Here is a 61,899-nt window from a genome sequence, read left to right as displayed (position 1 = left end):
TAAGTGGATAAAATTAATACATAGGATATGATTTGATATAAACAAAGTCATAAACCTTACTGGATGCTTCTACATAGGGATGTTAAAATATTTATCTATATGTTCCTTGGGTAGTGCATGATAAGTAACTAAACAATGTCATCGAGTTTCAAATGAATATGGGTGTTGAAGGCTGACTGATTTCATGTTAATATAGTACCTGGAATGAAGAAGTTTATTCTCCATGTTTTCCCTTTTCTTCCTAGCTTCCTGTGCATCTAGTCAAATTATGATGAAAGTTTCTGGATTTTATTCAGTATGAATCTAGCTCGAGATCATTTTCAAACTAACATGCAACTGATAGGACCATTAAATTTATGAATTCTTAAAAAGGAGAAATACTATAATGACTTACATTATAGATGCCTTTGCTTATCAAAGGTTACAGTAACTTGGTTTTCCAAATTACTATTTCCTCTCCAATTTTGCCAGGTGAAATTGGTCTTTCAGACATATTAATCGTTTATTCTAAAGAAATTCTGTCAACATTAAAGAGTTTTTCCATTATAACTAAGCTTGAACAAAGATAGAACACCTATGAGATAAACTAAAACTGGTTCTTAACCTACAGTTGTCATGTTGGGCTTTTCTGGACATGTAAAGAATTTATTTACTGAAATGCATGCTAATTTGAAATATATTTACAAATATCACCTCCCATGAGGTAATGGCCAATTAAAAAATAAACACTTATTTATTTAAGAAAATTGTATACTTCTCAGAAATATGATGTTTGCACCTTGAAAAATCCTGTGCAGAAATAAAATGAGCAAGATAAAATATGTGCTATGGCTAGCAGTTTATAGACACACGTTTCTACTGATCATCCACTGGCATGTTATTAATCAACATCAAAAATATCAACTAAGCCACAAATTATGTATAGCTCATTACAAACAGTACTACAGATGGGGTACCCACTGGCATCCAGAACAAGAAAAAATGGGATTCCTAAATACCTAGTTTGATCCTTCATTTCCTTCCCTAACAGTCTCCTTATTTCTAAGCTCCTATGTATTCAATTAACATATATCCTTATTTATCCCCTTTCCACACTACTTCCATTATTCTGGGCATGGGTAAATGTCAACCCTTCTTTATTGGTAATGGCGGAGTAAAAAAGTTTATGAAGACAACATTTATTATGGATATTTTATTCTGACTTTCCAATTCAGGAATTCTCTCTTCAGTGGTATTTATAATCTTTGGTGGGCAGACTCTAAGAATCATTGGTCCCCAATGATTCACACCTCCTATTCATGACCTTGTGCAGTCCCCTCCCCTTGGTTATGGACTGGACACAGTGACTTGGCCTTCTGACCAACAGTCTTGTTAGCAGACTCTCTCTATATGCTCTTTCTATTGTAAGCTGCTCTAGTGGAGAGGCCCATATGGCAAGGAACTGAAGGATGTCCCTACCCAATGGCCAGTAAGGATCTGAGGACTTCAGTCCAACAACCTGCTTGCAACCACACAGATTTGAAGCAGATCTTTCCCTAGCTGAGCCTTCAGATGACACCCTTCCCCTGACCGATACTTTGATTGCAGCCTTGTGAGACTCTGAATCAGTGAACCCAATTCAGCCATGGCTGAACTCCAGATCCACAGAAACTATGATAATAAATGTATGTTGTTTTAAGAAGCTAAGTCTGAAGTTATATGTTATGCAGAATAGATAACTAATACAATGTTTTGTGTTCTTAATTTTGTTTACTGTTTTGTTTTTCTAGTTCTTGAATATTTGGCTCTTTTACAAATCTGCAATGACATTTTTTATAGTTTCCAGTTCTATACTGAAATTTTCAATCTTTTATTCTATTTCCTTGAACATAGTAAACATTAATTTTAAAGTCTATTTCACAATCCAAATATTTGATGCCCCTTTGGGTCTGTTTCTATTGTCTATTGTTTCTGCTGATTTTCATTCTGACTGTCTTTCTCCTCTTGTGCCCAATTATTATATGGATATATTGTATTTGAAAAAGTTTTGTAGAAATAATTTGAGACCTAGGAACCTGTTCACTTTCTCCAAACTTGCATCTTTCAGATTCCCAGGGCACTAAAAATCTCAGATGTTAATCTACTTTCAAAACTTCAGATTTTTCTAAGCTATCTAGTTGACTCAATTCTAAGCTATATTCTATGTGAATGGTTTGCTTCTAGTTCACCTTTATACCTTGAATGTGATCCTTCAGGGTCTCAAACCAAGGAATTCTTCCCAAGTCCCAAACTTGGAGATGCTGTGCTATAACTTGTCCTTCTAATCTCACAAGACTATTAAAATTCTACTCAACCTTTCAGCCTCCTCTTCTTGGTTAACAAATTCCCCCTCCAGAGCAAAAGCAGACCCAAGACTAGGTTCACCTTTCTGGATTTCCATTTTCTTCCTGATATCAGTCTGGCAATTACTCACTACCTTGTTACCTCTCTAATTGCCTTCAAGTGGATATTTGTTATATTTAGTCAGATATTATAGCAGGAAGATTGAACCAAATAATCTAGTCCACCATTTTGGGACACAGAAGTCAAAGGTTTCTTTTGTTTCTGTTTTTGTTTTTTAATAGGTTACTTCACAGCCTTCTAACCAGTCTGTTTTTGACCACCATTTGGGCATCTTCTCTAGTCTGATAAGGGCTCAACTCTGTAAGAGCATCCTAACCATTCTTCCACAACTGGGGAGAGTGATACTGTAGACAACCCAACATAGACTATAAAGGGAAACAAAATACTCCATATAGTGTCCAAATATTCTCTGGTTGCCAACTTTGGTTCTGTGAAAATAGACAAAATTTCTCCCAACCTCATGATTAATAAACTGTCAAAACAAAACAAATCAGGTTTCACTTTGCCTTTCATTCAGCAAAAGAGGTAGGGAACAGAAGTTCATGTATTTTGCCAGGTAACTAATATATCTTCTTTCACTCAAAGACCAGGTTTCACTTAATTATCTCAAATGAAATTGAACTCCTCATTTGAATTCAATTTATCATTAATGTATGTTGATAAAAAACTGAGATCCTAAAGCCTGAAAAGTAATTATAAAGGTTGAATTTTACCACTAGTAATACAAGTTCTTAACGGTAATCTGGACCTCAGGGGTCATAAACTCAATGCCTTAGAGACAAAACATTTAACAGAAATTAGTGAAGCATGACAGATGATGTCGGTCAAGAGAGTAAAAATGAGGAGTGGGTGGTGGGGGGACTGGGACAAACTGGAGAGAGTATGTCCCCTCTAAAGGGACCCAGAGCAGACAAGTTCCAGAGCCTGTTTATTGTTAACACAAAAGAATGTAAACCTAGAGTCATCAGATTTTACTATTTTTCAAAAGAACTTGAAACCTGGATGTTTTAAAACCTCTCTCCCTTTTAATGTTGCCAATTAAGACAAAAAACCTGCACTGTCTGTGGTAAAGATGAATGACATAAACAGAACTCAGCTGCTAAACTAAATTATCCCTGATGTACATTCTGGCTTTAAATCCTGCCCACCTTCTTTATTAATGATTAATGATTAATTACTGATTAAGAGAGGAAACTTATTGGAATGCTTCAGAAGATCCTAATAAAGTGCTTATAACAAAAGTACTGCTAGTTTACAAATAAAAGTCAAGTTTTACATGAACTGAAGACCCAGAGAAATACTTTCCAAGTGGCTAAACATCATGTAAGCTTTCATTTTCCTAAGATCATGACAGGTTCTAATAATTCAAACCTAGAATTAAAATGATAAAAAGTACAGGTAGCTCATTTATAACGCTATTTGGTTACATATTTCTGCAGTATATACCTCTACAAGATGAATAAGGCCATAAGGCCATAGCAAAAATGAATATAACAATTCCCATTTTATATATATATATATATATATATGTATCACATCTAAAAAATGCTAAAGGTGTGAATATCTTTCTATCAATACACAACTTTTATAAAAACATTCTGAGGGTGTTTGTTTGAATTAAAGCACCAAGTTTATAATCATTTACACAGTTATCTATTCAAAAATAAAAGACGGGGGCTTCCCTGGTGGCACAGTGGTTAAGAATCTGCCTGCCAATGCAGGGGACATGGGTTCAAGCCCTGGTCCGGGAAGATCCCACATGCCATGGAGCAACTGAGCCCGCGAGCCACAACTACTTAAGTCCACATGCCACAACTACTGAAGCCCACGCACCTAAAACGCATGCTCCACAACAAGAGAAGCCACCGCAATGAGAAGTCTTCGCACTGCAAAGAAGAGTAGCCCCTGCTCGCCACAACTAGAGAAAGCCCATGCGCAGCAACAAAGACCCAACATAGCTAAAAATAAATAAAAAATTAAACAGAATAAACAAAAATAAAAGATGGTTACTTTCTTCTGTATTCAGCTTTTCTAAACTGGTTAAGATGTAAGTTTTTGCTATATGTCACCGATTTAAAACTTCATTTATTTTGTCCAAAAACTAAAAAGGTAAAAAAAAGTGATATCCCATTTGCATGTATCAACTTGGACTTCCCATCAATTCAATTCATTTCTAGAGAACATTATTTGCGTTTTAAATCCAATGGCAGTTCCTTTACATAATTTTAAAAACAAATCATCTCATAACCATAACTTTCTTTTAAAGATGCAAAAAGCCAAAAATACAACCTACACATTAAACCCCAAACTTACGTCCAAACTACTATAAAAGTTTCAAAAGCCAATTTCAAGCGTCAAAAGTTAATTACAAAAATTTCCACAGTGAAATGCAGAATTCTATAGGATGACAAAGAACACAAAATGTAATCAGGACCTGAGACAGAATTCCATATTTTTACATAGAGGGAAAGAAACAAAGAAATGTGATTGAGAAATGGAGCTTAATTTTGTTCTAAGGATGACATCCAGAACATTATTTAAAGCAGGCTAATTATGAGAATACTCCTAAAGTTACATAGTCTTATAAGCTACATTTAATGAAGAGATAAGCTTATTTGGATAGTAACTATTGCTGAATTTTAGTCTACAGTGTGCTTATTACACACCAAGACAGTGATCACGTCTGTACATTTGCAATATTATTACCTATAATTCTCACCCTTTGTGGAGTCTTATTAGTCCCTGCTTTTTATTTTGTACTGTTATTGTTGTTTGTCTTACAAGTTTTTTTTTAACCAAACTTTGGAATACTAAGGCCTTTCATGAGAAATTCAACCTTGTCCAATCAAATATTGGCCAATGTCAATGTTGTTCACCCGTGGGTCTTTGATTTCTATTCTCAATATTCTCTGTAGCAATTTTTTCCCTTTTATTTTCTTTTTCTTATTTTTTCCTGCCTCTGTCCAAAGCAACGATTTTTTCCGATTTCTATAATAGTAAATGAGTAATTAAAAAATTATTGTGCCTTACATTTTATGTGAATTAACCGTACCTCACATTTAAGCATTATCCAAAATGTGCTAGAATTTAATATAAAATGCAATATGCTTAGCAATTGACTGGTCTATTAAAATATCTCAAGAAAAAAATCTAAGCTCTTTGCGTCTAATAAATAAGTTTTCAGTTTATAGGGATCAACTATTTAGAATAAGTTAAATATATGTATGATGAAACTTATGTGAATTTTACTGAACAAACTTTTCTTAAATAACAAATGTACTCAAGAAATGCTTTTCCAAATACAACTTCACAATAAAGTTGTTTATGATGGAGTACAATTTGACATAAGACGGTGGTTCCCTGTTGGAGTCCGTTCAGGAAAGAGAACTAGGTTCTTTAATTAAAGTGAATTTTTTATTATAAAAATAATATGTATTTCTGGGAAATTTATGAAACTGAAAAATTAATGAAAAATCACCCTAATTTTAATCACTCAGACCTATTCATTTACAATGGTGATGTTAACAGTTCAGACATGAAACACAAAATTGAAATAGAATTGCAATTTTGAATGTGCTTATAAATATATTTAAATCCATGAAACTTGGTAAGGTCATCTAAGGAAAGATGGTGGATAAAAAAAGATGGAGCCTAGAGCAGAACCCTGAGGTATACCAATATTTAAAGAAAGATTAGAGGAAGAACAGCAAAGGGGGATGTGAAAGAATGGTCAAAGAGATAGGAGGAAAATGGAGTATGTTTCATTGAAGGCAATAAAAGACACCACTTCAAGAATGAAGGGGTGGTCATCCACGCCAAATGTGACAAATGTACTGAGTGAAGTAGTCAGAGACTGTCCAATGATTTTACTACATGGAGGTTTATGATTAGCTGTGCTGATAAGCAGTTTCAGAGGAACCCAAGACAGACTGGAGCTATATACCTCATGAGACTCAACTAAAAAATTCCTGATTTAATGAGCTAATTAAACGGCCTTTTACAAAATAAATATATAGCAGTCAACAGCAGCTATTACAAAGCCCTTCTTTGAAGCTATAAAAAATAACTGAAATGAAAAAAATTAACTCACAATTACAGAAAAATCTAGGCATGGAAATCTTCATAAAGAAAACTGTAACTTTGCTGAGATATGAAAAGTGCACATAAATGAGGAGATATACCTGATTTCAAACTAGAAAGACTGACTACCTTAAGTTCATTAATTCACATCTATTCAACAAACTTTGGAGTGCTTGCTTGTACGATTCTAGGCACCTGGAATGAATCAGCAAACCACACATAAAGGTCAAAGCTGGCAGTCTTACCTGAGTTCAGTGGGAACATCAGTTATTGTTCACCATTAAACATAAATTGGGGGTAGCCTAACATAAAACTCTTATTAAAATATACTTCTATTAATACCCATTTTTCTTTGCTTTTTTAACCAAGAGTAAGAATTTTATCAAAAGCCTTATTTTTTTCCTTTGAACTACTGATGTTAGCTACTAGCAGATTTCCTAACATCAATCTGGTACTGAATTTCCATGATTAACTCTACCCTATTAGGGTGGATTTTTTAATTACTGTTGAAGTTGGTATGTGGCATTTCATTTGGAATTTCTGCATTTACATACAAATGTGCATTTAACCTGTACGTTTTTAGAGATTTTTTTAAAAAATTAGGATGAGTTAATAAGATGAATTGGGTAGCACTCCAAACTTTAGTTTTGTTTCATGGAAATTTTAAAGAAGTCACCGATAAACTGTACTGCTCTGGACCCTTGTCGGAAGGTATCTTAGAAATATTTTCAGTTTCTTCCATGGTCCATTTAAGCTTTCTATCTTTATCATTTTGTTTATATTTCTCAGCAGAAAATGTCCAAATTTGTTATACATAGCATTTTCCTATCTATCTAGAGCCTCCACCAAGTATATTACTTCCCCTTTTCCAATTCTAAATGTTTTCTTTTTTCCTCTTGATTAGATTTACTAGAATATTAACTCTTTTACTGATATGGGAGGGGCTAGGATAAAGAACCAGTTAGTGCATCTACTTGTCAAGTCTGCTTTCTCTTCCAATTCAGTCTTCTACATTTATATTTTCTTCTTCTGATTTTCTTCAGTTTTTTTAAACTCTTCTAGCAAACACAGATTTTATTTTCTTGCTTTACATAAACACGTAACATTATAAATTTGCCACTAAGTATATTAGTAAACAGGCATCAAATCAAATGTAAGACTGCAAAAAGCAAGATATGATGCTCTTCCCGAGTTCTGAGATTAGTGAAAATTTCTCTGAACTTCATGTTTTATCTTTTAAAATACATGTGGCTTTTCCCATTCTACTCCATGTGTTTTAATACAAAAACAAAAAGTATTAAAGCAAAGTTAGCTGACAACTGCAAAAGGAAGAGATTATGTTTATTCAGTGATTCTCTCCTACAGCACCTTCATGCATCCTTAGGAGTAAATGTATTCAGAATAATTTTGGCTATATTCCATTAGCTTTTATAGGCAGGATTTGTATTTTAGTCTAAAGTTTTACTTACACTAATACAATGCTTTCCTGCTCAAAGCATAGGAAAGGAAGAACTGTCCAGATCATATAAAAATACATCTGACAAAAATGAAAAGGCAAGTAAGATAAATAGCTCTCACTTTTAGATTGTGATATAGCTCTGGGAGTGTTTGATTTTTATATTGAAAATTCTGTCCAGGCAATAACCATTGAGGAATATACTTTCACTTTCAAATGATTAGGTGTTCCTGGTTTAAAACTATACTAACAATTTCTGGGTATACTGCGGTGTGGATAGAGTTCACGACCTATATGATTCCCACTTTTAATAATTTCCTGACACTTTCTGTGGTCTAATAAATGATCTTGTATACATGTTCTATCACATTTTAAAAGATATATTCTGTTTGTAAGATACCAAATTTTATTAAGTCACCTTTACTCATTATTCCTCATTTTTAGTTACTCCAACTTCTCAAGACTAACATTTTGTACACTGATTACAGTTTATAACATAAAATGACCTTTTAACACTAGATTTCTTTTCTTGCCTTGAATTGTTTGAAATTATAGGTACTAACCCTGTTTTATGCCTACTTTTGCCGGATACAACTTTGTGTACTCATTACATTTATTCATTTTGATTCCTCCATTCATTGGTTCCTCTATTAAATCATGTGCTAATCAACTGAAATACATTTTTGATGAATTGGTAAGAGACTTGGGTGTTCTAACATTTTTTTCAATTGTCCTATCTTTATCTTGACTAATTCAGATTTCTTCTGATGTAATATTTCCCCCAGAAGTCTAAACATTGCTATACTGTTTCCTGATGTTCAGTGTTATATGTAGATGGGACACCAATTAGATTTTGTTTCTTAGTAAATAAATTTTTTCTCGAAATGTTTTTAGACTACACCCTACTTGGGTAAAGCAAGTTACCGCCTACTTCCCAGGTAAATCTTGAACTTTTCACCTTCATTCACAGATCTATCCACTTACTCTCCTGTTTTTGGAAAATGCCATCTATCAAGAACCAATTCAAATGCTACTTGCTCCAAGGCACATTCCTATGATTCATATCAGTCAGTATTAACATTTCCTTTATCTAAATTTATACCACTGATACACTGCTGTAGCACTGACTACATCTATAGTGTATTACTGGGGAATATCTACCATAGGCTCTGGAGTCAGACCACCTGGGCTCAAATTCTAATCCTGCCACTTTCTAGCTGTGTGACCTGCAATAAGCTGTTGGGCTCTCTGTGCCTGTTAACTTACCAGCAAAATGAGAATAACAGTCCCTAGCTCACAAAATGGTTGTGATGATTAAGTGAGCTAATATCGGTAAAATATCTAGACCATGCTCTAGAATATAGTAAGTGCTCTATGAAGTCCTGACATGTACATACAGGTGTGTATGTCTGATGTGTGTGTTGTCCACCATTGGTAATGAGAAAAATTGCTGTGAAACAATGAAACAGGTGCTACCATAGAGGAAGAAGTATTCAAAGGATGGGACAATCAATTACAATCTGTTTAGGAAAAGAAAAATATTTCAACTGAACCCTCGATATTTTAATTACATAATATTTTAAAAGCACTTTCACATACACTAGCTCATTTCATCCTTAGACAAGTTTGTGAAATTATTTTGTTTTATGGAGGCAGAAGTCAAGGATGGTAACTCAAATTGCACAAGGTTCAATTAGTTAGAGAGTGAAGATTAAGAGATATTTTATTTGGAGCTTGATATGGTTGTTCCCTCTGTACCTGCATTTTTCTATGAAGGATGAATGAGAATGCAACAGACAGGTTGGAATAAACAGGACCGGGGTAGAAAACAGTATTCCAAGCTTTGGAAACAGCTTAAATAAAAGAATGGTGGAGTGAAATTACATGGCATTCTGCAAAAAATGAAAGTAAAGATGGAACACTTAGCACAATGCCTTGTAAAGGAGGCACTTGCCTGAACTGAATTACAACTTTCAAATAATATTCCTTCAGTTTAGCAATCATTTGTAGTAAATAATCCCTTCTAGCTGAGGCATCTATTCCATATAACTGTGACCTCTGTTTTGAAAGAGCGGGAGGAAGGGAGGGAAGGAAGAAGGAAGAAAGAAAAAACAGCATTTGTCATTAACTACAGTAAATAATGGATTATTTTAGATATCTACAACAGGAGGTTATATAAAATCGTAAGTGTTAGCATGGTCATATAAAGGTAATTAGGGGAATTGCCTGGTGGTCCGGTGCTTCCACTGAGTACAGGTTCGATCCCTGGTCAGGGAACTAAAATCCCTTATGCCACAGAGCACGGCCAAACAACAACAACAATAACAAAGGTAATTATTTTTTCTCACTAAAAATAGTTTGAATGAACCTTAATTCTCAACAAAATTAACAATTTTACTGACAATTGATTTTGAAACATATCAAACCTAGTTTCCCAATCTTTGGGATAGAACAAATGAAACTAGCAGAAATATATTAATGTTACTTCTAAGCTCTAAGGAAACTAAGTTGCATAGAATTCATCAGTTATATCATTAATCATCTGTGAAAACTTATTAAAGTCATTTTAACTCCTCTGTGCCAGTTTCCTATATGTGCAAAATACTGTTCATGTTTTGAAGGGGTTTGTGTAGGGTTTTGAAACTCTATACGATATTATTATAAAAAAATAAAAAGAAAAAATGTAACAAAACATCTAAATATTCTCAAGCACTGAATTGTCTTTATATTACTTTTAAAACCATAGAAAACTGAGCAGGACCTGCAGGGCCTTCCAGGGTACAGAACCCCCATATCCCCTGCCTCTTGTTTGTAGAAAAGCTTCAGCCTCCAAGGCCTTCCCTGAGTTCCAAACAGCAAATTTAGTCAGAGAAATGAGACAATGCAGAAACAAAGGAAAATAGTCAAGCAAGACAAAATAATAGTTTAGCCATAAAACAACGTCAAAGACCTTTAGTTCCTCCTTGAGGGCTATAGATAATATTCTGAGCCATACACTTCAGTTGTTTTACAGATAGTAAAATTCTCACCAGGTATAAAAAGTTAACTACATGCTGACCACAAGCACATACACCCCAGCCAGGTTGGAACCAGAAGGCTGATTAATGTTGACTCCCAAAATACCACCTGGTTATCTCATTACCAACCAGTCAGGAGACTGTCCACAAGCTTATCAGGCACCCTGCTTCCCCCTTCCCTAGCATAAAAGAAGCTAGAATTCTACCCTGAATTAAAATAATTCTTTAGGATGTTAGTCCGCCATCTTGGCTCACTGGCTTTCCAAATAACGTCATTTTTCCTTACGCCAACACCTTGTCTCTCAAATTACTGGCCTGTCATGCAGTGAGTGGTATGCAGCAAGCAGTATGAGCTTACACACACAGTTAATACCAGGTATTGATGATTGCTCAATTAGTCTCATCAGTTAGTCACATATAAGTAAAATTATTTTTAATCGACATACTATATCTAAAATTAAATCCTTTAGTGATGTATTTTGAGCCAAATGAAAGGTCTAATCAGAGGTTAACATAAGAAATATTTGCCTGAAAATCAGTACATTTAATATTTGACAGAAGTCTCATTATTAAAATTCCTTTTATTGTTCCTTCAGTGAAATTTAAGTATTCCCAAAGTCTCAAATCAAATGTTTTCTCTTAGTTTACCAACAGCTGTGATTTGTCTTCTTTTGGTCCATTCAGTAGGAAGTGAACTATCTGAAGTAAAACATCATCATTAAAACCTTTCACATTATTATCTTCGATTGTTTCATAAAGAGGCTTACTTTGTGTCCCCCAACATATGTTTTTACGAGGGTTATTTTGATCAGCTTGTGCAGTCAGCGCCAAAGTGTTTAACTGGTAGCAGAAAAAGGAGAAGTATTTTCCATCTGTGATCACACCCTGGGAGACAAAAGGTCGAGTAACGTCTGCTTCACTCCAGAATCCTGTAGAAGAAAGTTATGCTGAAACTTACATACAGAATATATTTTACCAAAACAAAACACACACATTAGAGGATATAAAATACCTCCTAAAACCTATATATTTTACCTACCAAATTCCTAAAGATATCGAAGTTTTCCCTATCTTCTCCATTCTAATCCTATATTCCATTTCTGCATCAAGAACTATTTCCTTCCCTCTACTATCCCCAAAGTTCAGGATACACCTTTGCAACAACTTTGGACTTCATCAGCTTTCAACCTTAACTCACTTCATCTAAGAAGAGCAGCAAGCTCTATCTATGCAGATCTCTCCTACATCTGGTACTAACCACATGATTACTCACAGCCTCAAATATGTTCAAATTTTCCTTATACCAGCAGCATCTAACACCCAATAACCATTACGGCCATTTAGTTCATCAAATCTACCCAAAAAAACGCCCTTCAGAAAAAAACCTGACTTTCTAAGAACTTCAGCCATGTAATTAGATGAATTCTGTGTCTTAATTTATAATTCAAAATTGATTTTATGAGTTGCTTTCATTTTGCCTAGTGTATTTTACGTCATCATAAGGTTCCAGGATATCTTAATACCTTTACTACTCAAGTTTTCTGGCTGCTTCTTGTTCCAGGCTAACTGGCTTTAATACTTTTAAATCCAACTGCCAGGGCCAAGGAGTAACTTATAAATTTTGCCACACATATTTTATATCAGCTTTAATGAAGATAGCCAATAAATAGTATTGTTAAAATATAGAATTATACTGTGAAAAGAATTACTTTATCTTTTATGAATGAACAATGCCATTCTAGTATCTTCAAGAAAGTTTCCTTCTACTTTTTCTGATTCTGTCTACTCCTATTCCTACTTTATCCATTTATTTCTATTACAAAAACGTAAGTCAACAATTGTGAGTGTAAGGTTAAAATATATATATATATATACATGTGTGTGTATACATATATGTGTATATATATACACATATATATATATAAAGGAAAAAGGTGAGCCCGGCAGCAATTAAATCTGTATTAAAATTCCTCATGGATGCTTATATAGGAGTAATCTAGGTATATATTGTATTGTAACAAAATCCAAATGCTTCACAATGGGCTGGCTCTAAAAGTCCTCCATGGCATGCCTCCAGCTTCCTCTCTCTCACCTCCTATCGCTTTCCATTCTCCCCCTCCCTTTCTTCATCAGCCTTCATGCTGTTCCTTCAACACTTCAAGTCCGTTCCTAGCTCAGAGTTACTTGCCATTCCTTTTGCCTAGAAGTGTCCTTCTCCCAGGTTTGTGCAAAGGCAGCTCCTCACCATTCAGGTCTCTGTTCAGATGTCATTTTTTTAGAGACCTCCCCTGAATTAACTCTGTTTAAATAGATTCTGCCCCACGCCTCATTTATACCTGCAACCTATGAATCATTCTACCCCTCATCTAGTATAGTCTCTCCAGAGTAACACCACTAGCTAAAAATACTACATGTTTATTATCTTTTACTCTCCTTACTATAACATAAGCTCCAGGAGAGCAGGCTCTGTCTCTCTCACTCAACACTGTATCTCCAAGGCCAACAGCACCTGGTATGTAAAAACCATAAGCCATTAACTGAATGAACAGTCTCCTAACTCACACCCTAGATATGGCCATCAAAGAAGTTATATATCATAACTGTGATTTAATCTAAAATTTAATCCATGAAAACATTTCATTTTCTAGTTTCAGAAAGCTGCTGTCATCTACAGAGCTGACTCAGTTAGGTGGTCTTTGAAATACTTGAGAACATCATCAGAAAAAAATACATTCACACAAAAATGGTCAAAGTAAAAGATCACAGTAACTACCAAAGTGCCACTTACCAACTACAAATGTAAAATATTTAATTATGGACTTTAAAACAACTGCATTTTGTGCCAATGCAAAAGCTTTCAAAATGTGAAGATTCAGCCTACATTTTAACCCAAGGAAAACAATTTGATCTATTAAATTCTTAAAATGTCTTCCAATAACTATAATGCCATAAAACTAGTTTTACCTTGATACATAGCCTGTGCTCCGGTCCAAGCAAAAAGGCTTGCAATAGCATTAGCTCTAAAAACAACTTCTATCTGATCAGCACAGTTTTGTTTCAAGAGCCTTTCCCTTTTTAATTTGTCAGGTAGCAGATGAAACTGGGTATGTCCATAACAGTGTGGATCTGCTGTCTTTGTGCCTGAAGAGCAAAATAAAAACACTTCAGATGAAATACACAAGTAGAATATCTGCAGCACATGTCCTCAGTATTTGTTTCAAGGCTATCTGTCTCCTCTATTCATTATGTGATCAGCATTTAAAATACACAAACGGAAAGCTTGGCTTATTTATTTTATTGATTACAATAAATTTCATCTGAAAGTACAATCTGCTAGCTATCATCGGCTCACTATGATATAGGATAAGTCAAAAGAATATATGTAAAATTTATTTAAAATTCCCTATTATTTCAGTTTTCTCAAACTCCTCGGTCATAACTAGGAGCTTTGTTATTCTGCTGGTCATAATCACCAAAGGATACAAACGCTTCATGACTTTAAAAACTTCCTTTATAATGCTGAAATTCTTGGTTTTAGTGGTAAAGTCTTTTCAACCAAAAGTTCCCCATAATTCACTCTCTAAGACCACAGTGACTGAGAAGGGACTGATAAAACAGTTCTGGAGGACCAGCAGAAGCTGCTTTCTTAAAAATCTTCCTCAATCAGCTAGGAATTAATAAACAAAGAAAAAACAGCCAAAGTATAAGCTGCATGAGCACAGAGATCAGGCCTTATTAATTTTTATATTCCTGATGGTTATCAGTGTGTGGCACAAATGGGAGGCTTTTGTTAAAAAAAAAGCCAATCACTACCTCAAATCCAGTTCTTACCTGTTTACTTTTGAAAAAACACAAATTACTTTTCTATATAAATAATAAATCAACAAAGCCTAATAAACATAACTATTTGTTAAATACTGTTAATTCAGTAGAAACAAGTAAAATTTTAAATGGCAAGCTGAAAGAATATTTTCTTCCCAATTTTCATGCGAACTGCAACCTGAGATGAATTACATTGCTTATAGACTATCTGAACCTCTTGGTCATCAAGAATTAATTATGGGGCTTCCCTGGTGGCGCAGTGGTTGAGAGTCCGCCTGCCGATGCAGGGGACACGGGTTCGTGCCCCAGTCCCAGAAGATCCCACATGCTGCGGAGCGGCTAGGCTCGTGAGCCGTGGCCGCTGAGCCTGCGCGTCCGGAGCCTGTGCTCCGCAGCGGGAGAGGCCACAACAGTGAGAGGCCCGCGTACCGCAAAAAAATAAAAAAATAAATAAATAAATAAAAGAATTAATTATGCAAATTTGCACAGGACACTTTGAACTCATGTATTAAAAGAGGAAACTTACCAATAAATATGGTATTTTCATATTGCCGTTTGAATAATGGAAGTTTGTCTGGCTTACAATTCATAACTGGGATTTCTACAGGTACAGAATAATCCAGCGGCACAAACTTAAAGAAAAAGTCATAAGTGAATTCACAGCAACACTAGCATATGTTTTAGTCACATTCTTAGTAGATTTAAAAATCTTAAAAATGAGATGATTTTACAAAATGATTTAACACTACCCTCTAGTGATGGGCCAAATCCAGCCAGCCACCTGTTTTTCTAAAGTTTTATTGGAACACAGTCATGCAAATTCATTTACCTATGGTACACGGCTGCTGTTACATGTTAAGAACTGAGAATGCAACAGAGACTTATGACGCTCAAGGCCTAAAATATTTACTATCTGGACCTCTGCAGAAGAAATGTGCCAACCACTGACATGGACATACAGATGATACTCAAAACACACTTGTTTTCTCCAAAAAAAGTGTATACACATAAGATGACCAGCTTATAGCTGTAAAAATGCCTTGATTTATAATTAGGTAGGGTACTTTACCGTAAATTACAATCATAAACTATTATCAGTATTTTCATTTAAAAAAAAAGATTTGTATGGTCCTAAAAACTGAGGACTTAACCCCACTTAAAACGATTATTTGACCTCTGCAAAATATATATACTATAGCAAGTTACAAAGCTGAAAAAGAATTATAGCTGAGATATATTCCAAATACACTTGAAAGAAAAGGGTTCTATCCAAAACTTTTTATCCTACGTAGCCCATTACCTAGCCTGCTATAACACTTCCTCCTCAACTGTCAACAGAAACATATGCAATAAATCTTTACCTCAGGTAGTTGTTTGGATATTCGAATCTGGTTGTGTGGTTTATCATTTATTTGGTATCTCAAAGCATCAACTCGACCTTTCCGATGACCATGAGAAATAATTTCTTCACCACGCAACCAGTAGAAGTGAACTGGGCGTTTACAGTCTATCAAAAGATATTCAAAAATTTTTTATATGATAATTTAGATGAATTTAGTTATTGTAAGCACACCAAACTCTGCAATACAGAACTCAAGAATGACTGTGCTAGCTGAAAATACATCAAAAATTACTCTTTGATGTAAGATATAGCGTCTGGATTATGTAATAATTTAACTTAAACAATCACAACTTTAAAATAACGCTCAAATCTTTATTGTCTACTTGTGCCACACTACACTAAGCATTGTAACCAAAGAGGTTTCTCAGTTAAGGACAAACATAAAATAAAACTAACAGCAGCATCATTCACCAGAAATAAAAAGTTTATTAAGAGTCAGAGCTGTCTTATGAATTACTAATTCAATCTTCACAATAACTCTCAAAGGTATGTATAGTTGTTATCTCCATTATACAGAAGAGGAACCTGGGTTTTGACGAGATTGTCAACTTTCCCAGGCCATCAATCATGAGCAAAGTCTGTGACACTTCTCTCAAGACCACTTCATTCCCAAATGGGATGAAAGAAACAAGAACACTACAAGACTCAGTTGAGCACACACTTACAGTCACAGTAAGGTTAATTCAATAGATATTTATTAAGATACCTACTGGGTGGCTGATATAAAATGAAGAACACGTCAGAAACACTGATTTTTAAAACTGTCTATCCATTAATTATTTTTCATGCCTGCATGTTAACAGTAAAACAGAAGTTGCTGATTGTTTACTGAGAACCCAGAATGGCTGGGTTTGAAGCCCGTCCTCCAAATCTACCAGCTGTAGCCTCTTTAACTAGATACACTTTACGTTTCTGTACCTTGGATCTGTTTGTTTTTTCATTTATAAAACAATGCTGCCTACTGTAAAGTTACTGTGAGGATTAAATTTGGCACATATAAAATTTAGAACAGGGCCAGGTACATAGAGAGTACCGAATACACGTTAGGTATTTTAATCAATATCGCCTTTAATCTTAACAGTTCTATCTATGACCAAGTAGTACTATTATCGTATTCTCATCTTGAAAATGAGAAAAACTAGGTCAAAATCGGTTTATAAACTAACATAAGGTCAGTAACTTTTTGATGGAAGAGCTAAAAGGCAACCCCAGGCCTGTCCCGCTCTCCAGGAGCCCCTTTTCTTAACCAACACTTGTCTGGACCTTCACAAAGCAGTCTTGGAGGGCTCAGGCTACTTAGCCTAGGGTTGTACAGTGAGTAGGTGGCAGCACATGCACGAGAACCCAGTCTCCGGACGCTGTCGCCAGCCAGGAGCGAAAGGACTGAGAAAAAAACTGACCAAGCAGAAAGAAGGAAGAGGGGGCAAATCTGGCGCAGAGAGGTCCCCTACCATCCCCACCTCCCCCGCCCGAAGTGGCGGGCCCGAGGCTCACCGAGGGCGGCGTTAGCCAGGGCCGGATTGCGAGCGCTGAGCAGGCCCGTGAGGGAGGCAACCAGCTGGTCCAAGAAAGGCGAGGTGATGGCCTCACGTTCCAGGTAAAGAGGCACACGCTTCTTGCGCCGCAGAAAGAAGTGCTCCTGCAGTAGGCAATCACAGGCGGCGTCGCGCAGGGCCACTACGTCCAGAGCCGGCGCGGGCTCGGTATCGGGCTTGGCAGGCGGCGGCGGCGGCAGGCCCGATAGGAACACCGTCTTGGTAAAGCTCTGGTACCAGCGGTCGGCGTTCAGGGCGAAGGTCTGCGGGTAAACTACGTACTTCATGAACTGCATCTTGGTGAGGATTCGCAGCTTCTCGTCTACCGACTTGGCCGCGTGCACCGTGGCCTGCCATCGCTCCACTCGCCGCTGCCGTGCCGCCTTACTGTCGGCAGTCAGAGAGGCTACGACCGGCGGGTAGCGCGCGACTGGGGCTGCCGCGACATCTGGGCCGGTCACTTCGGGAGCCTTGACGGCGGCCTCGGCCGCGGTGTGCAGTGACAGCCCTGAACCACGGAGCACAAGCCTCCAGCACCTGGCCGCCGCCATGTTCGCTGGGGTTCCCGACCCAGAGGTCAACTTCAGCAGTTGGCCCCGCCTTCTTGCCGTAATAACCAATCGGAAAGCGGAATCTGAGGCAGGCTAGGGGAGGACGATTCTCAGTGGGCTTGAGAAATCTTACGTCATTATTTCTTAGCCAATCAGGTAGCTTCTGCAACTTAGTTTATCTTGAACCGAAGAGGTTGTTGCTGAAAGGAAGAGCTCTCGCGCCAATAGGTTTTCCATGGATGTGTCGGGGAGGAGTGAAACTTTTAAATAGGAGATGCTGCCTGTTAGAACCAGGGCAAACTTTTTGCCAGAAACCCTTTAGGAGTACTCTGCACCGAAACCTCTGGCCCTTGGCTAAATTTACTGGTTTCATTTATGGATATCACATCACTTTTCTATTTTAGTTCTTGGGGTCGAGTCCTGTTATTGAAAATACTGTTCTAACATGTTTTGTGATACATGCTTTTTTTTTTGGCGGTACGCGGGCGTCTCACCGTTGTGGCCTCTCCCGTTGCGGAGCAAGGCTCCGGACGCGCAGGCTCAGCGGCCATGGCTCACGGGCCCAGCCGCTCCGCGGCATGTGGGATCTTCCCGGACCGGGGCACGAACCCGTGTCCCCTGCATCGGCAGGCGTACTCTCAACCACTGCGCCACCAGGGGAGCCCCATGCTTATTTTTTAAATGATGCAAGCATCACTTATAGATGACTAGTGCTAATTTTGGGGAAAATAATTACACATATATCTCTATGCTAGTTGATATATAATTTGTTTAATGAGAATAATTTACAAAAAGAGGAATATACTTTTACTTGGATCTAATTTAAAAAGGGAAATAAATTAAAAACTACCAAAGAATTGTATTTAAATTTTGCTTTGTGTTAAAACCAATTATTATTTTAACATGAATTGGTTGCTACTAATCTGTAAGCTGCTCGAAGTAGGGACTATTTTATTTTTGATCCGCAGTGGCCAGTCAACCTTGCATAGTGGGTACTTACCAAATACCTGCTGAAAAAACTCATCTAGGGCTTCCCTGGTGGCGCAGTGGTTGAGAATCCGCCTGCCGATGCAGGGGACACGGGTTCGTGCCCCGGTCCGGGAAGATCCCACATGCCGCGGAGCGGCTGGGCCCGTGAGCCATGGCCGCTGAGCCTGCGCGTCCGGAGCCTGTGCTCCGCAACGGGAGAGGCCACAACAGTGAGAGGCCCACATACTGCAAAAAAAAACAAAAACAAAATAAAAACCATCTAAATCACTAAAAATATAAGCTCATTTCAGGTGATCTAATTTATTGACTCTCATTCCTATTATAATCAGGAACTGGAATATTATTTGGATTTATTGCAATAGTTCTTGAGGGTATTGAAAACCAAACATTTTGTTAATAAAAGGAAAAGCTATAACTTAAGTATTCCTTTAAGCTATAATGGATGATACAATCTAACTATAAAGTTGCAAGTATATTAAACTGACATTTAGAAATAGATGCCCCAAATGCATTATTTTTTTCATTAAGTCATTAACTTTTGAGCAAAGGCTCAAAGGAAGTGAGGAGTGAATCATGACAGTACTGAGAAAAGAGGATTCTGGCAGAAGGAACGGCTGGTGCAGAGGTCCTGAAATGGAAACACGCCTGGTGGGTTCAAGCACAAGAGAGGAGGCCAGTGTGGTTGAAGGAAGTGATGGATGGGGAGAGTAGTAGGAAATGAGATTAAGAAGGAAAGAAAATCCAGAATTTATAGGTTCCTAAAGGCAATTTCTAGGATTTTCAGGGCTCTTAACTAATATTCAGAGGAGTAAGAAGCCAATGGAGGGTTCCACACAGAGGGATGGCATGGTGTAACTTAGCTTTTAAAAGAATTACTCTATGTATTAGGCAGTTTAGGCTTACTAGTACCATAGACTGGGTGGCTTTAACAACAGAAATTTATTTTCTCTTACTTCTAAAGGCTGGAAGTCCAAGATGAGGGTGCCAGCGTGGTTGGGTTCTGGTGAGAGCTCTCTTCCTGGCCTGAAGTCGGCTCCCTACTTGCTGTGCCCTCACATGGTGGAGACTGAGTTCTCCCCTGTTGCTTATTATAAGGAGAGAGGCCTATCAGATTAGTGCCCTAACCTTATGACCGTATTTACATAATGTTAACTACCTCTATAAAGGCTCTGTCTCTGACTGTCTCAAAGGTTGTGTCTACATTGGAGGTTAGAGCTTAAACATATTAATTTTAGAGAGACGCAGTTCAGTCCATAACACTCTGGCTGATTTGGAAATAGATTGTGGAGAATCAAATTTGGAAGTAGAGAAACCAATTAGAAGACAATTTGCTGTATTTCAGGCAAAAGCTCATTGTGGCTTCAAGAGACAATAGCAGTGAAGATCGTGAGAGTAATCATAGATCCTGAATTGAACGTAGGTATGAGAAAGTATCCAAGATTTTGGTCCTGAGCAGTGGAATGAGAGGAGAAGGCCAATGGGCAAGAAATGCACTTTTCCTTTAATCTGTCGTCTTTTTTTGGAAGGGGAGAGGGCAGCAGGAGAGTGGGTTAAGATTTGGGAAAGGAAATAGGAGAATCTGTGAAACATGTATTTATCTATTATATATGTTTATTTAGTTGACATTCTCCTAGAAGAAATGGATATTAAGATCTTCCCTATTAAGGTTGCCACTGATCTTAGATTTAAAGTATTATAGTTAAAAGCCATGACATTCTCCAATGGTCTTTTGAAACCTCTCTACTTGATTCATTCCACAAATATTTATCAAGTGACTACTACATAGAAACACCTTTCTAGGTACATAGTATACAACAGTGAAATAAAGGCCTTCATAGAGCTTACAAGTTAGTACGTGAAATTTAACCAAATTTGTCAAATATACGTGTTCTATGCTAGATGGTGATAGGAGCCAAGAAGAAAAATAAAGCTGGGAAGAAGACTTTTTTGGGTTTAAGGGTTGTGTAGAGTGATTTCAATAGACTGAGCAGAGAAGACCTCTGTGAGAAAGTGACACTTGAATAACATCTGAAGGAGATGAAAGATAGAGCCATGTGGATATCTGGGGGAAAAACATTCCAACCAGGGCAAAGGTCACAATGTATCTGGAAAGTGGGAGGAACAGCAGGGAGGCCAGTGGGCTAAAGTGGAATAGGGCATTACCCTTTTGCCAGCAATAGTCAATATCCAATTCAGAAACAGGTTCTGATGAGTTAGACAATATTTATACTCACTTTTTATTTTCCTGTTGGGAACCTATCTCACTGTCTCCTGGCTGGGCATGAGTTCTGTTGCTGTTTGGATGAGACCATAACCTCCCAGTTGATGTCCTTATCAGAGCTTATATCTCAAACTGAAGGTATGGGAAGGAAATGGAGACTGGATAGTTCCTATTTACAGATGTGGATGAGAGTAACAGCTAGTCCTTTTGAGTTGTTTCCTTCACATGTATTTCTTACTGAAGGCATATATCTTACCTGGTTGCATATATAACACATTTACATAAAACAGAGAACATAATATACAGTATTACTGGGGGAGAGAGTCTGTGTGTGTGTGTGTGTATGTGTAGATTTTTGATGGTTGGTTTAGAATCAACAGGAAGAAAGCTAAGTGTCTGCATCATATGCCAGGTACTATATTAAGTACTTTATATGTGTCAGTGCCCATAATCTCACAATCACCCTCCAAAGGGAATACTATCCTCCCTCTGGGTTTTTTTTTTGCAAAGTCACAGAGCTCTTTCTCATCAACAAATGAAGAACAATTAAAACAATTTTGAAAAGAAAAGAATGAAGGGGGAGGACCAGTCTATTTGATTTCAAGACTTAATATTTAGCTATAGTAATCAGTGGAGGAAAGACAGACTCTTCAACAAACAGTGCTAGAACAATTGAACATCCATAAGCCAAAAATAAAAACAAAAAGAACTTCGACCTATTTCTTACATCTTTTGGAAAAATTAACTCAAAGTGGACCACAGACTTAAATGTAAACATAAAATTATTAGAAAAAAAAAGAGGAAAAAATCCTCAGTTTCCAGAGCTAGGCAAAGAGTTTTTAGTGTTGACACCAAAAGCATGATCCATGAAAGGAAAAATTGATAAACTGGGCATCATCAAAATAAACATTTTGCTCTGCAAAACATACTGTTAAAAGGATGAAAAAGCTACAGAGTGAGAGAAAATAACTACAAACCATATATCTGACAAACAACCAGTATCTAGAACACATAAAAAGGAACTCTCAAAACTCAACAGTAAACAAAACAATCCAATTAGAAGATAGGTTTTTAAAAAATGACTATCAAAGAGAATATACAGATGGCAAATAAGCACATGAAACGATGTTCAAGATCATTAACCATAACGGAAATGCAAATTAAAATCAAAATGAGATTTTATTATACTCTTATCAGAATAGCTAAAATAAAATAACAACAAATACTGATGAGAATTAGGAGAAATTAGATCACCCAGTACTTTGCTGGGTGAATGTAAAATGGCACAGCTACTCCAGAAAACAATTTGTCATTTTCTTCAAAAAATTAACCATACAGCTATCACATGACCCACACTCTTAGGGCTTCTATCCCAGAGAAAGGAAAATTTATTTTCAAGCAAAAGCCTATACATAATATAACCTTATTCGTTAGAGCCCCAAATTAAAACAAACAAAAAACCAAAACAAAACCCAGGTGTCCTTCAATGGGTGAATGGTTTATCAGTCTATGATACATCGATACCATGGAATACTCTCGGCAATAAAAAGGAAAGACCTACTGATACATGTAATACCTGGATGAACCTCCAGAAAATTAGATTGAGTGGAAAAAGCCAACCCTTCCAGAGGAAGCTCGGCGGCCATGGTCGCTGTAAGCAGGCCAGATGCCTGCTGGCTGACAGGCTTTCCCCTAAAGCTGGCGAAGGTGGAGCCGCAGTCCAAGCTGCCGCAGCCTCTGGACCCATGGCGTGACAGGTTCCAGCAGAGAGGGGCATAGCTGCTTTCAGATCTCATTATGCATCAGAAAAATGAAAAAACAGACGAAAATTCTATGGAGGAAAGGAATCCACTTAGCCTTTTCTTAGAAATGGAATACTGGGTTTGGAGCCTTTAAGAAGTTCTACTTTCATGAACAGTTGTGCATTCTGAAAGCCAAGTTGGGAAGGCCAGTTACTTGGAGCAGGCATTTGAGGCATTTCCAATGCAGAAAGAAGGCCCTTCAAATCCAGAAAATATGGATCCAGGATGAACCCCTTTTTGCTAAGACAAAGTCCAATATGGCTGTTCAGAATCTTAGTACTTTGTCCTCTAAAGTGAAAAGAAAGGACACTAAACACTTCATTTCCTCCTCAAGTACATTCCTGAAAGTCCAAGCAGAGAAGTTGCTATCATCAGCAAAGAACTCTGATCTGATCATGAATATTCTGGAGAGAAAAGTCTCTTGAAGGCAGCTGCTGACGTACCAGCAAATAGTGTTTTAAGTCAGGCCAGTGGTCACCGACCTAGGATGGAGCCACAGGCTTCTCATCTTCCTATGAAGTTCAATGTGGAGAGCCAGAGTCCAGGTGAGAGTGGCACAATTGTGGTCACCTTGAGCAACCATAAGAGAAAGAGCTTTTGTTATGGCTGCTACCAAGGGCTGGAGCACCACAGGAATGAGGGACCCCGATTCCAAAAAAGTTTCAACTTAACAGAGAAGAATAAAAGTATCTCCTCATATGATGTATGAGAAATGATCCATGATTAGATTTCGGTACAGGGTTCTCAGATCCCAGCACTTCAGAACAAAAAGCAAAGCTTGCAAGCTAAAAAAAGCCCAGCAAAGCTGGGTGCAGGTCACTGGGGACCATCAAGAGACCCTTATGGAGAACAGTGCGGGTGGCAGTTGCAGCCCATTCCCTTCCCCAGAACCTGAAGAGCCTTCTTGTCGGCATTAACCATACCTTCCAGATATGGACAGCAATGCTGTGGTGAAGGGAAAGAACTCTCATGTGCCTCATGGCCACACTAAAGGAAGCCCTCTCTTGGGCAAGGAGCTTAGTTTAGATGAAGCATTCCCTGACTAACAGAATGGCAGTGCCACAATGCACCTGGGGCGAGTCAGCCTCTTCCTCTCCTAAGTGGGAGTGTACAGAACTGATTCATGACATCCCCTTACCAGAACATCATTCTAGTAACATGTTTATCTTGGAAACTGAGAGAGAAGTTATGGCTCTGGGTCAGGAAAATCGGACAAGTACTGTCAATGATGACACAGTAAAACTGTCAGTGTCAGGGGCAGATCAATCTGTGAGTAGTGTAGATGGGCCTGTGTCCGAAGACACTGTTCAGAATGAGAGCTCACGCCAGTGGGATGAGGATGGATCTTTCAAGCAGAACATTCTTAGTTCTAAGTTACTGGACCACCACTGTAAAAGTCCACTGGAGGCTCCTCTGACAGGCAGTGGACTCAAACTAGAAAATCAAGTGGGAGGTGGGAAGAACAGTCAAAAAGCCTCTCCAGTGGATGGTGAACAGCTGTCAATCTGCCTTTCTGGATTCCTGGATGAGGTTATGAAGAAGTATGTCAGTTTGGTCCCACTCAGTGAAAAAGATGACCTTGGAAGATTAAAATGTGTCTTTAACGAAGACTTTTCCAATAGAAAACCATTTATCAATAGGGAAATAAGAAACTATCAGGCCAGACATCAAAAATGCAACTTCCGCATCTTCTACAATAAGCACATGCTGGATATGGAGGATCTGGCAACCCTACATGGTCAGAATTGGCTGAATGACCAGGTCATTAATATGTACAGTGAGCTGATAATGGATGCAGTCCCAGACAAAGTTCACTTCTTCAACAGCTTTTTTCATAGACAGCTGGTAACCAAAAGATATAATGGAGTAAAAAGATGGACTAAAAATGTTTATGGATACAGAAACTGAAAAGTAGAAGTGGTTTGTTACAAGGTCATGTAGACTAGAAGGAGATTCTTCTGCAGCAGCACATTATCTGAATATCAGAAAGGAAAGAAGGCTTGAGAAATAGTTTCTAAGAACCTAGCTTAAAATAGCCCTGTAGGGACTTCTCTGGTGGCACAGTGGTTAAGAATCCACCTGCCAATTCAGGGGACGCGGGTTCGATCCCTAGTCGGGGAAGATCCCACTTGACGCCAAGCAACTAAGCCCATGTGCCACAACTACTGAGCCACAACTACTGAGCTCTAGAGCCCACGAGCCACAACTACTGAGCCCTCATGCCACAACTACTGAAGCCCGTGCGCCTAGAGCCCATGCTCCACAACAAAGACAAGCCACGGCAATGAGAAGCACGCGCACCACAACAAAGAGTAGCCCTGCTCGCTGCAACTAAAGAAAGCCTGCACACAGCAACGAAGACCCAACACAGCCAAAAATAAAATAAATACATTTTTTAAAAAAGAAAAAAGCCAATCCCAAAAGGTTACATACTGTATGATCCATTTATGCAACGTTCTTGAGAAGATAAAATGGATAACAGATTTGTGGTTGGCAGAGATTAAGGCATCAGTAGAATGAAAAGGAAGTGGACGTAGCTATAAAAGAGCAACATGAAGGATCCTAGTGGTGCTGGAAATGTTCTATATCTCAACTATATCAATGTCAATATCCTGGTAGCATTATTTTACTGTAGTGTTGCAAGACATTACCATGAGAGGAAACGGGGTAAAGGAGGCAGATTTCTTTGTACTATTTCTTTTAATTGCACTCAGATCTATATCTTAAAATTATATATATAATTTATATATATTGATATAATGTCTATAACTTATATATATTTATATATATGAAAACAAATGAAGTAGAGTATTTGGACTTAGAAACTATTGTTCAGTCTTTAGGTTAAATAGGATTCAGTAGGTATGTATCTATAGCTGTCACATTCCTGGTGGTTCTATATATAGGGATGTTCTTTATATGTGATTTCTAGTGTGATTATGCCTGAGCATTTTGTATTAAAATACAAATTATTTTATTAAATTGCTATCCTTTATTTCTCCTTGTATTATAGTAGGGGTATCAGTTAGATAGGTAGATAGATGATAGCTAGCTAGCTAGCTAGCTAGCTAGATAGATAGATTAGATATACATTCCTGGGTATAGTAGGTTATCTATAAATATTATTTCAGGATAGTAAAGGTAGGGTTACAATTTATTGTTATAAAAAGGGAGCAGTGGGTCTAATAGGGTTGAGAAATTTTAATGTAGATAGTCTACATTTAGAGTTAGATACAAGAAAAAAAATGAAGATAAATGTTCTTTTCCTACAGGTCCAATATATAACAATTTATATGCATCTATGGAAGTATGTTCTTTGTCTTCCCCAAACCATTCTCTTTGCTGATTTTTTTTTTTTGGTATCATAAAGAATTTCATGAATTTACTTATGTGTTTTTTGTTTGTTTGTTTGAACATCTTTATTGGAGTATAATTGCTTTACAATGGTGTGTTAGTTTCTGCTTTATAACAAAGTGAATCAGCTATACATATACATATATCCCCATATCTCTTCCCTCTTGCATCTCCCTCCTTCCCACCCTCCCTATCCCACCCGTCTAGGTGGTCACAAAGCACCGAGCTGATCTCCCTGTGCTATGCGGCTGCTTCCCACTAGCTATCAGTTTTACATGTGGTAGTGTATACATGTACATGCCACTCTCTCACTCTTTGCTGATTTGAAAGATCTCATTTGAGATCCAGGCCCAGCTCTGCCACTTTCACTTTCCTTATTTAGGAGACTAGATTAAAAAAACACACTTTACAAGTTTGCTATGGGGATTTAATGAGGTGGCATATGTAAAATGATGCAAAACAACATTTGCCAAGTACCAAATATTCTATAGGTGCCAATGTTTTTAATTCCCTCAGCAACATACTTTAAATCAGAACACTGATTTTCCTGAGGTAAGGGATTTGTTCAAGCTCATTAAGGGTCAGAACCAGCATTAAACCATGATCTCTGACCATGAAGCCCATGCTTGTAAAGAGTGGTTTTGTAAACTAGAATGATGAGATCCAGGAATTCTTAAAAGGTAGGAAGTCAACTTTCTAAGATTGTATGCACAATTCAGAAATAATAGGAAATTGGGATAATATGAAATTCACCTATATCTACTTAGCACAAAATATTTCAGAATCTTGTGCATTATTTTGACTAGTCCATGACTTTTCCTATCTCACAAATAAGCAATGTGAGGGAAACTAAAATATTTTCTCTTGGCCTCAAAAATCTTATCAGAGATACAGGAGTCATAGGACAGCATAGCAGAGCTTTAAGTTTGCTAAACTACAGAATAGGAGGTCACAGTGGCCTTCTCAGGAATAATGAATCAACAACCTAAGTCAACTCAAAATGACATAGATCGTGGGGAGAATGGAGAAAGTTGACTGCTATGTCAGCAAATAATCATGTATCTAATTCTGCTTCCAAGAAATAAGAGGACTTTAACTTCCATGATCAGGATATGGTCCTCCACTGTGGGCAAACAATTCTGAGGCATCAGTGTCCTAAAACCTACATAACAACAGCAACAATAAAATATGGTCATGGCAAAGAAATTCATTAAATGAAAAATAGTAATTAGGATCAACTTCTACAGTCCGTTATCAATAGCAATATGTTCCAAAAATTTTCCCACAGAAATTAAGGTGAATACGCCTATAGAAAAAACCCACAAAAAATGTTCACTTTGGTGCACCGTCAAAGTTTGTAGGAATAAAGTGGGGTGTTTTTCTTATTGACTAATACTTCATGATTATAACACAGTACTGGGCTTGCATGTTATAACGATTTGCTGTAAACAATTGAGTGGATAAATAATCTGCAAAGTAGACTTCAAAGAACTTGAAAAGTGTAAGTTTGTATTTATCATTGTTGCTGTTTGTGGTCAAGCAGTACACAAAGGTATAATACGTGTTTTGAAAAAGTGTATATGTTGATCATATTCGTGATTGGAAATTTCAACCACATACAAAAAATTATAAAACGAAAACTCTTCTATGATTTTCACTCCCTAAGATAAGTTTGATTAAAAAGTAGATAGCATTTCAGATTTCAAGGAAACTGCTAATTCAGGATTCTTGAATTTCTTGGTTAGCTCCTTTTATTGGTATTTCTATTGATCAGACCTTGCTACTTCTCAGCATCGTTTTTCAAATTCTTTTTTAAAAATTTTTATTAGAGTATAGTTGATTTCAGCATGTTTATGCAATTTGTAATTGATGCTTACAAAGATAAATCAGAGCCACTGCAAATTCCAGTGACACTTTTAAAATCAAACTTTTCTTAAATAATAAATGTCTAAGGTCAATAATTCAGAGACCAAAGGATGGGCAGTGAAAAACTCTCCTCCTTTCACTCTTAGTTCCTCCTTTTCCTTCTCTAGAGGCAATTACTGTTACCAGTCTCCGGTATATCCTTTTTTTTTTTTTTTAACATCTTTATTGGAGTATAATTGCTTTACAATGGTGTGTTAGTTTCTGCTTTATAACAAAGTGAATCAGTTATACATATACATATGTTCCCATATCTCTTTCCTCTTGCATCTCCCTCCCTCCCACCCTCCCTATCCCACCGCTCCAGGCAGTCACAAAGCACCAAGCTGATCTCCCTGTGCTATGCGGCTGCTTCCCACTAGCTATCTACCTTATGTTTGGTAGTGTATATATGTCCATGCCTCTCTCTCGCTTTGTCACAGCTTACCCTTCCCCCTCCCCATATCCTCAAGTCCATTCTCTAGTAGGTCTGTGTCTTTATTCCCGTCTTACCCCTAGGTTCTTCATGACATTTTTTTTTCTTAAATTCCATATATATGTGTTAGCATACGGTATTTGTTTTTCTCTTTCTGACTTACTTCAATCTGTATGACAGACTCTAGGTCTATCCACCTCATTACAAATAGCTCAATTTCGTTTCTTTTTATGGCTGAGTAATACTCCATTGTATATATGTGCCACATCTTCTTTATCCATTCATCTGTTGATGGACACTTAGGTTGTATCCATCTCCAGGCTATTGTAAATAGAGCTGCAATGAACATTTTGGTACATGACTCTTTTCGAATTTTGGTTTTCTCAGGGTGTATGCCCAGTAGTGGGATTGCTGGGTCGTATGGTAGTTCTATTTGTAGTTTTTTAAGGAACCTCCATACTGTTCTCCATAGCAGCTGAACCAATTCACATTCCCACCAGCAGTGCAAGAGTGTTCCCTTTTCTCCACACCCTCTCCAGCATTTATTGTCTCTAGATTTTTTGATGATGGCCATTCTGACTGGTGTGAGATGATATCTCATTGTAGTTTTGATTTGCATTTGTCTAATGATTAATGATGTTGAGCATTCTTTCATGTGTTTGTTGGCAGTCTGTATATCTTTGGAGAAATGTCTATTTAGGTCTTCTGCCCATTTTTGGACTGGGTTGTTTGTTTTTTATTATTGAGCTGCATGAGCTGCTTATAAATTTTGGAGATTAATCCTTTGTCAGTTGCTTCATTTGCATATCACTTGGTATATCCTTTTAAAGACTCTATTCCTGCATAAGAATTTCGACATATACATACACATTCAGAGGGTCAGATGTTATTTGTTCTTGTTACTGACTGCTTATTCAAATCCGCTCTGAAGAGCTATTTCCTTCCTGCATCTTGGAGAAAATGTAGGTCAAGATCTATTATTTTTCTAGTTGATCTCAGATAAATCCTCCAGTTCCTTCTAGTCACAAAAATTTCTTAACCCTGTAACTCCATGTTCAGTTCAATGCAATAAGAAACAGAAACAATGCTGTCAACTTCATTTAAAGTTCTATCCTCTCTCTCCAGCCTTAACTCAAGCTGCCTTAGCTTGGCTGGCAGAAGCCTGGGTGGGCTTCCTCTGCTTCCCTACATTAGCTTCGCTCCTGCTCACTAGGCTGCTCCTGGCAACTCCATGTTTTAAGTTGTGACTCAGACACCACTGTGCCCCCAAACTCCAAGAAACCAGTACTAAGCTCCTCCAGGGGATCTGATGGTCTTTCTAGGTAGGCTTGAGATAAAGGAAAGTCGCTCCTCCTGCCCTGTCAAGGGTGACGTTGGGGTGGGAGAGACTCTCAGTATGTTCTGGGTCTCTCCTCACCTTTGGATTGGGGGAGGGTCAAGAAGTACAAAACCGTGTTTTATAAATTCCTTTGCAATTGCTGCATACTTAGCCTGGCACTTACTTGGAAACATGGAACTACTTGGCACCTAGTGTTTTAGGGCTTCAGCTGAAAACAAGACAGAGATAGTGTGTGTGTGTGTCTATATACAGAAATAGAGAGAGAGAGAAGTCTACCTTCTTCTAAATCATTTTAGATGTATCATCAAGGAATCAAATATTCTCATAATTTTTAATTGAGTTATTTTTCTACACTCTAATATGAGTATTGGTCACCCACTAGCATGTATGGTCATTTATAAGAATAAAAACATTTGATTAATCAAATCACCCATTTTTGCCATATTAAGAATGTCCTTGGGGCTTCCCTGGTGGCGCAGTGGTTGAGAGTCCGCCTGCCGACGCAGGGGACATGGGTTCGTGCCCCGGTCCAGGAAGATCCCACATGCCGCAGAGCGGCTGGGCCCGTGAGCCATGGCCACTGAGCCTGTGCGTCCGGAGCCTGTGCTCCGCAACGGGAGAGGCCACAACAGTGAGAGGCCAGCGTACTGAAAAAAAAAAAAAAAAAAAGAATGTCCTTGGAGAGGACAATCTTTCCTAAATAAAAGGCAAGCTTCACAAGGAGAGGATCTTCCCCTCCTTTTTCTTTCTTCCTGGACCACAGATGCAAGAAGCCATAAACCAGTGGGGACAAAAGCCCATTTTGAAGAGTGAGGAAACAGAAAGATAGGTGTGGCTGGGACCTTCTTATCTTCTCGAAGCCATGCATTAGTCCAGATGCTTGTCTCCAGACTTATTGCTATGTGAGGAAAAGAACCAACAATACGGTTTCATTGCTCTGCCCTAGATAGATTTATCCCCCACTCGTGGCTTCAGAGCAGCAGACCCAATAATTGTCTCCCACAGTGCTCATAAAACTATAAATATTTTCTATAGATGCTTATATGAGAGACAAATACAAGACACTTATTTTTTCACTTTGGGTGGGATAAGTTTTAAATAAAAACAGAATTAATCTAATACATAGGAAGAGTCCTCTAGGTCAATAGATAAAAATTTAACACTTTTTTCGATAGCTGATTTATATTCCTTAGTATGCATCTACCATAATTTATTTAGACAGTCTTGTAGACGGGCATTCAGGTTAATTCAATATTTTAAAATCTCCTTTCTTTTTTACATTATAGGCAATTATATAATAAATATGTTTAAGTACTAGTGCTTTTATTTTCCTAGGCTAGACTCTGAAGAGTGGACACACATTATATGCCCTTTTTTTTTTTTTATTTTTTATATGCCCTTTTGATTTTTAGACATATTACCAACAATTTACACTCCTACCACAGTGAAGTGCACATTTTCTCTCATTCTCACCAACAATGCCTTTTTAAAAAGTAATTTTGACCAAGCTTAATAGATTATATAATTGCTTTAACTTTTATTTATCAGATGTTAAAAGGTAAACCAAGGCACATTAAAATTTACAAGAGTTTATTTCAGCAAACATTCGTTCAAATTGGGCAGCACCAAACTGAAAGTGTTTAGGAGTGCTCTGCTGACAGAAGCCAAGGGAAAGACATTTCCAGAGAAGATCAGAAGCAAAGCAAAGAAATTATCTGATTGGCTACAGCTTAAGCAGTTGCCTTATTTGGGGAAGCCTGGTTGGCTCTTAATGATTAGTTTTTCTTCAGTTATGTTTTCTTGGATTCGAGTGCCTTGACTCTGACTTAGATTTCGGTTTGCTTACCTAGGTTACCAAGGCACTAGAGACACCTCAGTCTACCTGCCTCCTTGTTTAATTACTATAACACAGACCACAACTGAGGTTGAGCATCTTTTCATATATTTGTCCACCACTTACATTTCTTTTTTATGAATAGGCTTTGCCCCTTTTTGGTCTTTTTCTTTGAAGTTCTTTGCCTATAAAATATTCACCGTGTGTTATTAACCTTGTTAATTTGGAGTCTTGCTACACAAAATTTTTATCTATTCAAAAATGTGTATCTTCTTTTTTATGACTTTTAGTTTTCTGTTTTGCTGAAGAAAATCCTCCCACCTTATGTGAAAATTTAGATTTTAATCTAATTCATCTGGATTAGTGGTCCTTGAAATAAGAGAAAGTGTTACAGAAGTTACAAAGAATAGCCCAACTGGATTATGCATGAAAAAGTTCAGTAGAAACATTTCCATTATTGTACAATTAGAGGTGTATAGTTGATGCATGTCCTAAATTAATTTAGATGTGGATTTGAATTGAGGAGGGGAGGTCACTTACATGTGACTATGTATACATTGATGTCTCAGTGTACCCATAGTCATAATACTCCAATTCATAATACTCTAAAATGAATACAGAGACACAGTATGACTCTAGTATGACCATACATCATTCTACTAAATTTTGTATGTTCCAATGTCAATGATGTAGAGATGTTCAGTAAATATTGGGCTCAGGTTTTGCTTTGTTATATCTCTTAGGTGTATTGATAAAAGTCTCCTGCCAGGTGTCCTTTTATCTCTGGCTACCTTGAGCACATTGCCTCTCAAGTAGCATATGATGCTAGAACTTGTTTAAGAATCATATCCACTTTCCTAGCTCCATTCTACAATTTTTCCCCTTTTATATCCTAGGCCATGTCCTCTGTTATTAACATACAATTCAGGATAGTGTCACTGATGTCACATTGAATATTTTCTATGGGAGAACATACAGATTTATAACTCTTCTCTATTTTATTTTATTTTTTTAGTATTATTATTTTTTGTGGTACGCTGGCCTCTCACTGTTGTGGCCTCTCCCATTATGGAGCATAGGCTCCGATGCGCAGGTTCAGTGGCCATGGCTCATGGGCCCAGCCACTCTGCGGCATGTGGGATCTTCCTGGACCGGGGCACAAACCCGTGTCCCCTGCATCGGCAGGCAGACTCTCAACCACTGCGCCACCAGGGAAGCCCAACTCTTCTCTATTTTAATGGAAACCTGTATTAATGACACTTGCATATCTACCAATTTTCTTTTCTCCTATAAATCGTATTCTTTAGTATAGTACCCTATACAAAGGGAAACTTAAGGGATAACACCCAAGGGCTGTCTTTCTCAATTTGAGTTGATTCCTTTTCTCTAAGTGTAATTTCTCAATAATCAAGTAATTTCCTAACTGAACAGATACCCCAGGAACTTGTCTTTCCTCCCACATACATTTTTACTTTTCTAGTACAATTTCATCATGTTAATTCAGCTAAACATTTTAAAGAACCATAAATGCACTGTAGGCCATGTTGTCTTTGAGTACACATTTAACTACCTATTACTATGAACAAGAAGCACAGGTCGTCAGATATTCTGCTATCGAGTTAGATAATGATTAGAAATTTAGATAATTAAATCTTTGCAAGCTAGAGAATTAGACTAAATTCTATCCATTTTTTCCCCCATTACTGTTCATGCACATCATTATGCAGTTAGGGAAAGAAAAAGAAGATTGATATGGGAAAGAGGTAGAAAAATTTAGGAAGTAAATACTCAGCCAACATTAATTAATTAACTCATTAATTACCAAAGAACAAAGATCATGGGCAGGAAAGAGTGATCAGTATTGTGAAGTGTTGTGGTTAAGAACGTGAACTCTGGAGTGAAGTTATCTAGGTTGTATTCCTGACTCCACCACTTTAATAAGTTGTGTGACTTTGGTGAAACCCTCTAAGCCTCAACTTCCTTATCTTAAAATAGGGACTATTATCACCTATTATCATAGGGTCACTATAATATAATAAAATAATAAGATGCACTTTAAGCATTATGCTTTTGTTAATATTATTATTTGGGGGAGGTAAAGGAAGAGGAAGAAGCTCATTATTACCACTAGAAACTAATTAGTTCTCATGATATAGCAATCTCATTTTTTAAATATCCAGGATTGGAAGAGTATGGAAAGTTTATTTTGTATTAGCAAGTATTTTATACTAGGCTCCTCTCTTAAACAACTGTTATCAAATGGATGATGGAAAATTCACCAACTGCCAGAGTATCCCTATGTTTTGGGAGCTATCCTGCTTATTTATTTATGTGTCCTCTTCAAATACTTTTTTGAAGGTTAACTGTATGTTAAGTATTGGGCATAGATACAAATGAATACGACTAGACCCTGTACTTGAGGAGCTCAAAAGCATAGCAGTTGTGAAGAAAAATTCATAAAGAAATAATTAGAATACAATATAATAAGTGTTACTTTACACACATACAAAATAGTGTGTAAAACAGTGTTTTTCACTACACTGAATTGAGATGGATATTCCTATATCTTCTCATCTATTCAGTTTTCTGGTTGTGGCATGTTTTTGGAATTCAGTGACCATCCGTCTCTTCTTCTTCCTGAGTGGTAGAACCTTAACCGTGTTCAGGCATTTATCATCCAATATGCTCTGCAAAGCCAACACTTCCCTCAGTCCATGGGGGTGGGTCATGATTAGCTTGAGCCAATTGTGGTAATTCTAGCCGATTTTCAATGATGGCTCAGAAAAGGGCATATGACCCAATCCTGGTCAATGAAGCCTGAAGGGGAATTTCCCATGAGGCTTCTAGGAAGGTTTTTCTCTTCAATAAAAGGAGACACCATCTTCTTCCCCAACAGTTATTGTATTGGGTTGGCCAAAAAGTTCGTTTGGGTTTTCCTGTAACATCTTATGGAAAAACCCCAACGAAATTTTTGGCCAACCCAGTATCTCCATGTGATGCTTGAAATTGCTTCAGCCATTTATAACCATGAATGGAAACATCACAGAAATGCTAAAGATGACAGAATGGAAAGATGGTCCCGATTCCCTGATGATATTTTCATATTGTTGAGTTAACTGTGTAGTAAGGCATTAACTGACCAGGCTTGGAGTGTTCAAACTCTGAACGTTCCAAAGAAAAGACTGGCTAGAGGAAGGGGTAGGGGTGGGTCCTGGGATTTAACCTCTAAGCCCTTGGAATATCCTGCTAGATGAGTGTGTTTTTGTATAACTGGAGTCTTGGACCACACAGTGTCGATTTGACCTCTGAAGAGGCTAAAGTGTTAATAAGATCAGTCAAGCAAGTACTCTGTGCCTATGTGACTGACCCTCAGTAAAAATCCTAGACATCAAGGTTCAGGTAAGCTTTTTTGGTTGGCAACACATCATATGTTGTTGCTGGGAGAATTACACATTGTCTGTATGACACCAGTGAGAGAGGACAACTAGAAGCTTGCACTGTTTTCTCCTGGCCTCTACTCTATGCACATTTTTCCTTTATTGATATTAATCTTTATCCTTTTACTATAATGAGCCATAACCATGAGCATAAAAGCCTGTGCGTTCTGTGAGTTCTTCTTGAAAATCATCAAACTTAAGGGTGGCCTTGGGGACTCCCAACACAAGCCCGAAACATCTCCCTTCACATTACTTACTACCTGAATTCATGGTGTGGCCAAGGGAGACCTGACAGACATTTCTGTCAATTCATAGTTTCTGTCAAGCTAACCCTAATGTCTCACATGAACTATGACTAAGCTACATCTCCTGCTCTGTAGTTATAACCATTGAATCTCAAATTCAACATTTTACATCTACCCCCTTCAGTGTCAGCTTATTCAAATCAGACAACTCTATCTTTTCAAGATTTTTTTAGGTCCTGTTTCTGTTATTAGCATTTTTGTTATCATTCCTTCCTTACTATTTGCCAAGGTGTATGAGATGTCACCATTCTTGATCATATCTTTATATATCTGGCATAATGTAAATTCCATGGGCAGGAGTTTCGTCTGTCTTGTTTACAGCTACCTTCCTAGCGCAGAAAAATATATATTTCTGTAGTAAATTAATGAGAAGAGATTTTATCTCTGGGCAGATTCTTTTTAAACACATACATATACCCTAAGAATAATAATATAATTATCCTTCAACATTCACGCACCATATAGATTATCTATTATCTACAACCAGGTAAGAGAAGAACACTGAGGAATAGAATGTATTTAAGACTTATTTTGGGGTTGGTGAGGTAAGAAAGATGAAAGACTTTGGAAGCATGAAAGAACAGTCCATGGAGGAAAGGTCTGGTTGGAGAATACAGTAGAAACTTCTGATTTTTTTGGTGGCCACATGAATATGCTACACTTCTGAGCAGAGAAGGGGAGAAAAGAGTAGTTGGGGCAGGAGTAAGGCACATTGAGTCAGGCACATTGAGTCAGGAGTAAGGCAAGTGTCTCACTCACCTCCAGTGCAGACTTTGAGTGGTACAAAAACATCAAATATTATATAAATGATATTATTAATAAAACATCTTTAAAAAATCAAAGTTAATACCAAAAAGTTCATAGTGAACAAAATGTCAAAATTTTAAATGAAGACAGGATCAGCAGTAGCACTGATCTACTCACAATCTATTCCCAGTCTAGAAGTGAAGCCCCTAAGAGGCCATACATCTGATGCTTCCTTAAATATTAGATTGGTGAGTTTCCCCTCATCCTATTCTCTATCTGTACATAGGTCTGGTCCTTCCTCCCCAACAAAGACTTCTTAAGGAGATACCAATGAAATTGAATATACTTTTTATATATAGGATCAGATTTTAATGTGGCTTAGTGTCCTACCAAACTGATTATTGGGTTATATATTTTCCTATTTCTCAGTATGAAATGCTTTTGAAATAAATACAAATTAAAAAACCAAGACTAAAAAAAACTGCATAAACTTCATGATCCATTAAGAAATATATGTACACAAAGACACACAGAAAAGCCCAGGAAAAAAGTGCAATAAAATGTTAACAAATGTTGAAAATTGGTGATGGAATTATTGGCATTTTTCCTCCCTATAATTTCTAATTTATCTTTAGTGGACACAGATTGTTTCTTTCTTTTACAAATCAGAACAAAACTTAGAAATTAAAAGTTAGGAAAAAATGTAACAGGTAATCAGAATCTGAATAGATGTACCATTTCTTTTTGTTTTGTTTTGTTTTTTGTGTGGTACGTGGGCCTCCTGCTGTTGTGGTCTCTCCCGTTGCGGAGCACAGGCTCCGGACGGGCAGGCTCAGTGGCCATGGCTCACGGGCCCAGCCACTCTGTGGCATGTGGGATCTTCCCGGACCGGGGCACGAACCTGTGTCCCCTGCATCGGCAGGCGGACTCTCAACCACTGCGCCACCAGGGAAGCCCGATGTACCATTTCTTATTATATCAGATAGCCCATTCCTTGTTGAATAAATTTGATCATATAGTAAAATTCTAACCCAGAGTAGAATTCTGGGTTAGATTGTACTGATCTTCCATGCCAAAGTCTAATAGTCTGCTCACCCAAGTTCAAATTTGGAGAGGATAAACTAGTAAATTCAGTGCTAGGAATTGGAAGAAACTATCAGACCCTTGAAGAAATGTCAAAAGTCAACAGAGAATAACCTGAAAGAAGCCAGTGTGGAATCAGAACAGACAACAGCTAACTTGGAAGAAGCTCACCTCTTGTTTAAGTGCAGGTTCCATGGCCTACACATTGAGTTGACAAAAAAACACAGTTGCAGAGCCTTCCCAGGAAGACAGGTGGCAGAAAGAGAAACAGGATAAAAGGCACAACATCGTGTTCAGCTAGTCTGCTCTACATCGGTGGGAGAATAAACAGAATCTTAGACTTGTGCCCAAGAAGTGTCATTCTGAACTAGAGAGAAAGTGATATCTTTGACAAAGTGGCTTCTTCATTTATAGCTACACCTCCATGATTCCCTGAGCCCGGCAACTAGGGCTGGCTTGTTCCCACAGTAACAGGAACATGAAGTCTTGATGTAGGATGAAGATTTTGGACCTGAGTTTATCCTTTATGTTGTAATGACTGTATCTTTATGTAGAGTCTTGTATGCGATAATAATTTTGCTTGTGATCCTTTAGGGGATGGGCAATCATGGCAGAACTATAAGCAGAGAAATTATTACATATAGGAAAGATAACTCTGATGGCAGCAAAGAATAAATATGAGGGATCCGAATGGAGGTATACAAAACAATAAAGCTACTGCAATTGTCAAGAGAAAAATGATGAGAGTCTGAACTGAAGTGGTGATGGAGAGGGTGATATATAGGAGAGAAATTTTGGATGTATAATCAACTGAACTTATATAGGAAATAAAGGAACGTGAAAAATCTCCTAGAATAACCCTCAGGGAAATGATACTGATGTTGGCATCATTATTCAAATGTGGAGGGAAGTATGTTTTAGTGGGGGAAGATGATGAGTCCATTTTGGGATATCCTTCTACCAATTATTAGACATATGACAGTGGAGCTCAGGACCAAGATGTAGTCTGGAAATACAGATGTGGAGGTCAATAAATGTGTGGTAGGTTGAAACCATGAGCATAAGTGAGATTGCCTTGACACATTACTGACAATGAGAAGAGAGTAGTTTGGACTTTGGTGGACACCAATATTTCAGAGGTTGGCAGATGAGAGGACCTTTGCCAAGGTAAAAGAGAAACATCCTCAGAGACAGAAAGGCGGCCAGAAGAGTGTAGTTTTGTAGAAATCATGATAGAGGATCCCAGATAGTGTTGAAGCTTGAAGAGACCTTAAATAGGAACAGATAATTCGTATTGATTTGATAACAAGGAAGCTACTAGTTACATTACTGAGAACATAATTGTTCTTAGTAATGGATATTCTTACCATAAGTGGATATTCTTAAATATTTATTCTGTAAGTGGCAGCCATGGATTTGTGCAGTGAACAACCTGTGTGAACATTCAAGGCAGTCCTGACTACATATTGTTTAGTTTTGCATGGTTTTGAACTTTAATGAAGTAAATGAAGTCATGCTATGTATTTTCTTCTGTGATGGGCTTAATTATTCAACTTTAAGATTCTAAGATTTCTCCATATTGAATTTTATAGTTGTGGTTTGCTTACTTTTGTGTTGCACTGTATTACTTTTTATGGATAGATTTCAGTAGGGTAATCCTCCAGTTTTTTAACATTTGCATTGTTTTTCATTTTTGGCTATTTCAAATAATCCTCCTCGAACATACCTTCTCTGTAGTATATGCTAAAAGTGGAATGGTGGGGTCATCTTCAACTATGGTAGGGCATCAAATATTTTTCCAAGGCAATTGTTTCCACTGATTTATCATCAGCAACACTTGATACTGTCAGACAAATTTTTGCTCATTTGGTGTGTGTAAAATAGAATTTTTGTGGTTCTAATTTGCATTTCCCTGACTACTAATGAATTTGACCATGTTTAAATATGTTTGCTGATCATTTGTATTTCCTCTGCTATGAAATGCCTCTTCAGGAGTTCATCTTTTTTTTTTTTTTTTTATAAATGTTTTTATTTATTTTTGGCTGCCTTGCGCCTTTGTTGCTGCACACAGGCTTTCTCTAGTTGCGGTGCGCGGGCTTCTCATTGTAGTGGCTTCTCTTGTTGCAGAGCACAGGCTCTAGGTGCATGGACTTCAGTAGTTGTGGCATCGGGCTTAGTTGCTCTCTGGTATGTGAGATCTTCCCGGACCAGGGCTCGAACCCGTGTCCCCTGCATTGGCAGGCGTATTCTTAACCACTGCACCACCAGGGAAGTCCCATCTTTTTTTAAAGGACTTGAAATTATGTTTTCCAGTTTGTAGCTTGACTCTTCACTTTCTTTTTTATATCATTTGATAAACATCATTTCTTGACTTCAGTGTGGTCATATTTATGTTTTGCTCATTTTTAAATCTGGTTTAAGAAGCATTTCTCAACCCTGATGTTACAGATATATTATATTATCATCCAAACATTTTATTACTTATTTTTTCACATTTTAGTCTTTAACTCATCTGGAATTGATTTTTGTGTATGGTGTGAGATAAGGGTTAATATTCATGTTTTTCCCTGTGACAAATGAAATCATTTCCTTCTGTACAACAGCTGCTGAGACCAATGGTGGGGACATTCCTGTACTAGTTGCATTTCTGGATTTTCTGAAAGAAACCTTCCTGCCTCTAATTTCCTTCATTAAAACTCATTCTGGTCTAAATATCTAGGCTGAACTCTGACTGTTACAATATTGTTGAGGGACTAATTAAGTGTAGAAACTTAAATTTGCTGGCAGCAACCTAGATGATTCTAATTTTTTTTCTACTACAGCAATGGAGTAGAAAAGACAGCTGGGAGTTGCACAGAAGCCTATGCAAAAATTTAAGCGAAGATGGAACATTAAGGTTTATAGGCTGAGTTATTAGAATAATGCACCATGGGGTTTAGGTTGGATAAGAGGAAAGTCTATGTTTACATGTGCACACATGAGCACACACACGTGTGTATACACAGAGGCAACCCTCAACTTTCTCATATTTGGTTTTTGTACATTATTTGGCAAATATTAATATCCCCTAATTGCCTTTTTTAAAATTAATTTATTTATTTTTTGGCTGTGTTGGGTCTTCGTTTCTGTGCGAGGGCTTTCTCTAGCTGCGGCAAGCAGGGGCCACTCTTCATCATGGTGCGCAGGCCTCTCACTATCGTGGCCTCTCCCATTGCAGAGCACAGGCTCCAGATGCACAGGCTCAGTAGTCGTGGCTCACGGGCCTAGTTGCTCCATGGCATGTGGCATGTGGGATCTTCCCAGACCAGGGCTCGAACCCGTGTCCCCTGCATTGGCAGGCAGATTCTCAACCACTGCGCCACCAGGGAAGCCCCCCCAATTGTCTTTTGTACAATGAATTTGAACTTTAATCATCACGAAAGAGAAGAGACTTCAATCTCTAGTTCAAAAAAATGGGTGACAAAGATTTTTAGAATTTATAGCACTTAGAGATCTACAAGGACCATTATATTTCATTCAAGTGCTTGAATTATTTGGCTATTGAGTTCACTAGGAAATATCATCATGACTACAGTGTTGTGTGAAGAGAGAGGTAGAATTTTTATGACTGTGACCTTTATGTTATTAGAGAATATTAGGAATAAAACCTCTGGTGATTATTCATCCAACAATGTGGGTTAGAAAGGTGACAATGACCCAAGTGCTCTGATCCCAGGAGCACCTCTTTTTCAGATTAGTGGATATGTATATCCACTGGAGTCAGATTGCCTCGGTAAAAGTCATGGTTCTACAATATTTTAGCTTTGCCATCTTGGGCAAGTCACTTAACCTTTCTCTGTCCCCTTCATTCATCTTTAAAATAGAAACAATAACATATCTACCTGATAAGGCCATTGTTATGTTTAAATGAGATGATACTACTTCAACGTGCTTGGAAGAGTGACAGGAGCATTGTGAATGTTCAATAAACTTTAGCTGTTATTATGATTATCCAGAATACCCACTCTGATATTCGTGGTAGGGCGCAGGAAGACGAAGTAGTTCACACATCCTAATGAAATTAAAACACTCTTTTTCCTGACCCTGCGCTCACCCCTCATCCTCCAGCACTCACAATTTCTATTTCACGTTTGTGGGAAGTTTTCACTATAACACCCCCAATGTATATCACTTAGGATCATAAAAGAATACTCTGTAGGGCAGTGATAACATTGTGTGATCCTCAGACTAGCAGTAACAGCATTGCCTGGGAACTAGTGAGAAATGTAAATTGGGGGGCCTCACCCCTCTGGGGGTGGTGCCCAGCAAACCATATTTTAGCAAATCTTCTAGGTCATTCTGATGCATGCTAATTTTTGAGAACCACTGCTCCAGGCTATCACTCTGGGTCATGGCAGTAAAAAGAATGCACCCCACATGGTACAAATGAAGAAATTTTAATTAACAGCCTACTTACAGAGGTGTGGGCAGGGTTAAGAGAGCACACTAGGGATGATGAAACTCAGAGACCAGCAACAGCAAACAGACATGCCTACCTCAAGTTGTGAAGAGGCAAAGGAGGAAAGCGCATTACCTGAGCCCAGAGAGACCTGTCCCCTGAAGGAGGGACCACCTGATGGTACCTGTTGTCATGGGATATCTGGGTACAAGACAGGGGGGACACAGAAGAAATACCTCAACTTCTCACTTCTCATGCCCTTTATCAAAACCCAGATAGAAACCAGCCAGTCAGGGAGTCCAAGGGAGGCAGTCCTCGGGGCTCAGCTTCCCAGTGCACAAAGCATGGCAGAGAATAGATATGGGAGCTGGCTACAGATAGAGAGTAAACAGTGCATATCGTGTGGAGCCTGAGCAGAGGAAGACAGAAATGGGAGCTGAGGGCATCATAAATGTAGGCTGAAATGGGCAAGAGATATCAGTTTTCTCCTCTAGTGAGAAGAACTGGAACAGTAGACTCCAGTTTTAGAGGAGATTTTAGCTTCATTGAACAAATACTGTTGAGTGGGGCTTCCCTGGTGGCGCAGTGGTTGAGAGTCCGCCTGTCGACGCACGGGACGCGGGTTCGTGCCCCAGTCCGGGAAGATCCCACATGCCGCGGAGCTGCTGGGCCCGTGAGCTATGGCCGCTGAGCCTGCGCGTCCGGAGCCTGTGCTCCGCAGTGGGAGAGGCCGCAACAGTGAGAGGCCCGCGTACCGCAAAAAAAAAAAAAAAAACTGTTGAGTGCATATCATGTACTGGACACTGGGCTGCCCTGGGCACTGGGGATTCATCTGTAAACAAAACAAGTAAAGTTCTTAGTCTCCTGAAGCTTACATGCTGTCCCAGAGAGATAGAAAATAAACAAATATGTAATATTCACATGCTGGATAAGCATTCTGGAGGATAATAAAGCAGGGCAAGAGGACAGAGAGTGATGGTGGAGGGTGACTTATGTAAGCTGATCAGGAAGGACTTCATTGACAAGGGACGTTTGAACAGAAAACTGAAGGGAATCAAGGAGTGAACCATGAAGATACCTGAGGAAAGGGAGTTCCAGTCAGTCAGAACAGCAAGTGCAAAAGTTTGTAGGTGAGGAGGGAGAGGGGGGAAGGAAGGGACAGGAGGTGGAGGGGGATGAGACATAGGAGACGACATCAAAGGGAGCAGGAATTACTTCCATTGTATTTATAATTTCATAATGAAATTGTCTTATTTGTGTGGGAAAGATCCATGGAGAGGAATTCAGGAACGTTGTATCTGGGGTTAAGCCCTAAGGCTTCCTGTAAAGAAATCAGGTTTTTATTCATTGCATTTGCATAGCAATATAAGTTCACTACATAAGACCTGGAACATTTAGAAATTGCAAAATCTTTATTTTTTGTTTCTTATTTTTGGAAAGGTAAATATATCCCACCCAGTAAATCCGGTGACCTTTCATAGCGTGAAAGTATTTTTAAATTTAAATAAACTTTTAAAAGTTTGGGAATAGTTTGAGATTTACAGACCAGTTGCAAGGATGTTATAGAATTCTATTTCCATATACCCCTCAACAAGTTTCTCCTGATTTTTAACATTTTACATGACCATGGCACATATATCACAACTAAGAAACCAGCAATGGTGCATTTCTATTAATTAGGGTCCAGTCTTTATTTGGATTTCTCTAGTGTTTCCATAATGTCCTCTTTCTATTCCAAGATCCCATCCAAGATATCACATTACATTTAGTTGTCATGTCTCCTTAGCCTCCCCTGGTCTGTAGTAGCTTCCCAGATTTTCCTTGTTTCTGAAGACCTGGACAGTTTTGAGGAATACTGGTCAGTTTTTGGAAACTTCCTCTCAGGTTGGGTTTGTTTGATATTTTCCTCATGGCTAGATTGGGGTTATGGATTTTTTTTTTTTTTTTTTTTTTTTTTTTTTTTGCGGTACGCGGGCCTCTCACTGACGCGGCCTCCCCCCGTTGCGGAGCTCAGGCTCCGGACGCGCAGGTTCAGTGGCCATGGCTCACGGGCCCAGCCGCTCCGCGGCATGTGGGATCTTCCCGGACCGGGGCACGAACCCGTGTCCCCTGCATCGGCAGGCGGACTCTCAACAACTGCGCCACCAGGGAAGCCCTGGGGTTATGGATTTTGAGAGGGAAGACCACAGAGGTAAAATGCCATTCTCATCAAATCATATCAAGAATACATGCTATCAACATGACTTATGCTTTTGTGATTTTAAACAACTAATTTAACAATTAAAGATCTGCATAGGGGATAAGCACCACAAAAATATTTGGAAGTGGAAGGAGAAACTAGATATTTTTGCAGTAAAACAAAAGGGCATTATTTCTGTACTTTGCATACACACACACAGGCTTTTTTAAGAGTAAAAACTAACCACAAGATGTCACTGTTAACTTTTGTATGGGCAGGAAGGACGCCTTGAAGAACAGATTTTGCTGGGCATATGTGGTTAGAATTCATTATTTTAAAAACCTTGACAAAAAATGTTTCAGTTTTACAAAACCACTAGAATGTTTTGAGTTTGGATGTTAATTTTTTTTCCTTGAGTTTTGCAAAATATTTTCCCTTGAATTCACACCCAAGTATATTTATTTGGAAATTTAATTTAAAACAATATGGTTTGCTAATGAAGTTGAATGCTCTATTCTTAAATAGAAAACAAATCCACCAAAAAAAACACTCTGACTTTATATTATTCTTTTAACCAATAACAATAGCTTTATTTGAATTAACAAACATTTCCTCCAGAAAAGATTTAATAGAAGATGAAAAAAGAACATGATGCAAGATGCTTTATGTGACTAGAATTGGTTCTATCCTCAAAAACTAGCTTAGAAATGGTTGTATTAAATTTGTATCTCTTGGGCTTCCCTGGTGGTGCAGTGGTTGAGAGTCTGCCTGCCAATGCAGGGGACATGGGTTCGTGCCCCAGTCCGGGAAGTTCCCACGTGCCACGGAGCGGCTGAAAAAATTTGTATCTCTTACTTTATTACTACATGATTTACAACATTACTCTGCAGGTAAAGTAGGAAGAAATCTATTTTTAATCCACTACTTTCCAGCATATCTTCAATTAAACCTTCCTGGACAAAACAGTTTTGATTTCCAAAGCAGACTCCGTAACTCTGACTTTGTTATGGTTTTGCTGTTTTACTCTCTGCTTTCTTTAGAGTCCTTTTCTTTCCCCCTCATTTTTCTACTGCCTCTGACAGTACCTTTCGTTTTTTCCCCATTCTTTGTGAATTTGTATTATGGCAGCCTCTTCCATTGTTGTATAGTAATAATGACTAGAAAGTTCTTCCTAGTTGAACCAAGTATCTACTTCTCTATAGCTTTTACCCATTGGTCCTACTTCTGTCCTTGGAAACCATGTAAAGCTAAGTTTTTTCCTGCTCCTACGTAACAGCCTTTCAAATACTGGGTGACCACTGTCATTGAACTCCCCAACCTTTTCTTTCATTCTTCTAAGCTCACCCAGACTTTTTGACCATTTTAATATCAGTACTACCTTTAGGTTCCCATCATCTTGCTACTCTCTCCCTGATATTACAGACTTACAATAATCCTCCTAAAATATCATGCCCAGAACTAAAAGTTAATCCATCAGATATAGTTGGAGGAGTCAAGAATACATCGGGACCATTGGTTTCCAAAATTATTTTGGTAGCTTAATGACATTATTCACTTTATTAATCAACCCTTTGTAAATCCTCTACTAATGAAATACTGCCACCTAGGTTCCTACTGTTCTGGTGGGTCAGGGGTGTGTGTGTGTGTGTGTGTGTGTGTGTGTGTGTGTGTGTGCACGTGTGTGTGTGTGTGCACGTGTGTCTCCTATCTACCTCTCCAGGCTTATCCTGAAACTTAATCTTTCTGACATTTAGGCTATGGCTGATTAAGCAGAAAAAAGAGTTTGCCTTTTCTACTTCATTTTTCTTTTAATAACACAGGCCAAGATGTGTATGTTTGAGACATGACCATATATAAATATAAATATATCCAATGAGTTCTTATTCCTATAGAATCTGTTCATATGATTATCAATAGCACAGAAAAACACAAAGTCATATTTACTGGAATGGATTTCTCGTTATAATGCAGCCAAGGCAGACCAGCTATACTGGACTTGAAATCCTAAATGTTTGAATTATCATCTAGATTAAAAACTTACAAGCTAAATGAACCTACGAATTCACAGACTCTTGGAATATATCACCTAGTCTTGAACGGCTATTTAGAAACAGAAAACAATGGAATAACAATATAATGAAATGGCTTAGAATGTAAAAATAAGAAACAGATGGAATGATTTCAAATCTTGTGTCTCCCACTTACTAGCTATGATACTCCAGGCATCTCACATATTTGGCTTGATATCTACTCCTGGTATTAGTGTAAGGGTTAATTGAGATGAGGTATATAGCCTCTCAGCATAGCACCTGGTCCATAGGGCACACTCAGTGAAATATAGCTATTATGATTAATAACAAACAGTTCTCAAATAAGTGTGTACTTTCTGTGTACATAGAATTGACATATATTTAAAGAAACACGTTGATGGATTTACAGTGATACAAGAATACCTGGCCCCTCTGTGATCCACAGTCAGTGCTTATGAAAAAGCTGTCAAGATTTAGAGAATTGGCTTCATGTGATGGAATAGAACTATCCCACAGAGAATTGATTTCTAACAAAATCTTCATCAGCAATCTAACCCACTGATTTTCCTTGTGTCTTTAGTGTGGCCATAATAGAGTTCAGCTTTGGTTTGTTTGACCACCAAATTTTAGTCTGCATAGGATTATGAGGGAGCGGGTGGCTAAGTCACCTTTTGTTTCTACCCCTCACTATGTCTTGACACTAAATTCTGGACTTTTTTCCCTAACTTAGGAATCTCGAAAACCTGACACTTGCTGCAGGAAAATAAAAACCTCCATATAACATACCACACCTATTCCCTCAGTATTTTAGAAATGGTTAGGTTGAAATCAGGGTCTCTGTTTCTTTAAATGAGGACAGTTTGGGGGATTTCAAAGGCTTTTACCATTACCTCATTCCATCCCATGGGTGCATTTAAGTAGCCAGTTCAGTTCGGCAAGAAGTCAGATGAGAAATTCCTTAATACTGTGTTATAAACTAAAGATATGCTCACTTTTCTCCCAAGTCCAATATCCATAGTTATCAGTCTTTCCACAAAACTCATCATCTGGGCTCAGGTCTTACAATATTTTGCCCGAACACGATTTGGCTATAGCACAGTGAGAATTTTCTCTTCATTGATAATTTAGTGATTTGTCCCCTCTGATGCTTGTCAAAATGATGATACTAAACTATGTCATCATTACTACATAGACATACTATTATGAACTGTGTATATTTTGAGTTATCAGGAAAGCAGATTGAGCCACATTCACTCAAAAGCTCTATGACACTACCAAATTTAAACTAAGCAATTTTAGAAAATTTATGGATTCTTTCGGCAGCTTACTAAATAAGTTCTATATTCACAAGTATATTGCCAGGTTATTTATACAGACATTCAGCCTAGAGTCCTGCTTTAGACATCTACAATATCTACATTTTTTTCTCTGCTTTTCTTTTGATCTTACTCTTTAAAAAACAATAAGAAAACTTCGTTTTATCATATGTAAAGCCAGAACATTTTTTGCATAGATAATGTGCACTCAAAGATATGTTCTTAACCTAGGGAATCTCAAACTCAGATTTATAATCTTGTTTTCTGATCTGTGAGAATAATTTTTCCCTTTTAATTTTTCCCTTTAATGCTGTGTGCATTAGCAGTAATATTTAGAGTGCATTTATAAGTAACCAGCACAATCTTATTAAGTTTTCTGTAATTTAATTTCAATGAAATTGATTTTATCTGAAGGACACAATATTATTGATTTTTCTGATCCACAAGACTGAACACAAATTATCGTAAACCCCTACTCTCTGGCCTTTTCCCTAAGAGGATAGTTAAGGTCAGTGATGATGCATGTTCCAGGACATGCATCCTGGAACATGAAAGGTCCTCTAAAACTGTCCCGTTTCACTCGTCTTTTCATATCTTGGAGATGTGGGGGAATGATCAGCCAGCGAAATGGCTGGCTCCGACTCTATGTATCTTCCCCCTGGAGCTCAGCACAGTCTGGGCACTGGGACAGAATCTCTGTGGGGGGCTGGTGGAAGTTCACCACTCAACAGTGTGCTCATAGATCATTCATGTTCCAGGAAACCACCACAGAGCACTGGACCCATCGACTAAATGGCCCCAGACTCTTAATCAGTCCTCCTTGACATAAATGAAATAATATAGCTCTAAAATACAATGCCTTTGCAACCCAATGAATCACTAAACAATTTATATTATGATGTTACTCAGTTTCTAAACTTGGTCAGCAAATACCAGGAGTGATGTGCTGACTTAGAATTGAGAGACAGATCTAGCTTTACTTCATGTTTACTCTATGTATGATAGCTAAACAAAAGAACCACACACTTGGATATATGGGTATGAATGGGTATTTATATCACAATTTAATTATAAAGGAGATTAATTTTCTCATGGGCAAATGCTTCTACGTTACAAAAATGACATGATTTTCCAAAGAAAAGCATATTTTAACTCCTGCTAAGAAGATTTTCTCAAACTCGGCTCATTTATTCACTGTGGACTTCAGCGGGGGAATCTGGCTGAGGGAATCTATTCATGATTTTGGATCAGGATATTTCCTTGAAATTGAAATTGGAGCTGGGAATGTAACCTTTAGCTAATGTCTTGGGTTTAGATGACCCACTGGATTCCGAATGGCTAAGAGTTTTAATTTGCTGTTCTATATAATCTCCACTGATCATCATCAAGAACTGTGGATTAAAACTCTGTTACCTAAAGCTATCTATTACTCACATGGATTAGAAGACCCTTCAGTGCAGTAGAATGGATTGGCTATGAATCTGTTATTTCTATGTCAGAACTTAAGCAGTGAACTATGACAATGCCAGCAGCTGGTCACTGACCTTGTCTTTGTTAATGCCCCTCAGTGATCACACAGACAAACGTGGTTTTAGTCTCCTACCCATTCCAGTCCCTCTGCCATATACTCACCTTTCACCAGCACTTAATTCTCTATCAAAATATTTTTTCAGGATGTGAAAAGAACCAACTTCCAGGCAAGAGAATGAGTGATTCTAGCTAATGACTTCCAGATAAGAATTTGCTTATTTTCCTAATGGCCTACTGAGTCCTGCTAAGCTATCATGTCACAAACAGAATAGATAACTTTAATGGGAGAACTGTCTGAGGATCTGAGGACATAGCCACAGCACCTTTGTCTACATAAAATATTTTTTAAAATAAGTAAACGAAGGGAAGCTGCAAACAAGTAGAATCTAAGAATAATTAAGTATTCAGTGAAACTATTTTCACAACATGCAAAATCAATAAAAGTAAAATCTATAAAGACTAAATGTATACATGTTTTTGGTCTACTGTAAAAAGAAAAAGTTCTTTATTTAAGAGATACTGTGGAAAAAGAGGGGAATGTAATGAAAACATATTTGTTCACTTGAAGGCAAGATTGAGAATTCCAGCCTAGGGTTGCTTCATTCAGCCTTTCCTTTGCTGCTTTTCTGCCATAATTATCTGAGATACATCTCCCAGAGTAGCCACTAATATGAAACCCCTGCTAAACAAAATGTAAACACTAAACAAACAGTAATGATGGTCTTTAGTTCACCACAGAGGTCTGACCACATCAAACATGAATGAGTAGGTGGTTTTCAGAATATTGTCAAATAAGAGAAAACAATCTGTTGCTGAAAAAAACATTGAGTAGTGGAAAAAGAAATCCCCAAATTGTTTCATCCTCATAATAATAAATGAAATAAAGTAAAAATATTAATAAAAACATAATAGCAGACCAGAGCTATCATTCAAGAAAAACTTTTCAATATGCTTTATTATAATTAACAGTTATAGGGAGGAAAAAGCAAAAAATTGGGAGGAATTGTGGTTACCATTTTCAGAACTGCTCTAGCATGGAGGGTACTTTTCCTGTCTACAGGAAAACATTTACTTTTCACTTCATTTTTATCAGTCTATAAATGATACTCAGGGAGAAAAAAAGAAGTCTTACTTTAAAGAGATATTTGGCTTAATGTTTATAAAGTGGTTTGGTTGCTTATAAACTAAAAAAAGTAAAAAGTATTATTATAGCATTTGTGGCATTTAAACCTATAATTAAGGTGACCAAATATTTTCTATAACTCCCCCTTTATATTCAGTCCTTTACAAACTTTTTGCAAGTTCATAATTTGAAGCTAAAACTTCCCATGTTCTATACATTAGTAAATATATATTGCCTGGAATCACTTAAAAATTATTCAAACAAGTTTGATTATTGGTAATTTGTCTTTTCTTGGATAATTTGAAAGTCACTGATGTTTCTACATAAAGCAAAAAGAATGCTACATTTCACTTTGGATTAGAGTTTAAAATCAACTGTAGCATTCAGGGAGCCAAAGGGAGCTTATATAAAGTTGGAAAATAATAGTTTAATGATAATAATGATTGATAGATTAAAACCCTGATCTAAACATGTTCCGTTGCAAATTTTACCTTAGAAATGCATTTTTGATAGTTGGACCAGTTCCTCTTCTCTCATTTGACTTGTACCTCACCAACTGGTTGTTTGAACGCTGCACAGAAAGCTTAGAATGTAATAATTAATTTTATATTTAGAAACAGGCTGTATTTCTAGGACCAGTGTAGATTCCAAATTTTTCCATTATATTATACTTTTTAAAATTATTTAAGAGAAACAGTAATTATGTAGACTTTTGAGATGAATTACATTCTCATAAATATGTGCTGTAACAAAATTCAATCATAGATGATAATATTTTAGTTTTTGCTCTTCAGCACTTAGCCAATGAATATTCTGAGGCAAGGGGTATAGGATGAGAGTGGAGAGGAGGATGGTGAAATAACAATAGTCTTTTCAGTTTTGCATATTATGTATATGTTTCTTTTATATTGTTTTAAAATCCAGCAACCAGAAAGTTCAATTGGCTAGGCTGTTCCTCTACATTACAAATGAAAGGAAACAAGCTGATGTAGATTTTTTTTTACTTATAACACTCAGAGGTTTGGTAAAGATATTGGCATATTTTGCACACCTAAACTGAGAACACAGGTCATTCATCATACATTTCTTGAGAATATTCGGTGTTCCACTGGATCGGGCAAAAGCAGTGCCAAAAGAATTAGGCACAGAGAGTTGTTTCAGAGAGTTGAGGGGAACAGAAAATAATTTCAATACATGGTGATGAAGGTTATATCAAACATAAATTTGCAGGGTTTTGGAATTGCTGGGGAAGAAAGTTATAACACTCTAAACAGTTGGCGAGGCCAGTTTAAAGGATGGTAAGCTATCTCAAAGATTTTCCTTGACATTAACTCTGCCTTCCAATCAGTTTCCAAATGCTCTGGAATTTAATGTGATTCCATTTCTCACAGTGCAGTTCATGGACTGGCAACGCTGGAATTACCTGGAAGCTTGTTCATATACAGATTTGGACGGCTCCAGTCCAGACCTACTATATAAGGATCTGCATCTTAAAGAGATTGCTTGGTGATTCATATGCATATTGAAATTTGAGAAGCATTATCCTAGATTCTGCATTCTTAATAATTTTCAAACCTAGCTGAAAGCAGAAGTTTGTATTTCCCTTTATGTTCGAACTTTGGAAAGACACCACCTCAAAGAGCACCTCCAGCACGCGGTGTATTTAATCAGAGAGAATGGACCCAAGATAACCTTTGACTCCAGTTCCCCATGGTGTGAATGTAAATGGAATAGGTTCACAAGCTCCTGTTTGCATTTTAAAGTGCTAATAAGTGGTCTGGAGATCTGAAGACACATGTAATTCGTACTGGGAAAGTATTTAGTCCCCTTTTGACTGGAAACTGTGGGATGACCATGGGCCATAGTAGCCGATGCTACAGACAGAAGGGAATGGGTACATCAATAAGGGAGACCAGAAAGAATCGAGAGGGCAGCTCAAGGAACAGAGGCCCCTCTTATCCCAGTCTTACAAGTTTTTTTTAAATGCTCAGATAGCCACCAAAGAGAGGTGAAAAAGAAGGGTGACGTGGGAGTAGATAAAATAGAGTAGGTGGAGAGCCTTTGATTTACCTAGCTAACCTGGAAGAGACTAAGTTCTAAAGTGGAAGAAACTAGGTTGCTTGGCAGGGTTGAGTTTGTAAGTTATTTTTATTTTTCTCTCTATTAGCAGATTTGGGGCTAAAATCAAAAATAATTATTTTATGGAAAATAAAATTGCACTTCCGTATATCTGATTGATAATATTAAAAATTTAAAGCACAATATAAACATGAGATACCTTTGCTTAGAATCCTTTAGTGGCTTCTTACGGCTACTAAATTATAAATTGGCACATACCATTTCATTTGGTTCTTGCCTATGGTTCTAGCATCATTTTCTGAAACCAGCAATGGAGACTGGAAAAACAATATTAAAGAAATAAAAGAAAATTTTCATGCAAATTCTAAGCCAGTAGACCTGTATTGGAGTGTCTGTGTCTGTCTGTCTGACTGTCTGTCTATGTCTGTGAAATACATATGACATTACCCCTTTATCAGTTAATTCTGATCAAAATAATGTTGTGTTAAAAACCATCCCAAAACTCAATGAGGAAAAATAGAGGACCCAATAGATAACATATCAGAATCATATAAAAATTTGTGAAAAATTCAAATTATTGTTGTGGTCATCCATTTACAATGCTTGGTGTCAGTTTATCTCTTGTAAAAATAAAATACAGTGTGTATGTGTGAAAAAAAATTTTTAAATAAATTAATTAATTAATTAAAATTAAAGAACAAACCTGAAATAGATCAGCCCTAACAGCCCAAAACCCAGTCTCTCATGGAACAAGGTGATGTGTTCATACTCGTCTACCTAAAGAAAATTAAATCCTATCTGGAGAAAGACCACTTCGAAAAACAAACAAAAAAATTCGAATTATTGAGGTCGCCACCACCTGCCCTCTCTTCCCGGCCCCCACCCCAGGTTCTCTCAGCCCAGCCCGGTCCAGCCCAGGAACTGGGAGGATGAACTTCATGTATAAAGGGGAGTATCCGTTAGAGAAGCGTGGCTCTGAGGGCTAGAAAATCTGAAAGAAATACCCGGACTGGGTCCCGGTGATAGTAGAAAAGGCTCCCAAAGTTCGGATAGGAGACCTGGACAAAAAGATATACCTGGTGCCTTCTGATCATACAGTTGGTCAGTTCTACTTCTTGATCGGGAAGCAAATTCATCTCTGAGCTGAGGATGCCTTGTTTTTCTTTGTCAACAATGTCATTCCACCCACCAGTGCCACTATGGGTCAGCCCTACCAGGAACACCATGAAGAAGACTTCTTTCTGTACATTGCCTACAGTGATGAAAGTGTCTACGGCCTGTGAAGTTGCTGCCCCTAAGGTGAGGTGGTCCCATTCTACAAAGAGAGAGGGGGCCCCCTTCCTTGACCTACTCCTCCTTGAGGCTCGAACACCAACTCTCTTCCTCAGGACCTGCACTTCATAATGTTTGAGACTCTCCTCCAACCCCTCTTAACAAGAGGATTACTGGGGGAGATGTCCTCTAATACCTTTCCTTTCTCCTTTCTTCCCCTTTCTCTACCACCTTTCCCATTCTGCTTTAGACTCCTTGATTGTCAATCTCTGTCACATCCAGTGATTGTTTTGCTTTCTGTTCCCTTTCTAACTGCCCACGGGGCTCAGAACCCCAACAATCCCTTTTCATTACCTTCTTTTTAGGGGGTAAATGGAAGGGACTGAAACTGTGGGAGGAAGGTAGAAGGCACATCAATAAAGAGGAAAGCACCAAAAAAAAAAAAATTCAAATTATTGAAATGAAACTGGCTTGAAACACTGAACCACTTATTCTCACTTAGCTGCATGTTGTTGAAGGTTGTCTGAGCTGGGCTTGTTTGGGTGGTTCTACTGGTCATAACTGGACTCACTCATGCTTCTGGAGGCAGCTAGGTTCAGTAGGGCGGCTCTGCCTCACATGTTTGATAGCCTCCTCATGGAACCAGAAGGCTAGCCTAAGTGTGTCCTCATGGTGTGTGTGTTCTAAAGTACAGGGCCAATTATGCTACAGTTTTACAAATTTCTCTTTGTGTCACAGTTGCTAATACCCCACTGACCAAAGGTTGACATTAAAAAAAAAAACACTGAGTAAGTCTGCTCTACCAACTATAGGCAAGCAAAGAAAGTTACATGCCAAAGAGTATGGATTTATAAATTAATTATGTGACTAAAGTAAAGAATGGACAAATAATCCACTCTACTACAAATCTCCCCTTAAAGACAGGTGACACTCCATCATAAAGAAGGTCTTCCAATTAATAACAATTAGAGATGCAAAATCTGGCCCAGTGGTGGTGAATTCCTCCATAATGTGACCCCAGAATCAAGTCCTTTTTAAATTTTCTTTCTTTCTGGAAAACTGATTTACAATTATAAAATTGATCACCAAATTATGGTTCATAATGTACACATTCACAAGTTTGATTTTATCACTTTCATGTTCTATAGAGGGGACAATAAACCACAACCAGCACTGGCCGGCCTCTGATTTTGTCAATAAAGTTTCATTGGAACACAGCCCCTCTCATTTGCTCACTTCTTGTCTATGGCTGTTTTTTTTTTGGGTTTTTTTGTGGTACACGGGCCTCTCACTGTGGTGGTCTCTCCCGTTGCAGAACACAGGCTCCGGACACGCAGGCCCAGTGGTCACGGCTCACGGGCCCAGACGTTCCGCGGCACGCGGGACCTCCCCGGACCGGGGCACGAACCCGTGTCCCCTGCGTCGGCAGGAGGACTCTCAACCACTGCGCCACCAGGGAAGCCCCTCTATGGCTGTTTTTATGCTACAGCAGCAGAGTTGAGTAGCTGTGACGGAGATCATATTGCCTGCTGAAATATCTACTGAAAAGCTGAAAATGCTATCTCACCCTTTATAGAAAACTAGACATTCCTGCTTATCATATTTTATGGCACATGCACCAATTAATTTCTCTTAGATGTCACCAAAGATCTATTTCCTTTCAGAAAGAAGAAAGTTTTAATAACTAACAGAACGAGGATCTGAATGCACATCTAGCTGACTGCAAAGCCAATGCTTTTTCCAATATATTACACTGTTTCCACAGTATTTGCACTGTTTTGAAGAATACTACTTATTCTGATAAGAGATGGGAAACAGAGGGACCAATGTATCAAAATCATGATCAGAATCATGTGAAAAGCTTGTTAAACATTCAAACTCTTAAAACTAAATCTCTATGCTTGGGAGCTGGAAATCTGAATTTTAACAAATGTCATAGGTGATCCTTTTTCACACTGAAGACAAAGAATAAAGGTATTAGTGAAAGAAACAACTTGATCGATGTTGAATTTGAGTTGATGGATTTGAGGAGAGTTGAAAAGCTTGATATCATTATGGTCTTCAAGGGGCCATGGTGAAATATGCCTGGAAGAAGATGGGGCAACCTTACTCCTGACCCAGTTCTCTGCAGTTCTTTAAGGGTTCAAGAGAGGATAGCAAGTGTTCTTGATGCTACATGTAAAGGTGCATGAAGGTTAGTGGTGGGCATGAGCTGCATTGCTGCTCAAGAGGTCATAGACGTCAAGTGAATAGATGTTCATACCAGAGAAAGATTGGTGATTTTATACCTTTGACTTGTCAAAGGGAGTCGGGGCTATCCTTTGAAGAGGGAACGGAGTCTGGAGCAAGCTGAGGAAAATATGCCCATATGTCTTCAAACATCATGTCAACAGAAAATACTAGGAGAAAATGAGACCAATCAATACCAGATGCCAGAGGCATCCCTCTCTCACTGATACCTAAGTCCCCTAGTTATCCACCTTGCCCCCAAAAGTGGGGAGTGAGTGCATAGAAGGGAAAAAGATGAGATTTCTTTGAGCCAGAACCTGCTCCCTTACTCCAAGAGTGGAGGAGGCCAGATTTGAGCCTGCAGTACATCAGGGAAGGACACAATCCTTGAACTGAACTGACATTAAATCTTTACAATGAAAAGGAATATATCCAGTTGCGAAACAAACAGAAATCTCTGCTAATAACTGGAAGTATTTTCTGAAAGACAATTCCCCATGGGTCTCTTGCATTTCTGCACTTCTTTTGAGCAGAGGCACTAACTAGCTGCCTTTGTATTGAACTATCTTTTCACAGACAGCTGTATAATGAATAGCCTTGGAAGACAGATATGTCTTCTTCTGAGCAAAAGGCCAGTATAATGAAATTACTGTCTTCCTCCAGAGCAACAGCAAGCAGGTTTACTGCCCATGATAAAAGATTTGGGTTCCATTAGCTTGGAGTCATTCTCTTGTGACACAATCTGCTGTATGTGCAAGTGTAATATGGATCTCTGTTATCTTGTGAGAATTCAGATGTGTGCAACTAGCACAAAAATGATAATCCTCTGGCCACAAACTATTGTTGAGAGTAATAACCTATCTTTTAGCTCTAATCCAGGACTCGTCTGCCTCTACCAGCATCCGTGATATGGTGGCAGGCTAATTTGTCTCATATTTTTCACAGTTCTTGATAAGGAACACTTAAGAATGTATACCAGGGAATGTGGGGAAGAGAAAACCCTTGTGCACTGTTGGTGGGAATGTAAACTGGTACAGACCTTATGGAAAACACTATGGATGTTTCTCAAAAAAAATTTTAAAAGAACTACTATATGATCCAGCAACTCCACTCTGGATATTAATTTGAAGGAAACAAAAACACCAACTCAAAAAAATATATGCACCCCCATGCTCACTGCAGCAGTGTTCACAATAGCTAAGACAGGAAAACAACTAAGTTCCACTGAAAAATGAATAGGATAAAAGAAGATGTGATATATACTATATATATATATATATATATATATATATATATATATATATATATATATATATATAGTGCAATATTATCCAGCCATAAAAAGTAAGGAAATCCTGCCATTTGTGACAACATGGGTGGATCTTGAAGGCATTATGCTAAGTTAAATAAGTCAGGCAGAGGACTACAAATAACATCACACTTACATGTGAAATCTAAAACAAACCAATGAACAAAAAAACTGAACTAACTCATAGATACAGAGAACAGGTTAGTGGTTGCCAAAGGCAGGAGTGGAGGGTGGGGGAAATGGGTAAAGATGGTCAAAAGGTACATACTTCCAGTTATAAAATAAATAAGTCCTGGGGGGGGTATAATGTACAGCATGGTGACTATAGTTAATAATACTGTATTGTATATTTGAAATTTGCTAAGAGAGTAAATCTTAAAGCTGTTCATCACAAGAAAAAAATTATAACTATGTGTGGTGATGGATGTTAACCACACTTATTGTGGTGATCATTTCACAATATATACAAATATCAAATCATTATGTTGTACACCTGAAACTAATATAATGCTATATGTCAGTTATGTCTCAATTAAAAAAAGGTAATAGTCTATCACAGTTCACCCTCTGGTTTCCAGTGATGTTCATGTCTTTCCCACTTGTAAAATATACTTAACTTCCCTCTCCTGTAATACCTCTTAAACCTCATTCCTTAATGGCATTATGCTCAAGCCTTAGTGTCCAGAATCTCATAACTGAAATCAGGTTCCAGTAATGTATGAGAGTTTTCGGGTGCAGCTCTCCCTTAATGAAGATCTGTGAACTAAATCTATCTATCACCCATATTCTATATTGAGGGTAAGACAGGGACAAATGAACCACAGTAGAATATCTTACTCAAAAATGAGGGCTGAGGTGATGAGAGGCACATAGCAGTCACTGATCCATAGAAATTCTGAAATCCAGCCCTTTTCCATGTTCTGGAAACAAAGGAATTATGTTCATTAGGACCAAGTTCTGCTCTCTGGGAGTGGTTTTCTGCAGCTATTTGTTCCACCCTCTGGGGTACTGGCTCTGCCTTCTGAGACATCCTTCATTTTCCATAAGAAAGACCAGCGTTAGCATGTGAATAGTTTTCTCAGCCAATATTTCTGACCTATAGAAAAGAAAAAGAGCTCAGAGATTTTTTTTTTCTTTGAATGTCTCTGTCTCTTTCAGTCCAAACTGATATAATTCCTTTAAAAGCTTCATGGGTTTCCAGATTATCAAATTATAATCCAGTCCATTAGACAAAAGCCATAATAAATCTCTTAGAAAAAGACTCTGTCTACCCTGAGTGCTATAGAATGATTCCCTTAAGTCTTTTTTTTTAATGTTTATTTTATATTGGAGTATAGTTGATTAACAATGCTGGGTTAGTTTCAGGTGTATAGCAAAGTGATTCAGTTATACATATTCATGTATCTATTCTTTTTTCCTTAAGTCTTAAGAGTGCTTTTGTTTGACATAGAGACTATAAGAGGCATAACCTTAAGATTCTTATATGTCTTTTGTATAGCTGAGAGGACTATGAAGCACCATCGTAAATATTCCAAGCCTCAAAAAGGGATCTTATAGCTTGACTTGACTTGATTATTACCCTGAAGTCACATTTTACTGTCAGCACTCTGTACTTGATATTTGCACTGAGGCCTTTCCCAACTTTGAAAACCTTTTGCCAACTGGAAATCCTGAGAGTGAAAAACAGTTTTATTTTCCAACCCAGTAAATCCTGTTGTGTAAATAATTCTTCTAAATTCTGCTCAAAAGTTGAACATTTCCTTCCTTACTTAGTACATCTCTCTTTTGAAATACTTTATCAAAGACAGCTTAAAAATGTACATTATACTTTTAACATTCTGCCTGAAAATCACCTTATCCAGACCACAGATTTATTAGGTCCTTTTCACATCTTCCAGTTTATAGCTAGTGACAGTCTCACCAATTGCTCCACCAAATATATAACACAAATCCCTCCAGCTTGCAATAGCACTCTTCTCCCTGCACTTCAAGCCCCCACCAACAGTGTCCTTACTGACCACTCCCAAAGCCACTGCCCATGATTTAGGTTATTCTTACATCAGTATCTACCTTTTTAGATATTAACTTCTATCTTGGTTACACACTGCTGCGTAACAAACAGTCCCCAAACTCAAGATCCTTAACTTAATCACATCTGCAAAATGCTTTTTCCTGTATAAGGTAACATTCACAGATTCTGGGGAACAGGATTGGGATATATTTGGGGACTATTATGTCATCCTACCACAGAGATACTAAATTATACATACTATATTAAAATTATACATACTATACTACATTATCATTTTCTCTCTCTCCCTTGCTCAATTTAAGGAGAGTGTCAAGTTTTGAACAACAAAAGGGATGGTAGCAGGAACAGAAAGCAGAAATAAACTGTGGATATTTCTGGCTTTCGTTTTCTGAAAATCTATGTCCTAAGTGAATTTAAAGCATATAAAGGAAGATCTGCAGATTAAGACAATGTGTTTTGGAGAAATATATGGATGAGAGTGTCCATAAAGGATAGGAAAACGTCCCTCAAGAATAGAGATCCCCTGAACTTGTGGAGGAGGAAAGAAAGAAGGATGGTGTTTTCTGGCCTCACCAGGAAAGCAAAAAGATTTCAGATATGAAAGGAAAATGAGTGCATGGGCAAGTCAGAAATCATTCCCTCTCTTAAGCCTGGCATAGAAGTAACAGACCTGAAGTGGTTTTGCAAACAAGGGAATAGATGACAGAATGCCAGTAAATGTCCCCCAAGGCCTTCACTCTGGAAAAAATCCTGTCGAAATACGGGAGACACCCAAGAATGATGACAATTGAATTTTTTAGATACATATAGGTAGATATAAAATGGAGTCTCAGGGTCAGAAATGAAGTTGTAGAAAATTTTAATTAAAATATTTCCTGCATGTCCAGGTTTGAGGACAAAAGTTTATCTCTGCTTTCTCTTTCTTCTTTCTTTTTCTCATGTGTATGTGTGTGTATGATAATTTTTTACATTGTTTAAACAATGTGCCAAATTATCATTACTTTCAAGGTATATATAAAAAGAAGCACTATAATTTTGGTGCATAAACTTTTCTTGAACAAGAGCATAAACATACCTTTAGAAAACAATTTATCACCCACTCATTGAGTGTTACTCTTTAATGATCATGTCAATTAGGTCATTTTGTTTTCATTTTTATAAATAGTGATGTATTTATTGAGTCTCAGAAACAAATGTAAAATTTTTCTCACTAGACTTTAAGTATCTTAATTCCATAATTTCTTGTTAATAATATCCATCAAAGTATTACACTGACTTTTTCCAAGTTGTTACTCAGGGGAAAATATAGATATCTATAGGTTCTTAGTTTGACTTATTGCTTATCAAGACTTACAATCTTTATACAATTTCTTTTTCCTCTGACAGTAACTGAATTATGAAAAAATAGCTATGAAATTGATATCAAGAGGGGTAGCCAAGAGTCCTTTCCAGTGGGAATAATAACTTCAATTTTCAGATGGTTTCTATATAAATTTTTCCATTTGATTTTTCACAAGAACATTAGATAGCGTGGCAGGAGTTTTCATGTACATTTCACTAAATTAATTCTTTCAGAAACTCGTGTGGGCTACTGTGGAAACTAGAAATAGAAATGAGAAGGAGCTAACACATTCTAATTGTTCAGTAAATGGTAGCCATCATTGCTATTATTTGGTGCCTGTGAGAAGTGAGGGTCAAAGTGATTATGGCTTGCCCAGGTCTTCTGACTCATAGTCCAAAATTTCATCCTCAGGGCCTCACAGAGATTCTCAGCTAATTTTTCCCTTCAAAGAATGGGGATTGATTTAACAATAGAACAACAACAGGAGTAATCCCACAGATTGTATTCCACCTGCAGGACCTCAGGCTTTTAGGTTCACCAGTTAGTTCTGGACAAAAAGTGTTTGCCAAGTCCCTGATCCTCTCAACCTCCCACACTCCCAGTGTTTATCTTTAGAAGAGAAAAAAAGGAATCCCTTAGAAAAGGTCTTAGTCCTCTTCTCTCAAAGGTGGGGGAAAAACACCTTTTGAAACTACTCCTGCTGTCAAAGTTCATGCCTTGATTTGTGAAGCCTGGTCTTGCAAAAGTACTAAATCAAAGTAAAATGGATTTACATTTGTAAACTTTGTTTCCACTTAATGGGATTAGAAAGACCACTCACATTAAACAAACAAAAACATCAGTTCAGCAGCAAGACAGATAGAACAGTAAATTAACCGTACACAAGCTCTGAAACTCAGTGTGAACTTAGGCCTAGTAATTTTCTTTTAAGATAATTTGAAAAATCAAGAAAGTTCCAGAGCCTACTTATATGTTTTCATATCTACTCTTTACCTGAGCCACGTACATTGCTGGGGAAAGAGAAAAGCCACAAAGAGAGTGATAGACAATGTGCAATGAAGTTGGTTGGAAAGCAGTTAATAAACAGGTTTTCTAAACCTAAACTTCTCCAGTTGTGAAGATTTAAAGTGTGAGAACTTAAACTCAGACGTAGGCAGCAACACGGCCGTTGAAAATCTTCTCAATATGCAGTGAAGAAATGCACAACATTTCCCAGAATATACAGCAGTAGAAAGTTTTCTTAAAACCATCTTAAGTACTCCCAAATAAATTAGCTTTGAATATTTCAGGCAATAGGAGAACCTGATAATAATTACTCTTATAAC

At 37.7% G+C, this 61,899-nt stretch overlaps 1 protein-coding gene and 2 pseudogenes across 1 annotated transcript; 2 read left to right on the top strand and 1 right to left on the bottom strand.

Moving 5' to 3' along the window:
* Positions 1 to 11,496: 11,496 nt before the first annotated feature.
* MRPS30 (mitochondrial ribosomal protein S30) lies at positions 11,497 to 18,284 on the bottom strand. The gene is made up of 5 exons (XM_067730648.1): positions 17,654 to 18,284; positions 16,119 to 16,264; positions 15,284 to 15,389; positions 13,900 to 14,076; positions 11,497 to 11,864 (listed from the first exon to the last, which is right to left on the bottom strand). The coding sequence occupies exons 1-5, from the start codon at positions 18,243 to 18,245 to the stop codon at positions 11,575 to 11,577; spliced, it is 1,311 nt and encodes a 436-aa protein (XP_067586749.1). The 5' UTR covers positions 18,246 to 18,284; the 3' UTR covers positions 11,497 to 11,574.
* A 4,982-nt stretch (positions 18,285 to 23,266) lies between these two features.
* LOC137220972 (sentrin-specific protease 5 pseudogene) lies at positions 23,267 to 25,166 on the top strand (annotated as a pseudogene).
* A 28,153-nt stretch (positions 25,167 to 53,319) lies between these two features.
* Positions 53,320 to 53,722, top strand: LOC137220670 (gamma-aminobutyric acid receptor-associated protein pseudogene; annotated as a pseudogene).
* Positions 53,723 to 61,899: the final 8,177 nt, after the last annotated feature.

Source organism: Pseudorca crassidens, chromosome 3, assembly GCF_039906515.1.
Source record: "Pseudorca crassidens isolate mPseCra1 chromosome 3, mPseCra1.hap1, whole genome shotgun sequence".
NCBI classification, from domain to species: Eukaryota; Metazoa; Chordata; class Mammalia; order Artiodactyla; family Delphinidae; genus Pseudorca; species Pseudorca crassidens.
This window is presented reverse-complemented; position numbering and strand designations above follow the sequence as displayed.

Bases quoted from the DNA above. Each gene is read 5' to 3' on its own strand.
- MRPS30 (XM_067730648.1), bottom strand. From the start codon at position 18,245: ATGGCGGCGGCCAGGTGCTGGAGGCTTGTGCTCCGTGGTTCAGGGCTG. The intron at 16,265-17,653 runs GTGAGCCTCGGG...ATCTTTTGATAG, and splicing joins CCTGGCTAACGCCGCCCTCG to ACTGTAAACGCCCAGTTCAC. The intron at 14,077-15,283 runs GTAAGTTTCCTC...TTTGCTCTTCAG, and splicing joins TGAAAATACCATATTTATTG to GCACAAAGACAGCAGATCCA.